Source organism: Bolinopsis microptera, chromosome 13 (assembly GCF_026151205.1).
Source record: "Bolinopsis microptera isolate Bmic1 chromosome 13, MBARI_Bmic_1.0, whole genome shotgun sequence".
In the NCBI taxonomy this organism is placed as follows: domain Eukaryota; kingdom Metazoa; phylum Ctenophora; class Tentaculata; order Lobata; family Bolinopsidae; genus Bolinopsis; species Bolinopsis microptera.
The window spans coordinates 10443966-10504913 of record NC_087084.1 but is presented as its reverse complement, the minus strand read 5'-3'; the positions used below and the strand labels follow the sequence as shown (position 1 = coordinate 10504913).

The window sequence follows — 60948 nt, the reverse complement described above, 5'->3', positions numbered from 1 at the left end:
CAATGATTTTTGACAAGAATGAGAGATTGCTAATAGGCCTATAGACAGTTTTTGGGTTTTTCCAAATAGTTTCTGATTATTCTGATTTGCGACAAATGATATTGCACTGTTAGGATAAACGACGTTTCAAAGTAACAACTTCTTATTCATGCTGACAAAATTGGTAAATGTGTGAGAAAACTGTCTCATAAAATTTATTAATCAAAAATGGCTAAACGACAACAAATTGTTCAAATACTCGACTAAAATTAGAATCAAAATCTATATATATACAACACTACTCGATCTGCTATTCAATAAACTTAAAACATCCACTAAACAGCAAGTACGTGATTGTGATCGTGTGATGGAATGACATGTACAGTGATAACAGATGATTTAAGATGTAAGTGATAACAGATGATAAGGTAAAAGATACAATACATGTGAGATGGTGTATACACAATGTGCTTGCGGTACAATCTGCTGGTTAATTTACCGTTTGGCTCGATCCGGACCTCAGTGTTCAGGAAGGGGATAAAATCGTCCTGTTGTTCTGGAAAGTCGACCTCCCACTTCAACTTTTTGTCCGGATCTTGGTCTGCAATCTGTTGAACCAGAGCAAGGGCTTCTTCTTTCGTCTCTGCAGTACTGGCAGCATCATCTATGTAGCGTTTGTAGAAGTTCGATAAGTATACCGATAGGTAGTGTCGATCGGTGTAGATAGAGTTCTTCTCGAACTTGTACACTCTAATGATGGCACAGAAGGGCCCTGGCCTCAAACCCATGAACAGACCATCCTGCTGTAGCCAGAGAGTCCTGTTATACACAAAGAAAGAGTTGGTAAGGATGTGTAGTAGGATCTCATGAATGTCTGTCAGGCTGAGTCCCATCAGGTCCAAACTGTCTCGGTGCTCTGTAGCTAGCTCAATGACATCGTCTATACAGCCCTGTACGTTTATGTTAGTGTATAAAGCTGAAATATCCGCGGCAAAGAACTTTCTCCTGGCAAGCTGTTCCTGAGAGATCTGGCGGAGCATCTCTATGTGCTGGATTAAATTACTCAGGTGACTAATAATAGGCCTATAGTTAGATAGTAATTCACCGTCAAGGCCACGTTTCTTCAAACTTGGACGAATGAGAGCCTCCTTAAGTTTTATAGGAAACTCACCTTTAACTAATGATTCATTGACTATAAATGAGATCAGAGGAAGGAGTTCTGGGAGACACTTGATGAGAATCTTTGTAGGTATGGGGTCAAGATCACAGAATTTGTTAGAGATATTCTTAATGATGCTTACTAGTTCCTCATCAGACACATGACGGAATTGTACTATCTTTGGGCTATTAGAAAGAGGAACAGATTCATCTGAGTTAGGAGAATCTTCAAGGGATTGTTGTTCTAAATAAATGTTGTTGTATATGTTGTCGACCTTTGATTTAAAGAACTGTGCAAAGTTGTTAGCACTCTCAAGATTTGAAGAGCAAGAAGGTGTAGTAGTACTAACTTTTTCTTTATTGAGCAACTTATTAACGATGGAATAAGTCTTTTTAGCATCACCTGCACTATCTTGTAACCTTGTTTTGTAGAAGTGATCTCTTGTGGATACAATGACTGAGGATGCTCTCTCTGATGCTTTCCTGTACAGTCGTTTATAATCTGGGCAATCATGATTCTTTTGATACAGTCTCTCAATCTTTCTTCTCATTGCTTTTGCTACGTGGAGAGATTCTTACAGCATATAAACACAGTCATATTAAAAATCACGATGACTTCAAAAGGATATACGGCAGATTTGCAGGAGCGCTCGATTTTCAAAGTACGGTATGATACGGGACGTTAATATTATAACCCAATATTCATTTATTTTTCTCCCTTAAATTTAAACCCCCGGCCCCTACTTAGACATTTAGCCATGATTTAGTATTGAACACCCAAAATACTTACCGTCCTTAATAATCGTAAAGACCATTTGTTACAAAATAGCTGCTAGAATAATGCATGCCAAATATTTCCTCTTACACCCACAAATTATAATGCCTTCCTATCAACGCCTCTAATTTGGTCACTAATCAACCAGACTAGCGTTATGGTGTGTACAAAAGCTACCAGCCAGTACATTCCTTGCCCCGCTAGTTGATTGTCAAAAAATCATACAGCTCAGAACAAATGGCCATTTACCACTAAGAGCATTATATGTTTTCATTTGTTTAAATTTTATGCTGTAAAATGTGCTAAAACTTTGATTATTTGTTTAATTGATTATTTGTTTAATTGAACAAAATGCGCGGCGCGTTGAGATATTTTTATTTATAAAATAATATTGAATACGTTTAAGTTAAATCTTAACATCATATTTAATTATTGATTTACAATAATTAAATCAATGTGTATTTAATAAAATATGAATTCTGCGAAAAATTAAAATAGTAATTTTTGTTAATTTTTGAAAGTTTTATGTTTTTGCCAAAGAAAATACTACAATATAATCAAGGTACGATGTTGGATACCTGAGTTCTATATCTTTCGATAGCAACTCCATCTATGTATCTGCTTAGCTTCCATCACTGATCCTGGTACTTGAGATTCCAGGTGTGGCTTTAAACAATGTTTTAAGGGCCCAACACTCAGCTCACTCAGTTGATGGTAGAATAGTGGGTCTTTGTGCGATGTTGTAGCAGGGACTCCACTTCTTGTTTTCTCTTGCTAACCAGATTGCATAGGAACATCTGAGAGCAACCAAAGCCGCCTCTTGGAACACTGCTTTCTTTACTCTCTTTGTAACACCAAAGTAGTTTAGTAGGGCTGGTAAGGTATGATGCCAGAAGCCTCTACACCCAACCTCTACCGTAAAGAGCTGAGCTTTCCACCCACTGCCATGCAGCCCAGGAATAAGCTCTCTGTTGTAACGTGCTTGTTTACGTTCTACTTGGTCACTAAAGTTACTCTCGTCACCAACTGTCAACTCTACTAATATGACCACCTTTCCTTTATCAGACCAGACTACAATATCGGGACGTTCTGCAGTTCCGTAGATGTGCTGGGGGAACTGTGCTGGGAGGTCATCTTCGTCCCAGATAATCTGCCAATCTTGGTCTTTCTCAAAAGGGCTCTCTCTTTTCATCTTCGTCTTCGGTTTTTGGTAACAGCTGCTAGATGACTTGAAGCCTGTCCAGTCCTGAACTTCAAGTTTAAAATCTTTGTTGTTGAACTTCTCGATTTGATCCAGTAGGGATTTCGCAATGACCCGCAGCACGTTGTCATGCCTCCAATTGTATCGTTTGTTGTTTAGCGAGAAGTTGCAAGCTACCAAAATGTGTTTAATGTTGCAGTGTCTCCATCCGCAAAGTGGACAGTGTCCTGTGTCAGCATAGTTCCACAGGCTCATGTTTGCTGGAGTATTTGCAACGTCATGGGTTGCATTGAGGTGGAACTTAAGAAGAGCAGGGCTCATCTTGTAGTTGTAAATAAGGTTGTTCCAACCTAGGTCTAGCTGCATGGTGTTTTCCCATGTTAAGAATTGTCCTTGAACTCCCTTGTCTACCAGTGTCAACAGGATATCCTGCTCTGAGATGTGGGATACCAGTTCTTTCAGTTTTTCCTTTTCACTGGCTACACTCCTCTTGGATCCCAAGCCCATCCTGCCTTGCACTGTTACCCCTACTAACTCTCTGAAGTAGAGATCTCTTTCTCTAGCACTCAGCTCATTAGTGTAACCCCACCGACTGCTCCCTTCTTGTTTCTTGGCCCTGTGCTCGTAGACCTCCTTAACTTTAGGATCCTTGCTGTTCTTTAGAGAGTAACCTTTGGACACCTGAAGGAACTTGTATAAGTCCAATAGTCTTTTAAGATTCAATCCAAAGCAATCCTTATTTCTGTAAAGCACACTGACAGTAATTGTCTTTGTTACACCTAGCCATTTCTTCAGATACTTCGTACATATTGCTTCAAGATCTTTGACAAAACTAACCGGGAGATTGTAGATCATCAGGTCCCAGGAGAGCTTGCTGGTTAGGAGGTTGTTGTAAATCCAGCATTTCATCACTCCATTAAGGCCTGATCCGTCCACTGCCTGAAACAGTGTAATCAGTTTGTCTTCTATCAGCTTCTTGGTATCTTTGAGGCCCAGATCCACATATATCCAATGGCCAAGAAACTTCATCGGTGTATTTCCAATAAACTGGATTTGAGCTCCATCTATGAAAATTTCAGGGTCATAGGACACATACCTTCCATCTATAACCTTCATCCCCAGGGATACGCATTTACTCGGCTTGGCTTTCATTTTCCTTGACCAAGTAAGAAATCTTTCCATCACATCTATTAGCTTCTTCATCTTTTCCAGCCTGGGAGACATCAGAGTTAGGTCGTCAGCAAAAGCACGACTTGACGTGCTGCTAGAACTAAATTGTTTGTTAACAGTCTATTTTAAATTTCTAAAAGCAATATTTTAAAAATTATCAATATTGTTTTAGCATTTCTATTAAATGATTAGTCAAAGATTGGTCCAAAAATATATAAATTAGTTGTCTTTTGTGTTTTTTTTGTGTATCGAGCAAAATATCCTGAATGGGGTTTTAATTTACAAAAGTCTGCTGGACATCAGTATCATTCTAACAATATAAACATTTAGTTGAATCAAGTGATGCAATTACATTGGCAGAACACAATTTTACTACTATTCCTTAACTAATTAGAGCTTATTGCGGAGTTAGGAATTTTATTCTCGCTAAAATAACGAGTTTAAAATGAACATAAAACTGACATTCGGCTATTTTATATTTCATGTAGTCTGTTTTCTTTTTCTGGGATGTTTCAATTGTTTAGCTACTTGTTAAGTTTGATCTTCACAATCATTTATATTGCAATATAATGATTCACTCCCGAAACATTTTTAGTCTTTCTAGGATCCCTTTGAGTATACCTTTGGATGTTACTGGAAATCACTATTTGTGTTTTTATGAACAATATTCAATGTCCTATTATAGTTCGTTTCTACATCTCTCACAATAACTTAACCATTCAGTAGTATGACTGCCACACTGGTCACATGTATAACGACAGTGAGTGCTATTTCACTGTCAGAAGACTATAGTTTGAGTGATGTGGTGGAGAACTTAAAGGAGGTTGGAAGCTGGATCAATAGCTGGCTCCCTAAAAACCGTTTTGTACGTACCTTGTTCTATGGTGCCAGTAAGTTGATGTGAGTCATCTGATTAATTAATGTATCTCATTCCTTGAAACGATGACGACTTGATAATCTGACTCGATAATCTCTAGACCATATATGGATAATAATGGAGCTGTGTTTTTTACTTACAATAATTTTGATTGGTAAAAATAAAGGAAAAAAAACTGAACTTTGAAGAACCGAATTTACATAACAGTCAATTTCAGCTACGGTTGTTGGTCTGAGGCTTATACCTTTCCTCCTCCGTAGGACTTCCTTCTTCAAAAATGTAGAGATACAAAGCAGGTTGGAAACCTTAATTTTCTAAATTATGCATTTTCTCTAGCTCTCTTGGTCAGTATTACTCTCCTCGCATTTACTTTTCACTAATGATGTGATATTTTACAGGTATTTTCATAGATCCACCACAATTCCCGACTTGTTGAAGATAAAGGGGGGCTTATTGAAGGAGCTGAAAGAAGGGTCACATGATCTACCATTGAACGAGCAGGGTAAACTGGTACTTCTGGAACTCAACGCCGGGGGAGGTTTGTTTATTACAATACTACACACTGTTGGATCTCTTGTTGAGATATATTTTTGCATCCTCCCTTGATCTGCTTGTACAAAGTTTTACCCTCCAAGTCATGGCTGTGACTTTTGTTCAATTCTGTCATCTCCTCTGATGCATGCCACTATATCATCTATCACAATTTGGAATTAATCTAGCTTCTTGTTTAAGCTTATTTAACTTTATTCTATGAGGTTATTAAATCACTTTCTTTTCAGGTACAAATATATCGTACTATCCTGACGGCTGTATTTACATAGCTATAGATTACTGGCGGGGAGCTAAGGAGCACCTGGAACAGAACTTCAATAATGAAGAACCTCGGATAACACTTGATAGGTGAGCTACATGATGTTGTGTCATCAATTATTAATTCATAAATCAGGATGCCAAACATGTCACCACAACACCACAACATCATGTGACATCACCTACCCCCAGATTCCTAAAAACAATACCAGAGCGACTGATGACTGTTCCAGATAACACTGTCTCAGCTGTGGTGTGTATTCACAGTCTCTGCTCCTCTCCCAACCCTAATCTAGCTTTATTGGAATTTCTTCGTGTACTCAAACCTAATGGCAAAGTAGGTTCAATGTTGTTTTACTATTTAACAATGTCTTGTCACCATGTGATGTGTCATGATGCTTTGAAGGCAGTGTCATTCGTGAATCACCTGATAAAAAATTTGTGACCACATTAATTGAACTTTCCTTCTTCAGATGTACTTTATTGAACATGTGATTACTGAGAGGCGGTACAGTGCATTTTGGTTTTCTCAGATGAACTTTATTTTACAGGTACTTTATACTAACTTATTTCTCATAAGTAGGCAACAGTATAGTAACCTTTCTCAACTTGTCACTGCTTCAGTAGTGGATGTGTTTCAGCTTTGATAAAAGTTTGGAGACTCCATATTATTCGTTATCATATAAACATTTTAACCAGCTTCCATTTTAACTGAATCATTATTGATATTTAATCAAAACAATTACAATACAATTTTCCAGATGTCCTATTGGAACTGTCACATCGGAGACCTTAGAACGCAGATAGAAACAGCCGGATTTAGTAAAGTGAACTTATCTTATCTGGAGTTGAATTTTAATGGAGTGAGAATGCCTGGTCCTATGAGAAGCTTAGCACCCCATGTTTACGGGTATGCTGTCAAGTGAGAAGTAGTTCAGTTGTTAGATATATTTAATTTATAATGAAATATATGTTTCCTCAAATTGACAATTTTAGGTTCAAATTGTATTATTTACTTTAAATTATTTTTATGATTTCTGCTAACGAAGTTGATAGATTTATTTAATTTTATGATTCAACCCTGTTTCTTATTGTTTTTTAGTTTATTATTTTAATAATGTTATCTATTAGATGACTTAGTGATAGATTTATAAGCAGACCTATAGCTATAGGAATGGCTTTTGTTTGAATCAATCTTATAACTTTTTGTAAGAATCTACATTTTATATCGACCTATTTTAAGAAGTTAAAAGGTTACTTGCTCGAGGCATTATAGGTCAACTGATCGGTATTTAAATATCAAACAAATTTAAAGTTAACAATATAAATTATTTTAAAGTATGTAATTAGTGCGTGATCGAAAATTTATTTGATATTTTCTGAAAACACTGAATATTTTGCTATTTTAAACTGTTAACTGAGTGATGTAATCTGACTCCATGGTTCTGCTCATTTACCTGACTAATGAATTAATAACATTAAAACCCCACTAACTATAAAACTCTGATTCAGAGGTTGGGGAAAGGAAATGGCCGTGCTAAATCGGGTCTGCGGTAAATCAGGGTTTGTGGTGAATACTAAATCGGGGTGCGGTAAATGGGATTTTTACTGTAATTTACTAATAACTCCTACAGTAGCTGCCATGTCATCCTCACCCTAAGACACTGTTACTCTCCCTCAACTATCTCTCAACATGTTTAAAGGCCTAAAAGCGCGGCTCAACGAGTCCATTGCCAGCAATGATGTAAGTGGGGAAAAGTGTAATTTTCTTATTCTTTCTGTGACCACGTTCTGCTCTTTCCTTGTTGCTCAGGCTTATCCAGCAGTATTTTCAGCGCATTTACCTTACGAAACTAATGTCTAACTGATTGTTGTATGAGAAAAATCTAAAATCACCTAATTCATATAATTAAATACTAATAGACTGTAGATTAATACTGATAGTACTAATATTAATACTAATAAACTATTCACCACTTTTCACAGGCCTCGTTTAGCATAGAAGATAGCTCCACTCCCAATACCTCTATGGTTAACAACAGTAATAACTCTGACGGTGGAGGAGGACTATTCGGCAAGTTCAGACAAAAGATAACTGATGTTGTCACTAATTCCTCAATGGTAATTAGTTAATTAGCTAATTAATTGGAATTATGTTACTTGTTTCAGTGGTGTGTAATTAGTGAATTAATATAAAAATGGGACATCAGCTAGTCTCATTACACTTTGCATCATTATTCACTCTTGTTAGCGATGTATAGTTTTCCTCCTTGATATACATATAAAGGTATATAATGTATAATGTCACTTATGTGGTTGTTCTTCCTTTTTAGTTTACTATCAAGTTAATATCGTTATAAAAGCTGCTCAGTATTGTTAAAGTGTGTTAATAACTGATCTATAACTGATCTTTTTGGTTAAAATAGCTGTAATTTTATTAGAGATAAGGTCTTATCTTCCAACTGACAATTAAGAATATTTGTTAACCGATTTTCAAAACACCGTTCTGTACCTGCATTCCGTAGCTCGCCCAGGACATTGACACTCCAGACTCAGTGATGCAAGTAACAGAGGATGAGATGATGGAGATTGACAAACTTGTCATCCTGACTCCTGGCAACCAACTACCTGACTTGTTTAGAAAACAGGTAAGACTTCCTGATGACGTCACGTGGTATTGTGATGATGTCACGTGGTGTTGTGATGACGTCACGTGGTGTTGTGATGATTTCACATAGTGTTGTGATGACGTCACGTGGTGTTGTGATGACGTCACGTGGTGTTGTGATGACGTCACGTGGTGTTGTGATGATTTCACGTAGTGTTGTGATGACGTCACGTGGTGTTGTGATGATTTCACGTAGTGTTGTGATGACGTCACGTGGTGTTGTGATGATTTCACGTAGTGTTGTGATGACGTCACGTGGTGTTGTGATGATTTCACGTGGTGGTGTGATGACGTCATATCTGTGTTATTACTTATAATTTGTAACACTTAATTAGAACGTTATCATATGAACGGTTTGTGTGATCCGTGTCACTGGATTAGGCTACTCAAATAACCGTGTCCATATTCCATATTCCATTTAAATATATCTTAATGATTCAATGGCCGGGTTTGTAACATGGTCAATGTGGACTTGCTGTGTGTACATGTTAAGTGGTGTCTGCTACAGTAATCTAAGTAAAATCTTACCATTAAAGGTGCTATTTTACCCCGGTATTAGGTGCCCTCTGACGCAGGTTGCACCACTCTGAGAGGGGTGGGTGGACGAGCCCATATTCACAATCTCGTACTCTCATTTCAATGAGACCCACAAACTCAGAGTGACTCATATCAAAAATAATACTATACTACTATACTATACTTTAAAACCTCAAAGTTGCTTATTTTTGTACCCTAATTTGTCAACCTTACAGGCAGTAAGCAGACTAAAGCTACGTAAGAAGTTAAAGTATGTAATTGGGCAGTATAACGGCGTGGTAGCAGCCCAGAACAATCTTCAGGTTATCTTCTTACTAATTTTACTGATTGTTTTAGACTTGAAATATCTCTATTTTAGCATGATATCTATTTTAAGTATAATGGTGTTAATTGTCAAGAAATTATTTAAATGTCTGCCTGAATTTACTGCTGCTGTTAATTAAATGCAAGTCTAATAATTCTTTGTTTCGAACGCATGGAATTTTCGTGGTATTATTCGATGATAAAGTATGTACCTATAGCCCGTAAAAGGATCATGTGCCAATTATCCCTTAAATAAAATATGTTATTTAACTTGTATCTAAGCTATTTCCTAAAATCAGGAAGATACTAAGACCATGAGGGAGGATCTACGTAAATATAAAACAGAAGCTTCCCTCACCACCGAGTACAGGAAGCAGCTGAACGAGCGGTCAGAGCTCATTTTCCAGCTGCAGTCCCAGGTTGAGATCCTGAAGGAGACTGCTCTTGTAACGGAACCTGGTACCGCGGGGAGCGGAGCTGGTGAGTGGGGTCACGTGATGTTGTGGTGACGTCACGTGGTGTTATGATGACGTCACGTGGTGTTGTGGTGACCTCATGTTGTGTTTTAATGCCGTCGTATTTGTGTTATTTTCGTAGACAAATTCACTGACCTACTCTTAATTTTCAGCGCAATATTTGCGTTATTTTCTGTACTTAATTCTCTACAACATCCTGTATAAGATCCTACTCCATGTTTATCCTACTCCATGTTTATCCTACCCCATGTTTATCCTACTCCATGTTTATCCTACCCCATGTTTATCCTACTCCATGTTTTCAGCTCTGATAGACATCTCTGAACTGTCTGAATCAATAGTATCCGACACAAGCGAGCTAGGACACAGTATGACGTACGAACAACTGTATGATAGATACCAGAGATACAAGCTGAGATACGGGAAGAACAGGGAAAGACTTGACAAGGTTAGTTGTGATGACGTCACGTGGTTTTGTGGTGACGTCACGTGGTCTTGTGGTGACGTCACGTGGTGTGATAACGCAAAATTGTGTTTTACAGAAAATAATCCCCACGTAAAAACCTACACTTTCCTTCACTAACCAATGTCAAGAGGTGCCAGAATTTACATTTTACAATTAACGGCATCATTGAAACCGTGTATCACAGTTCCCGTTGGCACTAAATTCAAGTACACCTCTCTGTGCTCGTCTGTGTAAACTGTAACCCCTCACCTAATGAAATACTGGGAATATTAGCTGAAATGCCGACACTGTGGTATTTTGATGACGTCATGTTCACCTTAACCCCGTGATGACGTCACGAACCCCGTGATGACGTCACACATTCTGTACAGTACACCACATGTAAAGTGTAAACAATCTGCAGAATGTGCACCGCTTCCCGCCACCCTAAATACCAACTTTTCTAATGCTCGCCAATTATTCCATATCGAGAGCGTTAGTGATATTTCTCAAGTTGCCGCAACAGTAGTCGATATGTTGGCTGTAGTTTATATTGTTCCAGGCTCCTTGGGGTATTGTTTGTTTTTTATGTTGTATTAAAACAAGTGTTATCTTTGTAATCTGTGCAGTCTTTGTGTTTAGTTTTACAGGTTGTATAATGTATATTGTATAACTTGTTACCTTTGTTTGTATAGTTACAGTTCAGTTTCTTCAATTGTTTGCAGGTTAGCTTACTTTGCGTGTTTAGTTTGAACTTTATCTTGTGTTTTGTGAAGTACTTGCTCGTTGGTATAAAGCGGGCCATAATAGTTTTATTAACCAATTAGCCCTAGTTAACTAAACAGTCTCAAGGTTCATATTGTAACTCAAATGTTCAGACTAGTAGTCCCTTCCCTAATTACACGTCACACTCTTACTCTCCGTGTATCATATTACGTGATCATCAGTTGAAGTGGTTTACACCACCATCATCATCATTATATACCGTCAGTTGTGAACTTTAGTTTTTAGTGGTCACTCTCTCCTTCCTGCAGCTCTCTCTGTTGTAGTGGCCTTTGTTTTCTTGCTCACTGCTTAGTTAGTTCATGTCATTATACGGGCTGTAATTAATGATATAGGATAACATGTTGCTCATTGAAATCTTTGATAAAGTCTTAACAAAAGTGGTAGTTACTTTATTAAATAAACAATAGTAGTAATCCTGAAAGGAATGAATTTTAACATGATATGAATCATATTATACCAATATTTTATAAAGTTGCGCAAACTGTTGATCAATCCATTCGTACACTACATAATATGTTGCCTCATAACCAGCAAGTAAACTGTACTGCTGGCAGCAGGTGGGTGGTGCACCTCTCTGATATATAGTGATGTAGTTCTGTTAGTTCATGTAGATTTAGTTCGCATTCAATAATTTGTATTTTAGTTCAGTGAAGGTTGTCTCTGCTATGTTTTGAAGGGTCAAACATTTCATTTTTGCTTGTGAAGAGTTAAAAAGTTGAAATCAAATGTTGCATTTTGTTAAAATATAAATATAGTGTATAATATGGAGTAACATGTACTGGTGTAAAATAACATTTGTTTTGATCGTTGAAGCAGCAGATGTATATATTGAGACAGGTACATTGTACATTGAGACAAGTTCATTGTACAAGCTAGATTATTAGGTCGCAGTGTGGTTATTGTAATGATTGCAGTACTCTATGACTCTATTATATACCAAGGCATCGTGTTAATTGTTCAACAATAGCTGATATTATCAACATTCAACATACTCTATGTGGGCTAATAAACAATGGCTCAATCATTCAACTTGGCTCCACGTTCAGTACACCACATGTATACACTAGATACATTTTGCCAAACCTGCTTGTTAATGCAAATTTATTACACCGTTTCGACTGAACGTTCTGTTCTGTAATTTGCTAGCCTCAATTGGATTACTTTTTAGTCTGCATATTATTCTAACAATGATATTCTAGTTCCTATTTCTCAGTTTTACTGTCGAGTGTAGACTGTTTACTAGTGGCTTACCACTCCAGAGATGACGTGTTATAGCTTATTGTGCAGTTACTTGCGTAATATTATTTTGTGCACATTAGAAATTACTTACTGAATCTCTTTGCATTAACGTGCTGGATCTTTGTCAAATTGCTTATTTTTCATTTTGTTTCGTTACCAATTCGAGTTTGCTATCTAATAGTAATATACTGTGAATCACTCTTATTGTCTTTTATTGTACGATCCCATTTCTGTATTAAGCTTTTGAATTTTGAAATCTTTTCCAATTAGTAATTTCTTTAATAAGTATGTTGACTAAATAGTATTAGATTTAAATCGTTATTACTGAACAGATAGAGCCCATCTCCCATGGAAGATACCCTATCCTTTCCTTCAATTCTAGTCCTGATATAAATACAACCTGGCTGGTGCTGCAGGCTGCTCCTCTTTTACTCCTCTGTAACTCATCCCATACTCCTCTGGTGTCCATCTTCAGACGGGCAGTATCCTCTTTTACCCTTGAAATATACTCGACAAACCATGATGGCTAATAGCCAACCCATCCTACCATCAAGTAAATCAGATAGATTGGAAGCTGGTGAATCAAAACCGGAACCTTCACCTAATAAAGACAATATAGCCTCTTCCACCCACCTGCACCCCTCTCCCGCCACTTCCACAAACCCCTCTACCGCCTCTTCCACAAACCCCTCCTCCTCTTCCACCAAATCAGTACAGAGGTTCTCATCTCCAACAGCAGTTAAAACCTTCTCCAACACAACTACCAAACGTAATCCCGCTACCCATGAGTCTGGGGTTCTTCAAGGGACTAGGAAAAAGTTTGATCCCTTGTCTACAAGTACTCCTTCCAAACCTTCATCAAATGGATCGGGAGTTCCTCAAGGAAGCAAGAAAAAGTTTGCACCTTTAGCTTATAGTACCCCTTCTAAACCTAAAGTTGTAACGTCACGTGACAAGGTGATGACGTCACGTGGGGCTGGATCAAGTCAAAGTGGTGTTCCCCAACTAAAAATACCTCACGGTCCTAAACCTATCACACCCAGAAACCTCAAACTCCAGAATCCCATAGAGAATGTTATTAAACCCAGAAAATTCACCCCAGAATCAGGCACAATGAAACCAGTTTTTAGTAACGGAACTGCGGTGGGGAAAGAAAACACCGCAGATGTTTACGATGATATTGCTTCTGTAACCTCAGACATTTCCAGTATTATCAGTTTGGAGTCTCCGGATCCAACCCTATACTCTCCAGAACCCATTCCAATGATAACAGAACCGCACCACGTAACATCATCTCCAGAACCAACACCAGCTTCTAAAACATCGTCTCCAGAACCAACATCAGTCTCTAAATCTCAGAGTTGCTCAAATGTCAGTGTTTTACCAAGTCAGAGAATAGAGACTTTCATCAAGGAAAGCAAGTATTTGTACGCCAGAACTCCTCCTAGCAGGAAACAAAATACCACAAATTCCAGCAATATTGCACGTGTAAAGAAGTCACCATCAGAGCACATTTTATCAGCACGTGCGACCAGATCAGATAAGCGCGACAGTGGTCCCCCTCCTGTGACGTCACGGTACTCCTTACGCAAATCACAATCCTCTCAAAACACCGACTCTTTAAACACCTCTAAAACTAGCACCCCTAAAAACCTGTCACCGCATCTGAAGTATGGAATCTTGAACGGAGTTGTACCTGAGTATGGGCTAAGGAAATCCAGTAGTACATTGAAAGTGAAACCGAATCTAGAAGGTGAAAGAGAAAGTATTAGTGGTGTTAGGAGGTCTAGAAGTAATGTGTCGTATCGTGGTTTAAGGAGGTGTTCTAGTTCGCTTTCTGTTAACTCTTTAGGCTCTGACAACGGCTCTGAGGTGAGTCCCATTATTCTACACAGTTTTTATCACATTTGTGGATTATCTTAGTATCTCTAAATTCTAGTCAAACGGCTTGTGCTTTGTGCTAGTCAATTATCTGGATTCTGGACGCTCTCTATACCAACACGTCATTCCTGCAAATATCCCTAAATAGTAAATACGTATAATACATAATATAATACATAACTAGTACATTACGTACCTAAATACATGTTTCTCAGTCACATCTGACGGTACAACTGAGATAAATTTCTGATAATTTCAAATGTAACTGTTTACTATTCACATGTGTAGAGATAAATTAGCAGTTGAAGCTAGTTTCAATTTGGGTAAATGGCAGCTAAGTATAACTGCAGATAACTCCGTAACACTCAGAGCACCATTTTGTTGGTTGCGAAGTCGCATTATTCGCTCTACTCTAATGGTGCCTCTCCGGCGACATTCATTTATTTGCTATAGTCACATACATAATAAGTGTCAGATTGTCTTAAACTGAAACTGAAACTGGAACCGAAAGTGTCTGTTCAGATTTTGTTCACTCTGACCGTTATCTTATTTCAGTTGTCAGTGACTTGCCAGAAGCTACAGAAACAGAACGAAAATCTACAGGTATGTATTTATAATACATATCTTATTTGGTCATATTTAGCTCAGTGTGGACTATGAAGCTTACAAAACGATTATTCTTGACTTATAAATACATAAATAAACGGACGGTGATTGATGATGCAGAGGGTTTAGTTTTGGAGAAACATTGTGTAAGCTAGTCGTACAAGTTCCCTGACTCTATTACATGTACTTTGTAAACTGTACACACTGTACAATATAGACCTGTATAGTATAGTGTGTACATGACATTAACATGTACAATGTGTATAAATAATGGGGCTGGGAGGAAATTGTTATTTTAATTATTGAAAATTGAGGAGCAACCTTACAAACGTAAACTGCACATATTATGACCTTACAGAGGGATTCATTTCCATGAGCCAGTTTAACGGTTAAATATAAGGGTTCTGAGGGGAGTTCTCGTCTACAGAGTGGTTTATATCAGGAGTTTTAATTATTTCCTCACTTGAAGGCGGCCGGCTCAAATTATAATAACTTCTTTAATTGCAGCACCCGCAGCAGATTAGATTATTGAGAAAGGGAATAAAATTTCCTATCTTTTTCAGAAATGTCTGACGGTCAGTCAGGACAGGGCTATTAAGAAAATAACACAACTCAAAGACACCACGGTAATTTGATTTTAGTTGGTTAATGGATTATTTAATTACCTAATCGTGGAATAATCGTACTAAACATTACCTGTTTATACTTCTAACCTGAAACAATAACACCTCCTCCTCTCCTCTTATCTCTTATTTCTTATCTCTTATCTCTTATCTCTTCTCTACTCCCCCAGACCTCTATAGTGGACGAGAGAAGGGAGCTAGTGACGTCACTTCAAGAGAAAGATGACAGAATAGTGACACTTAGAGAGCAACTCCAGAACATATCTGCTATGGGAGGCTTTTCTGATACTGTGAGTACAACCTTATTTGTGATAGCATCTGGAGTACAACCTTATTTGGGCATTTGTGAACTCGGCTAGTATATATGAAGCATTTGTCATGGAGTTGTAGAGGGAGTTATGTGCCTCGCCGGGCTAAAGTAGTGGATGACCTTGCTGTACGGCAAGTTAAACAAGGATCTGAAACTACTAGGTTCCGTACAGACTCAACTCTGCACCCGTGTCAATATGTTCATTATATGCAAGCCTCTTGATTTATAATCACCGAGTCTAGTAATTGTTTAAGAGAGTTCTCTGGCAGTTACGAAACTCGAGAGACTGTGGGATACTGAAGGGAAAGGAAGCAGTTCTAACGAGCTCTTCTCAAACACAAAGATATAACTTGTGAACTCGGCTAGTATATATGAAGCATTTGTCATGGAGTTGTAGAGGGAGTTATGTGCCTCGCCGGGCTAAAGTAGTGGATGACCTTGCTGTACGGCAAGTTAAACAAGGATCTGAAACTACTAGGTTCCGTACAGACTCAACTCTGCACCCGTGTCAATATGTTCATTATATGCAAGCCTCTTGATTTATAACGCGTTAGATAGCATCTGGAGCTGTATTACCTTCATATCATGTCCCATTTGTATTTGGGACTAATTGGTGAATTTTTAAATGCTTCCAGTGCCTTAATCTTGTCTTGTTCCTTCCACATTACACAGTGAACTCACTAAGTAAAAAACATTTCGCCACAACAGTGAAATTTTGGTACAGGAAACTTGATATTTGAGTACTTCTAATAATATTTGACTAATATTTCTCTTTAGTATCTCTGCTTTTCCCAAGGGGATTACTAAATATGTTATTAATTTTAATGAAGTCAATATAAATCAGCTGTAAACCTTTTTAGCCACAGATCTCATGAGTTGTCATGTACCAAATGATTAACAATCTAAATCTTGGTGAACTGAGCATATTATAGTAAAATTTTCAAAATCAGTTAATACGTGAATTTAAAATTTGATATAATGTAGTGTCACGTGACTTAACATTTAACAACCCTACTCCTCTAGGAGTCTATAATGAGTGAAGCTAGCGAGTACAATGACGTAGTGACAGAGACACTCAGAAGAAGAAACTCCAAACTTAAAGATAAGATCAGGAGACTGGAAGAGGTGCTGTCAAAGTGTAAGAGTACGATACAGAACGGTATTGATGCTACCAACTCTCTTAGCAAGGAGAAGGTTAGTTGAGATCAAGTTAAAATAACTTACTTAATGATAGGAAATTGGTTATTAAGGATCTAGGAAACTGGGAAATTTCATTAATATCCTTTCCTGATCCTTTCCTGAACTTGAACCGGAGAATGTGTCATTTTCTCAATGTCGGCAGAAAAAATGTAATAGACAGGTCGTAGAAATTTATAGAAAGTTAATTGATTGATGAGTTAATGAATCAATGAATTAGTTATTGAATGATAACATCATTACAGGAGGAGCTGAAAGAGCGGTTAGAAAAGTTAGAGTTTGAAAGAGATGAGCAGAGAGCATGTGGTGAGGTGACGTCTAGTAACGAGATATTAGTGGATATTAGTGATAATACTGGAGGTCATACCCCTACTAATATTAATAGTGAGGAGTTGGGGCACAGAATCAGTGAGTCCTTCACTTTCACTTTCACTTTTATTTTCACTTTCACTTTCACTTGTCAATATTAGTAAGTCTAATAACCATTGATTTACTTAATTCGTAAGTCAATTAATTAATTGTCAAATAAGTTAATTGTTTTATCAATTATTGTTAATTGAAAAACTAACAAATTGTTTACCACAGCTGAGTTAACGGTTCAGTTAGACCAGTCCAAGAGAGACCAGGAGCTAAGATCTCAGGAGATATTCCAGCTTGTAACTGAGGTGGAGAGATACAAACAGGATATAATCCAACTACAGGCCAAGGTTTGTTAACGTATTGTCACGTGACCTTATACATACACACATTCCTCTGTTTATAGGTGATATTTTCTTGTTGTATTAGGTATGTATAGGTGACAACATTCCATTGTTATCTGGATACTAGCCTTACACTGCAGTTCCTTGCTCCATCGCGCTTCTAAAATAAAACATCTGAAAAACGCCATTGCCCATTTATATGGACAAAGAAATATTGTATTGAACCATTATACTTATATGGACATAACGTGACGTTACTTGCAGGTAGATTCCAAGTCTGACAACGTCTCGAGTGTAACAAACGAGGTGTCTGCTGCTAAAAAGAGAGTTCTTGAGTGTGAGAATACTATAGCACAACTCAACAGTGATATCAGTGTAAGTATAATAGTTGTGGGGAGGTGTTACAAGTTTGTTTAGACACGTGACAACGAACAACAACAAATAGGAAGCAATCAAATCCCAACGCTGTTACGCTTCAAAACAAACTAAAATATGATCTCTTTACTTGTCCAAATGATAATTGCGGAGATTTGCCATCGGCAGACTAATATATAATATACTTTCTCGGCGCTTCTTTACAATAAACATATTCCCTTACTGACCTTTAGTTAATCACCTAATTAATGACCTTATTAATTACCAATTAACCCTCTAACAGGTAAAAGAGAACGGTTACCTCTCCCAGTTAGAAGAGTACAAGAAAGAGACCTCATCACTACAAGACAAGATCAGTAAACTTAGTGCTGATAATGACGGACTGAAGAGGGAGCTGCATGATAGAGATGTTAACAAGGTTACTTTAATTAGTGTTTAATTGAGCTAATTGATTGATATTGAACTTTACTTGTTTCAAAAATCAAAACTGGAAAGAGAAGCAATAAAAGTTGTTTTTCGTTACTATGATCAGCGCCTACTTATAATACGCCCATTGATTTAAACCCTGCTTGAATTATTAGCCCAACTGGTATGCCCTAACTGTTTGTTAGGACATATCAACTGCAACATATCCAAAAATCAAAAGATGTATCGTAACACAAAACATATATGTTTTTTGTTATATATAACAAAAACTACTGGTAATGTGTCCTCAGAAAAAGGCTTTAGATTATATGCACTTGGCCTTTGTGAAACCTGCTTCGCGATTTCTATTCAGCGATGTGTGCTCCACAAGTCATCACAAACCTGAGTCACAATCACGGTTGCAGTTTCAAAACTCACAATACAGTTTCTCATTATCAGCAAAAATCAAAAAATATATACGCATTAGTCTCAATTAGACACTCAAATCATAGAAAAATAGACAACGAACGCACATGATACATCTTATCTACATTTAAAATCCTGCCCTAATATAGTGATACTTTGTTGGTTGAAAAGTTATCATTTCTTTTATTTTGACAACAAGTTTCTGATGAGCTGATCTTTCCTCCTTCTTTCTGTCAGGTGTGATCATGTACCAGATTTCTTCAGATTTCTTGCTCGGGCAAGAACTATTTGCACTGTTTCCGCACAAGCCAATGTCAATTTTACCGGTCTCGGTTTACCACTACCTGCAGGTTTTTTAGTCCCGATCGAACTTGCAGCCACAGCTTGAGGATTATCGTGTGAATCCCAAATATCATTGATCACTTCTTCTGCCACGTCGTGTGCAACATCTTAGTAAGTGCACCGTAGATAATGAAGTTCTTACTGCGGATGTTATCTTGAAGTACGTTTTTCACAACCCCCTTTTTACTGTTAATAGACGGAGCACTTGTACTTTGTAGTCGCCTCGCAGTTCTTCTTCACCATGTCGCTCCTTGTTTTTTTTTTCATCTCGATTTATACAGTTTTCTGGACAGAGTCGAGTTGTTTCTGTTGCTGTTCGATCTGATAATTGAGCTGTTCTGATTTAAGTCTGTCTATCGTGCTGGCCGCACAATGCACATTTGCATAGTTTAATATTACCAGTCATCAGCTTAGAAAGATTCCCAACAGCAGTAGCCAAGGGGTTTTTATTTACACCCATCAATCTCGAATGATTCAGTTCGGTGACACTTTCAGTTTTTTAAATATTCAGAATGTCATTCATCGCCAACGATAACTCCTTTTCAAGTCTGTTAAGATTTTCCACAGAAAAATCCATTGTACAAAAGGTAAGCTGTGTAGCACGGCGTACGGGTGTAAAGTCAGATAAAACTACTGATAAGAGAACAATCAAACTGTTGCGAAAGCTAGAATAATTAATTATAACTACCATGATCAGCGTCTACTTATAAAACGCCCCTGCTTAAACTATCAGCCCTACTGATTTAAGCCCTAATTAAATCTAATCACTTAATTAACCTTAATTACTCCCCAGGCTATGGAGCTACAAGACAGTAAGAAGGAGTACGCTGGTCAAGTAACCTTACTAAACAACAAAGTAGCAGCTTTAAAACAGGAACTGGACAGTTCTAACAGGAAACTAAATGTTCTCAAGGTACTTTTGTTGTGAACTTTAAGATTTTAATGATTATAGCTTTGCACACCACGTGACATGACGTAACCACACGTGACATGACGTCACACTAATGTTCCAGGACCGAGATAGTTCACTAGAGGACCTGCTAGAGGAGATGTCCGGTATTAGAGGGGAACTGGAGAGAGTCAGTACCGAGAACTCTGAACTCAGACAACAGATTAGCAGTAAGGAGGAGGATTTGAAGCAGCAGAGTGAGCGAGGAGAGAAGGAGATTGAACAACTTCAGAACAAACAGAGGTAAATTATATTACATAAGTTATATTATATTTATGTATAACTTTTATTATATGTACTTGAATTACTCTTTCTTAGAAAACTTAGTGTAGTAGTGATTACACAATATTAAAGTATCCTCAATCTAAATTTAATTACTTTAGATCGATAAAACCAACCTTTTTAAAAATAGTTTTCCAGTCATAACTTAACTTTACCTCAGTTAAGGTAACTTTACCTCAGTTAATCATACAGAAAATGAGTAAGTTATGGAAACATATTATGTATTGTACATCTACTGCCGCCTATCCACTCACCATGTTACATTAGAAACCAGTGCACTGCGTTATATTCTATGAGACCACTGTTATATATGCATTATATTAGACATAGAACCGTGGACAGTGTAATAATGTACGCCATTTCAGTTTACACTGTTCATAAAGTATGTACTATAATATTATAATATTGAAGTTTAATAACACCACTATTAAGATAAAACTTATACTCAGCAGTGTTTAATCTAGTCATTCCAGAAATGAACTTGAAAAATAGGTACAATGTACATACATAAAGACTGCCAACGTATGGTATTTATAAATAATGTATTATGCACATAATATAATAATTTCGACGATGAATGTAATTCATATGAGGTGGTTTCTAGGTCAACTCATATGTTACTAATTATCATAGACTTCTAGAGGTCATGTAATAATACCCTACAGCCAAGATCTCACAATAATCTTACATCTTATCCCATTGTAATGATATAAGTACGTAGTTAAATAAAGTGCAGTACAACACTGTGTAATATGTGTCGTCTAATATCTTAGATGAGGTTTACATAATATATATATATATATATATTTTGTATACTAAATAAGAAATTTAAAGTCGATAGTAGGTTAGCGTATCTAGTACATATATTTAACTAATTGATTAACTACCAGAGAGGAGAAAACGGTACAGAACACGGAATTAGAAACACAGCTACGATCACTTCAAGAGAAGTATGATTCAGAGAGGAGCGAGAAGGAGGAGTTGAAGGAGAAGGAGGAACAGTTGCAGTCTGATATCACCAGGTAAAGAGTTATCTGTTATTATCTGTTTTTATCTGTTTTTATCTTTCTTTATCTGTTATTATCTGTTCTCCTTGTGCGGTTTTGTTTTTTGTCTCGTGGTTTTAGCGGAGCGTAAATCTGTCAGTTTCTGTATTCGCCTGATGCATTAGCTGTATTTTAATAGTCATGATCAAGTTGAAAAATGAAGTTAAATATGAATGTCACCTTTTAAAAACTATTTCATTTATATTCAAAATTCTTCACGATGAAGCAGCTATATTCATTGCCTCACTATTCCAGGCTGACTGAGCACTGTAAGAGGCTTGCTAGCGAGTTAAATGTTTTGAACGAGGAACGAGCAAAAGAGAAGACAAACTGGGAGAATAAGGTAATATAATCTCTTATCTGACGTCACGTGAGCGAGAGTGTGACGTCACGTTTTGATATCGAAAATGCTTGAACTACTATATAGGGGGGGGGGGGGGTGTCACGTCCGTCTATGTCCGCTTGTCTCATAGAATCCAAAAAGGACAGGACATAGGCGGACATAGGCGGACATAGACGGACATAGGCGGACATAGGCGGACATAGGCGGACATATACGGACATAGGCGGACATAGGCGGACATTAATGTACACCTAAATTGCTAAATAAAATGTTCAATTTTTGCTGTTATAGGGGGATCATGTTTTTTGTCCGTTCGGTACCCTATATTTTCAAAACGGACAAAAAATAGAGCGAACTAAAACCTTAAAACGGACAAAAATGGACAAAAACGGACAAAAATGGAAATAACATTTAGATGCTTCCTCCTCCTACTCTTCCTCCTCCTCCCCCTGGGTCTTCCTGATCTTCCTCAGTCCTCTTCCTCCTCCCCTCCTCAGTCCTCCTCCTACTCCTCCTCCTCGTCCTCAGTCCTCCTCATCAGTCCTCAACAGTCCTCCTCCTCCCCAGTCCTCCTCCTCCTCCTGAGTCCTCCTCCTGGGTCCTCCTCCTGACATGAGTCATCCTCCTCCTCTTCATCCTGGGTCTTCCTGATCCTTCTCCTCCCTCTCAGTCATCCTCCTCATCCTTCTCCTCAGTCCTCCATCCTCCTCCTCAGTCCTCCCCCAGTCCCCCTCCTCCTCCTCTTATTCAGTCCTCCTCCTCCTCCTCCTTCTCAGTCCTCCTCAGTCCTCCTCCTCCTGAGTCCTCCTCCTCTTCCCTCTCAGTCATCCTCCTCAGCCATCCTCCTCAGTCCTCCTCAGTCCTCCTCAGTCCTCCTCAGTCCTCCTCCTCCTGGGTCCTCCTCCTCCTCTTCATCCTCCTCCTCTTCCTCCTCGGTCCTCAGTCCTCCTCCTCCTGGGTCCTCCTCCTCATCCTTCTCATCAGTCCTACTCCTCCCCAGTCCTCTCCCAGTCCCCCTCCTTCTCCTCCTCCTATTCAGTCCTCCTCCTCCTCAGTTCTCCTCAGTCCTCCTTCTCATTTCTCCTCAGTCCTCCTCCTGAGTCCTCCTCCTCTTCCTTCTGAGTCCTCCTCCTCCTCCCTCTCAGTCATCCTCCTCAGTCATCCTCCTCAGCCATCCTCCTCAACCATCCTCCTCAGTACTCCTCAGTCCTCCTCCTCATCAGTCCTCAACAGTCCTCCTCCTCCCCAGTCCTCCTCCTCCTCCTGAGTCCTCCTCCTGGGTCCTCCTCCTGACATGAGTCATCCTCCTCCTCTTCATCCTGGGTCTTCCTGATCCTTCTCCTCCCTCTCAGTCATCCTCCTCATCCTTCTCCTCAGTCCTCCATCCTCCTCCTCAGTCCTCCCCCAGTCCCCCTCCTCCTCCTCTTATTCAGTCCTCCTCCTCCTCCTCCTTCTCAGTCCTCCTCAGTCCTCCTCCTCCTGAGTCCTCCTCCTCTTCCCTCTCAGTCATCCTCCTCAGCCATCCTCCTCAGTCCTCCTCAGTCCTCCTCAGTCCTCCTCAGTCCTCCTCCTCCTGGGTCCTCCTCCTCCTCTTCATCCTCCTCCTCTTCCTCCTCGGTCCTCAGTCCTCCTCCTCCTGGGTCCTCCTCCTCATCCTTCTCATCAGTCCTACTCCTCCCCAGTCCTCTCCCAGTCCCCCTCCTTCTCCTCCTCCTATTCAGTCCTCCTCCTCCTCAGTTCTCCTCAGTCCTCCTTCTCATTTCTCCCCCTATCAAGATTCTAAAAAAAGTGCGATGAGATTGGATTTTGACACTAGAAGTGCGATTTTCACGAAATGTACTCCCCAGTCCCCACCCCCCCCCCCCCCCCCCCCCCCCCTCCAGCCTGCAAGATTTCTTGCCCCACAAATTATTTTCTATTTAAAAAGATTTCGCGAGTCCCTTTGTAAGCGAAAAGTATGTCACTGTTAATGGATCCATAAATAACGAAAAATTTACGTGCGTATTTTCATGAATTATATTATGTTACATATTGTAATTATGGTAAGCTTCACGTAGCACGATGGTTGAGGGTGCGCTCGTCAAGCAGTTGACTCGGGTTCGAGTCTCGTCAGCGGTCATTCTTTTGGCAATTATTAATTATTTTACTAAAATTATCATCAGAGCACCTTGTAATATACGTTATCCGATAGATTATACTGTTCGTACTTCATCTAGAGAACTAAGAGACTGAGAAGACCGGCATTTAAGGATTTGTCCGGGGAAGGCCTCGTTCACACTGGAACATGTCAAATTATTGTAAACGGAGTTATCTGGTAATGTTTGTTTTGTTTATGGCTAGAATTTAGAATGGAATCAATGTGATGAGGATCCAGAGTTAATTACCTGCTAGGATTAATAAGTCAGTTCTCCAGTTGAAGAGACCCTTTCTCAAACTTTTAATGAAGAAATATTCACTATGCCTATGGCAGTATCAAGTATATTCTGAGAAAGAATATAGCCAGGAATAGTACCTCCTTTAATGGTAACCATGGTAACTATAGTAACCACTGTGAATCTTGATCTTATAACAACTAGTATCCTTTAAGACTTAGACAGTACAGTGAATAAACACGCTGAAAAGCGATGAAAATGCAAGCGCGCGACCGAATATGTAGTGCTGAAAGAGGGTGCCGAAATCTCGCGGAGAATCTCACGATATTGTGAGCCTAGCTATGAGATTTAAACGAAACTCGCAAAAATCTCGCGCGCGTTACGTCGAAGTTTTCACGCTATAAACAAGTGATAAAATACACGTTAAGAGTATAAAATACATGTTAAGTTCCTAATTCCCTCAACTTTTAAGTTAAACTTTTTCTGTTTCCTCATTTATTTACAAATTTTGTGCGATGAGTCCGGCTCGCAATCTCGCATAAATCTTGAGCTGGGCATTTCTCCTCAGTCCTCCTCCTGAGTCCTCCTCCTCTTCCTTCTGAGTCCTCCTCCTCCTCCCTCTCAGTCATCCTCCTCAGTCATCCTCCTCAGCCATCCTCCTCAACCATCCTCCTCAGTACTCCTCAGTCCTCCTCCTTCTCAGTCATCGTCAGTCCTCCTCCTCAGTCCTCCTCAGTCCTCCTCCTCCTCCTGGGTCCTCCTCCTCCTCCTGGGTCCTCCTGGGTCTTCCTGATCCTCCCCAGTCCTCTTCCTCCTCCCCTCCTCAGTCCTCCTCCTACTCCTCCTCCTCGTCCTCAGTCCTCCTCATCAGTCATCCTCCTCAGCCATCCTCCCCAGCCATCCTCCTCAGCCATCCTCCTCAGTACTCCTCAGTCCTCCTCCTTCTCAGTCATCGTCAGTCCTCCTCCTGGGTCCTCCTCCTCCTCCTGGGTCCTCCTCCTCCTCCTCCTCCTCCTGGGTCCTCCTGGGTCTTCCTGATCCTCCCCAGTCCTCTTCCTCCTCCCCTCCTCAGTCCTCCTCCTACTCCTCCTCCTCGTCCTCAGTCCTCCTCATCAGTCCTCAACAGTTCTCCTCCTTCCCAGTTTTCCTCCTCCTCCTGGGGCCTTTTCCTGGGTCCTCCTCCTGGGTCCTCCTCCTCCTGGGTCCTCCTCCTCCTGGGTCCTCCTTCTCCTCCTCAGTCCTTCTCCTCCTCCTCCTCAGTACTCTTCCTACACTTCCTCCTCCTCCTCCCTCTCAGTCATCCTCCTCAGCCATCCTCCTCAGCCATCCTCCTCAGTCCTCCTCCTTCTCAGTCCTCCTCAGTCCTCCTCCTGAGTTCTCCTCCTCCTCAGTCATCCTCCTCCTCCTCCTAGGTCCTCCTTCTGGGTCCTCCTCCTCCTCCTCCTCCTCCTGGGTCTTCCTGATCCTTCTCCTCCCTCTCAGTCATCCTCCTCAGTCATTCTCCTCAGTCATCCTCCTCAGCCATCCTCCTCAGCCATCCTTCTCAGCCATCCTCCTCAGTACTCTTCAGTACTCTTCAGTACTCTTCAGTCCTCAAAATGTTTGTCCGCTAATGTACACCAATGTCCGCTAATGTCCATCCAAGTCCGCCTATGTCCGTCCGGGTCCGCCAATGTCCGTCCGAGTCCGCCAATGTCCGTCCGAGTCCGCCAATGTCCGTCCGAGTCCGCCAATGTCCGTCCGTGTCCGCCAATGTCCCAAAAAACACGTCCGTTGTCTCATAGAATCCAAAAAGGACAGGACATAGGCGGACATAGACGGACATGACACCCCCCCCCCTATATATAGTGTGGATATATCCACACATTTTAGCAATCTTTCCATAATTAAGCTAAATTAATAACTTCTTCAGTTAGTAAAGCTAGAAGACAGTAAAATTAGCGAAAGGGAGGCGCTCGAGGAAACTCACCGATCTCAACTGACTCCCTTCAAAACTAAGATCAAGGAAATGCAAGCACAAATTACCAAACTTCGTGGTAAGAATCGCAAACTGATATTGTAAGGAAACTTCATTCATGAATAAATAACTTATGCTGTGGTAAGTTGAAACAGATTGAACTATAAATTATAGCTGTAATAGTTTTTGCGATACACTCTAGAATCTCTTGCACGACAAGCCCCCAAATTTCACCTTATTTCACTACGTCCTCCCAAGACATCACTTTATTTCACCTCCAGAATACCATTGACATTTACTTCCAGAATTTTACTCATTTCCAACTCCCAGATGATAAAGAAGAACAAGATACGGAGATATCAGACCTAACAAGACACGTGTTTGAGTCCAACAGTGACTGTGCTCAATTAAACGACGAGGTTTCTAATCTCCAAAACAAACTGCAGAGTTGTGAGAAGAGTACTTCTCTTCTACATGATCAGCTGAAGACTAAGACTACTGAGTGTGTGGATCTAGCTGATAGTCTCTCTTCTGCTACTGATAACCTTAAAGCTTCTCAGCTTACTGTTACTGAACTGCAGAACCAGCTTGATAAGGTTAATTTCTGCTTGTTTACTATTTTGATACATTTCTGAGCAGTGAGCTATATCGTGAAGATTGTAATTTAAAAAGTAAAATGGTCGGTGCGTAATTACTAATTGTGTGGGGATTTCGTATAATTCACATTGAAATGTGACAGAAAATATATTTACTGTGTAATGATCAAATTACTTTTAGATAACGAAAGATAAGACGGTTACTGATAAGAAGTTAGAAGAACTGGAAGTGCTTAGTAAGGATCTGGACAAGTTAGTTGTGGAGCTGAGGAGAAAACTGAAGAACTCAGATGAAGAACATAAAATGAAGTAAGTCCGAAACTTTTTGATATCGTCGAGCATTTTCTAATGCTTTAATTGTTTTTTTTGTTTTCTAATTTTTTAAATTTGGATGGTCAACAGCTATAAATAAGTAGGAGACGACTTATTTGTAAAGAGCGATCAAAAATGATTTTTGTATTGTTTGGTAGTATGCACATAATACCTAAATAGCCGTACTACCGATGTTTTCAAAAAAGGTAAATTGTACAATAACTTACAATACAATTCATAAATATAATACATCAAAACAATATTAATATTACCTATGTTAGCTTCATTACAATCTAGTTGGAAATCCTCGCTGATGAAGCTGTCTTTCAATTTAGTTCGTGCCCCTCTCAGATATATTAGTATTAGTATTATAGTATACTAGGGGGCCCTGGCCCCTAGGTCACTGCACAGGGAGAAAGCTTGTCAGTGGTCAAAGCTAAAGATCAGCGTTTATGAGTGATGAGTAATCGTATTCAGTATTGCGGAAGTGGTTTTCAGTTGAGTGTACTGAATATCGAGTCTAAGAATTTATCACCCTGAAACTTTGCACACGATCCAACAACTTTTGCTTCTGAAAATACATATATTACACATCTGAATCATTTCGTACAGGTCCCTCACCGTCTCATTTCATAGATTTGTTTTTTGTTCAAATTGAAGTTTTTACTTATGAATGAATTGTGATAAATAAAAAGGAAATTTGTGCTGAATGGAATAGGAAAAATGACATAATCTATCAAATGACTCAACACTTGGGACGTTGAGCGTAGATTTAACCTGAGTTAAAAATGTGAATAAATGGATGTAGGTTGGCAATAAACCTCTCGCCTTGCATGAATCACAAAACGTGGCATATTCTTGTCCATTATATTTCTTAAGGTCTTCATATGATTTGGCCCCTCTAACGTGAAGTAATAAAATCCGTAAGTAGAAACATTCTCTTTGTTTAGGTGATACATAGTACATTCTAGTCACTATATTCTGCGCCTCTGGATCTAATCTGTGCGTTTTACGTGGTGACCACTTTTTAGAACCGTTGTTCCATGTGTAATGTAATGGAATTTCGGTGTACTACAAAAATCTTCGTGCATCAGGAAAATCCCGATTTAAACTGAAATATTCCAATTGGCGACGTTGCTGTATAAGTCTTGCCTTTTTCAGCAATCCTGGTAAATAGGTTTCTTAGAAAGGTCTTGCATTCTGGTGCAGCGATTCCGAATACTGAAAATACCAACGACGTGAAAGTTCCCTGTTCCACTGTCATAACTCTATGATTGTACGATCGTTACTTTTCTTTTTCATGACGATCATAGAGTGAAGACAGCGAAGTATTGATAGCTGTTGATGACAGCGGATTTGTTATTCCTCTCAATTAGCCTGATCTCCTAATGATTCGTGGCGAGGTACTTCCACCTCTTAGTCGATTTCCTCCAGGTCCAACTCATCTTCAAACTCGTCGGTATCTAGTGAAATGTTTGAAAAAACTTTAGTTTGGGAAGCTGTCTGTATATTTGCGAAAGAAGGACCAGAAATATGATTAATTTCATCCGGATTATACTTCCTCTTTCTTGGCTTGAAGTTTCCTGTAGACACGATCAGGGTTCCTCCTGTGGCGGAAAATTGATTCGTTATCTTCTACTAAAATCAAATCGTTAGCAAATCGAGAGATTCTAGTAGATAGCACGTGTAAACAGTGTGAAAAGTACAAGGAAAAGGTCGTGTTTACCTCGTGCTGGATATTTAAAGGCTGGTGGTTGCCAGTGTAATTAGCAGAAGGTGCGCCTTTGGAATTTGAACTATGTGCTCCTTCATCAACACAGGTTCTTTTCAGTCGTTACACATCCCCAAAATGACGGTGCGCGGCGTAGGTTTATATATATAGTTGGTGTATCTTCAAATAGTAAGGTATTTTAGTATTTCATCATCATTGTTTGGTATCGGAAATGGTCACAGTTGGATATTTCGTTTATGGAAGGCGCGATGACATCTAAATGATGAAAGAAAATTCTGTAGTTTGAACGGCACGAGGATTCATTATATAGTGCGCGATTTCGATTTAAAGATAATTCACCGCGCGCGCCGATTCAAGCAGTGACCAGCTATTGATGTAGATTCCCATGTGTATTGTGTATACTCATTAACAAAATCCATCTCAGGAGTTCGCAGCTACAGGAAGCAATAAACAGTGTGATGACGGATAGAGACAACATAGTCAGGCAACACGCTGTTTTGCAGGAACAGCACTCTGCGTTGGAGAAAAGTCTTGATTCTAAGGCTAATGGTGAGTTCCAGTTTCAATTTGGTAAAAAATTAACAAAAGTATGGAATTTACTGAAATTAAACCGTACTCTCAACTTTCAATATATGGATATTTTGTAGAGCCGATTTATTTCCGAGAAATTGATTGCCATATTTTGGGCTTTGGCCTCATATTATAGCCCACGCTGTGGCTTCTGGTGAATTATGGACAGTGTATCTGTGATGGTATACAGTGAAATTGATTCAGTAATGCTTGCGGACGTGCCTATGGTATTAAGACGAGGTTGTTATCAGCATTACGGTTGTTGTTGCGCTCTGATTTCCGTAGTCCTGCCATATTATATAATATGAACATAAAATTGAGCCATTCGTCTGCAATGCCCTCATTTTGCTGATCAAATTAAAGATCTGTATAACAACTCTGCAAAATCATCACAATAATGGATTGCTTGGCTCGCTGTTAGCCCTGGTTGCCATTGTATCGCTGCTCAGTTGTATTGTGTAGTAATGCTTGTTCCGGAAATAGCTGGTCATCTTACTTCTGTTAATGTCGTATGGACAGGTCTGGGTTTTAAATATTTCATAGTTAGAGAGTTCCTTAATCCTGAATCCGACGATCTGTGCTATCTCAACGTCTGATTAACTGTTGCTGTGTATATTTGTCTAAATTCATTCGGGTTAACATAAGAAAAGTTTATGAGTGGGGACACGTGAACAAGTTATTTGCAAGTTTAGTGTTCTGAAGCTAAACAATGTTTAACGTGCTTGCAATTTTCAGGTACGGAGATACTGTCCGAACAAAACAGACTTCTACAAGAGAGATTAAACGAGCTACAGAACGATGTGAACTCACTGCAACAGAAGTTAGCATCTGCTGAATCTCAGAACAAGCGTCTGTCTCAGGTTAGTCACTAACTAACTTACTAACTAACTAACTAAATAACTAAATAACTAAATAACTAAATAACTAAATAACTAAATAACTGACTCTCAATAATTTAATGCTGACTAGATGATAGAACAGTTATTAATTTATTGATTAATTTTTGACGTAATCACTTAACAGGAGGAGGTTAAACTGCGAGAAACACTAAAGGAAGTAGAACAACAGCATAACATAGTAACTGAGAAGCTGAACTCAGAGCTATCAGAGTTAAAACAGGGACTAGACGTGTTGCAGAACGAGAAATTAGAAAAAGATAAAAAGGTCAGTGTTATATGGGTTTTATTTTCCTATCTTATCCATATATGAGACAAGAGAAACGCCATCTTAGGAGAAGAGGAGGATTAGGACTCCTCGAACTTCCTTCTGTAATTTCCTTAATAAATGTAGTAGATTTGTAGTTTTGTAATACGTTTAAAATATGTTGGCACTGTGATTAAAGAACATAGATTTAGAACATGTCATTCAGAGAATTTAATAATTTAACCAATTGTTCAGTTGTCGGAACTAGCATCAGAACGTGATGTCATTAGAAAAGAATGCGAGCAAAACAAGAAGACATTCGAAAGCGAAAAGAATTCTTTGAGTGAGCTGCTTGAAAAGGTAGGGTTCTTTGTTATCTTGATTTAACGAACACTGTAGTATGAGAGCACAAAGAAATTGTTTAAAAAGTCAATGAATACTCCTGACAACAGTAAAACTCAGGTGAGAGGTGATCTGAAGAAGAGTGAAGAAGATCTGAAACACAGTAGAGGTGAGGGTGAGGTGAAGGGGGAGCAAGTCAGGAAGCTGGAGGTCAGATTAAAGGAGCTGGAGGGAGATAAAAAGGAGTCTAGTGATCTACTTACCAGAACTAGGGTTAGAGTTTATTTAGTCGAACTGTGACTTGGGTTTAAATAAATAACAAACGTTAAATCTTCATGTTTGATTCTTTCATACTTATTTTTTTAATTATTCGTTGAAATTTTCGTCTTACATCATGCTTTACATAGATTATTTTATCAGGAATTGAAGACCGATATAGAAATCAAGAACAAATCGATCTCGAAACTCGAAGCTGATATGATAAACAAGGCAGCTGAATTCAACTCAAGTAAGACAAATATCTATATCTCGGGTATCCGAAAAAATATCGCGTTAAAAATAAACACTCTTATCAATATATCTCCCACTAAGATATGTGGACATACTACATATGTTCCACTAAGATAATATGTGGACATACTAATATTTCTTCTTTCAGAGATATCTTCCCTACAGAATGATCTGGAATCTTCCCACACCACTTGCGAACTTCTCCGGAAACAGTGCTCCAAATCTGAAGCTGAGGTATTTTACCGGCCTTGTTTCGGGTTTTATAAATTGGCGAATAAATCTCAGCCGACTCTTCATTTATTTCTGGATAAATCTTTGAAATGTAAGATTACTTTAAAATTCTGACTTAAATAATCAAAATGCATAGAACTGTTATGGACGTCATAAAATAAGTGTAAATATCCAGATGGAAGAAGTAAGGAAGAAAAAAGAAGAAGAAGTGAAGAATCTGGAGTTGAGAAGAGAAGAGGACTTGAAGATGTTCGCTGCTCAACACCAGGTACATAGATCCCCGCCGCCCCCCCCCCCCCCCCCCCCCCCACCAGGTACATATTCTCCAACACTCATCAAATTTAACTACAGAGCTTAATTTACTTGCTATGTCTTAATGTCTACTTGTTCTTTAATCACGTGATCAGCACTGTGACAGAGTATTACAGGACGAAGTAAAGAAGCAGGAAGAACTGGAGGCTGTGTCACTAAAGCTGAAAGAAGAAATATCAGAATTGGACAGGAAACTGCAGTCCGAGACAGCTAATCATCAAAAGGCTAAGGAAGGTGAATATTTGGGAATTTTAGGATAAGGTCCCAACTTAAACAGACCTCACATCGTATTATTTTGGTAACATCATTTTAAAGTAAGATTATCTTAAATCCATTGTTATAAAACTAAAATGACTATTCCCAGGTTTGGGTAGAGCAAGCCAGGCTATTGGGAAACTGAGAGGCTATGTCAAGGAGCAGGACAATAAGATAGGGAATCTCACAAAACTGAAAGATGAACTTGAAACTAAGGTATGATGAGAATTTCATTAATTTCCCTTATTATCTGTCAAGCGTACATAAACTTGTGCATTAAACAATTTACACCATATATTGGATTTGTCTCATCACGAAGCAACATACAAACTTCCTGCCTGAAAAATGCAAGTCCGCTCGGAAAGTGACATCACACCACGTGAAATGACGTCACACCACGTGAAATGACGTCACACTACGTGAAATGACGTCACACCACGTGAAACGACGTCACACCACGTAAAATGACGTCACACCACGTAAAATGACGTCACACCACGTGAAATGACGTCACACCACATGAAATGACGTCACACCACGTGACACAGCTAACACTTCAGCACAAAGGCACAGTAGATTCACACAACAGCTCCCTCTCTGAAGTACAAGAGTCTTACATGTTAAAACTGGAACAGAGCGCAGAAACTGAAAACCGTCTGAAACTGGAGCTGAAGTCAGTGGGAGTGGAGCGGGCTGAGTTAAAACAGGAGAAGGAAGAGTTAGATAACCGGGCGGAGAAGTTGAGGCAGGAGCTGGGACAGTTGAAGGAGATCTTGAAGGAGAAGATTGAGGAGAACAGCAGACTTTCAGAGGAGGTGGGTTCAACAGACCTGAGGACTGACACGACTGTGACGTCACACCACGTGTGTCCTGAGGACTGACAAGACTGACCGTAGAGAAATAGTTTAAGAGTTAGGACGACTGCTCTAAAAAAAAGAGAGGACACACCGATTTATCGACTTACCCAATGTGATCGTACGATAACCAATCAAAGAGACTGACCCTGAGAATCGGGACAAGAACCAAAAATACAGTACATCGACGGATAAAGACATCTTTACAAACATCACAATGCTTTTTACTGATTGTTAAACTTCAAGGGATCGATTAAACCATACTATGTGTAACGGATAAAATTCTCAGGTGGAATCGAATAAGAAGGAGAGTGAAGGTAACAGGAGCACGAGCGAAGAGAAAGAGTCAAGGTTAGGTCAGCTGAGTAACGAGGTGAAACAGCTTCAGAACCAAGTTGAGCACTTCAGGGGCACGGAGAATGATATTAAGGTAGGTTTTTGGTTTTTAAAGATGTCAGTAATAATTATATTCTTGATTCTACGGAATTTGACTCTTTTTTTAATAGCTTTTTGAATTCGGTTGTGAGGAAACCCTCTAATTATGGCTGTTATGAACATTGTTTTGCTCAATATTCTAAACAGTCTGTATTTCAGAGTGTATTGGAACAGCACAGGAGTGTAAAAGGAGAAGTAGTGGATAACGACAATAAGATAGTTGAGGTTAACCTCGCCCACCAAATAAAGGACATTTTATTGGATCTCAACAAACAGTTATCTCAAGAACAAGACGAACATAAGAATACTGCCGAACAACGGAACCAGTTCAAGGTTACTAGATTGAACATTATTTCAAATTTTGTAAATTCATTGTCAGAGGCAGTGTCTATAGTTGTACAGGGTGGGCCAAAAGTCAGTACCCATACGTTGGGTCAGTGACTGAGCTATTAAGGCCAATGTATGGGTACTGACTTTTGGCCCACCCTGTAGTTTTTACAGATTTAATATACGTTTAATAGTTTCCAAAAGATAACACTAAAAGATAACACTAAAAAATAACCTTAAAAGATAACACTAAGAATTCTGTTCAGATGAAACTGGTGGAATTAAAAAAGAAAGCGGAAGCAAAAATCATTGAAATCACAGAAGCAAAAAAGCAACTTGAGCAGCAGGTAACTCAACTGAAGGAGGAAATTTCTGGCAAGGAATGTAATTCGTCCGAGTTAGCCTCGAAAATATCAGACTCAGATAAGGAACGTTCAGACCTACTTCACAAATTAGAACTCGGTGAAAAATCGAGTAACGAACTGAGAGAGAAATTGGCAGAACTTGAGAAGAGTCACTCTGAAAACTCTGCAAAGTTATCGGACTTTGAATCTTTGTTGAACGAGAAAGAGTTAGAGAAAAAGGCGCTTTCACAAAATTTAGAGCAGTGTCTTCAGAGTATTCAACAGAAAGAAGTTGAGATTACAAATCTTACTTCTCAACTAGAAGAGATGGAAGTTAAATTTTCTCATGAGATGGAACAGAAGACAGTACTTCAGGAACAAATGAACAGCCAATTACACAATCTCTCTGCTACCAGCTCTGCCGAAAGAGAAAACCTTCAAAAAGAAACTGAAACTCTTCAAAGTGAAAGAGAAAACTTCGTGTCTGCCAATTCTGAGCTTAAAACAAAATTAGACGCGTTACAAAAAGAAAAGTGTAACCAACAAGATGAATTAGTAAAACTACAAACTGAATGTTCAAATTTGCGGGAGGCTGTCACGCACTTCAAGACTCAATCAGGCTCTTGGCAAAAAGAAAAAGAAACTATATCAAGAGAAAGTGAAACTCTTCATAAGAAAAATGTTGATCTAGAACAAGAAATCAATTCATTGAAAGAGGAGTTGAACACAGCGAGATCGTATCTAGAGAAACAAGAGGGTTTACAATCGTCTTCTTTGGAAAATGAAGAGAAATTAAGATCTGATCTGGAGTCAGCTTATAGGGATCTGAAGGAGAAAAACAACTCTATTTCTCATCTTGAAAAACAGGTTAGCCCAAAGATATATTTGTACTATTGCTCTTATTTAGTTCACAATAAATGTTTGAACTCCCAACTCCCAAGTAACTTCTTCTGTTTCGTATCCAATACAAACTTCTGATATACACTTTACAGTCTATCTCTAACCCAGTCTGTACGATAAGTAAACCCACACTCCCCCCACTCAGGTCTCCTCCCTAAAATCCGACCTCTCTGACCACACGTCAAATCAAGAACATCTAACTAAACTATGTAATGAGCTGAAGAATAGGACCAAGCAGCTGGAGACGGTGTTGTCGTCCCGGGAGGACGAGTTTGGTGCTCTACAGCAGGAAAACTCTAGGTTATCGTCCCATTCTAACAACCTGGACGTTTGTTTCTCGTCCTTGAAGGAGGAGAAGAACAAGATTGTAGAGTCTTTGTCTCAAATGGTACTGATTTTAAGATGTTAACAGGAAATTTGTAAAATATATGCTTACATTTTAATGGAAGCTTTTTAAGTCTTAAAAATCGCCAAGTAAAACTTACCGAATTGATATTGTTTTTTAACCTGAAAATTCAAAATGAAGTTTGAAAGGACCCTAATCATCTACTAATTTCTTGCCAGATGTCAGAGAGAGACTCACTGGAAAGGGCACACAAAGTTCAACTCCTTGAGATGAAAACCAAGCTAGAGAAGGAGCACTCACAAAATGTGGAACAAATCAACATTGCTCTTCAGGAAAAAATGCAGGTACGATATTTACACTGATATAAAGAGTTTAATTTCACAGAATACTCACTTTTCTTGTTTGAAATATAAGTTAGAAAGCAGCTCTTAATAATATGCATTAAAACCCCGATTCACCGCGGGTAATTCCTTTCCCTGAACTTTTCTTCAAAAGTAACTTGAACATTTTTTCGAAAAATATAATTTCTTCCGACAATTTTGATCCTTTTTTCGACAATTTTACACTCTTAAACTACTCCCCTTCCCCACATTCGATTCAAACTCTGCGCATTGCAGACTAATAAAAAATTTTGGTGTCAAAAACGCGAATTAAATAGGTAATAATTATTTTAGTCTCTCGAGTCTTGACACCACTTTAGGGTTCTGGGTTAGACGGGTTCCTGCTAGTATTTATAACGTACGAAATGTGGCGGTTTTCCGAAAATTTCGCCATATTTTCGGACCGCCAAAATTTCGGTCGTCGTAATAGAATCCGTCGCATTATCTTTTAGCTTATTTCAATGACTGTGCCTTCACTGCTTTGTTTTGTTTCTAAAAAGTAAAATAAATAAATAAATTCTGGCATCTTGGGACAAATTATCACTACACCAATGACGAATTGAATGTCAAGCAATACAGTTTAAATTTGCATTAAAATACATGTATGTGCTAACATGAAAGTCTTACAGTCTTAATACAGACTAAGTTTGAACATGATTTTACCGAATTTCAGAAATTTCCTTACTGCTTACTGTCACAAAAAATGATGAAAAATACCCTTATTTTCTGTGACGTCAATGCTAACTCTTGGGATACAAATTATCAAGATATTCTAGAAAAAAACATTGTTAATAACAAAATGAATTTCGTTCTGCTAACTCGGTAATCGTCCATTATCTTAAAAGTATGAACTACTGTATTATATCAATCAGTATATTACATAATGCACACCTACATCACTCATGATATGGCAGTCCAATTTTAGCTCAAAGTTAATCACAAATTACATGATCATGATACTCTGAGTTTATCGTGTACATTCAAACAGATGCTTCGTTTATCTGTGTGTTGCTCCTATCTGCTCCTCTTCTATCTTGCTCGCCTTCATCTAAAAATATATTGCTCTGTTTATTATTTGTGATAATTCATGTTAAGTTATACTTGAGGCATACATTGCATGTAGTGTACTAATACGTGATTTATCTGTATTTATTTGTATGAGATGGCTGTTTGATATAAGTTGTACCTGAAGTTGTAATGGTTCGCAGACAAGCTGATAGGATAGAGAAATCCTTGAAGAAAGGAAATCTCTGAAACTCTTAATCGTCAGAGTGTAGATGTAAAAATTAGACATTATGTTTATTATACCCATGAAATTTGCTATTCTTTTAAATCGGACTTGGAAGAGGGTTGGAGGATCTTCTTTGCTAATGTAGAAAACAAACATAGGTAAAGTCGAGATGCAGTAGATAGTAGCAGTTAGCGCTACAGTTAAAGTTCCTTGCAGGGGGGAACTTGCCCGGGCACGTCGTGCGGTCTTCCAGGCGGTTGCTAGGTACTTCAGGGTTGGGATTGTTGTAGCAAGAATCACAATATTTGGAAGAAACATGGTGATCACAGCAAGAATTAGCGCTATTTTCATCCACACATCTGATTGGTTCATGTATTCGCAGTTATAGGTTGTATAATCAAATTCAATGTCATTTTTATCCACAATAAGAACGGCTGCCGGAATTGCGAGAGGAATTATATAAACGAGGCTGCATATTCTGTGTCCCAGTCTCTTGGTCCAATGTGCACACCGAACTGGATATTTAAGAAGCAGGAGTTTGGTGGTTGTCACAACAGCAACAAAAGCCATCCCTACTGTGTAGATGTAGTTGCTAATATAGACCTTACCATAACACAGAGCATCTCCTAGTACCCATGAATTAGCGATCAACGAGGTAGCTGCAGGAAACACTGCCGTGACTGCAAACACAAGGTCACATACTGCGATGTGCTGGATGACTGTGACTATGAACTTATTAAATTTGAATACGTTCTGGGAAGATGCATAGAGGATGAGGGTGTCTCCAATGAGGGATGACAGAAGTACAAACAGCCAGTACGCTGCCCAGCTGTATCTCTCTGCATGGCTGTGTATCCCAAAGATACTGATGTTGTTTGAAGTGATCATAAGGCAGTCAACTTGTACCGTTTCAAGTGATTCAGTCTGTGATAAAACGCTACAGGCTCTTGATTAAAGACGTTGAATGATTAGTGTTTGTTAAATGTGATTGATAAGCCAAAACGATACAAAGCAAGCGAGTAAATTGTAGAAAATGGTGATTGATAATTCATGTGTGTTGGTTGTGTAGGAAAGTTGTGAAATACCCAGATGCGCAACATCAGGTTACCAAAAGCTACTGCTCAAACCAAGATTTTACGGTTCGCTTGTGAAGAAAATATTATGTTCTCTGTAAATATTGTAGATCCGCTTAAATTATGGCAAATTAATTTGGTAATAATAGGTTTTCACATATAATACGTTTTCACAATGTCGTTTCCTCAGAAAGTAACACAAGAAGAGGGCCAGATAGTAAAACTACAAACTCAGGTTAAGAAATTGGAATCCTTGCTAGCTGGCGCGAAAGAGGAGGCCGATAAGGCTCAGGGAAAGTGTAGCGTCCAGGTCAGCCGCGAGTTAAAACAAGAATTGGTCTCAACTCTCTCAATCTTCTCCGACTATTTTGAATTTCATGATTTTGCTGTTATCTTTGTGTCTCTGTCTTTGTTATCTCTGTGTCTTTTCCTATTTTACAATAACTGATTAATGCTGTGTAGTTATTAACTTCTAACTGTGCAACTGTACAACCTTAAATATTAGCATTTTTACTGCGATGTTTACCTTCCTGTTGCTAGACAATCTTTCTTCTGATATTCCTCCTTATCTCAGGTTTCGGAGTACAGCAGTAAGTTACTATTATCCGAGAAGAAGTCTCACTCCTTACGAGAACAGCTGTGTGACCTTCAGGAATCTCTTGAATCACGTGATCAGGTTACCAGAACACAACCAAATATTGTATACCGCAATTCTTTTCAAACACAGTGTATCGTATTTAACTCAAACTACGAGTTTGTATACCGCGCTTGAAAAATTTAATTTAAACAATAAACATGAACCCCCGGTTCACAGGAGATCTCCAAGCTGAAGAAAGATAATTTATCTGAGCTGAATAATATCCGGAGAGATACCATTCCCAGAACTGAGCATGACGAGATTGTCTTCAACCTAGACATGGCCTACAACATGAACTTGCAGGTTCGCTGTTCATACTTAAATCTTAAACTGAAATCCTTCCACATTTGGAATTCTTTGATACATTTTGGAATTTAGCATTAATAAAGTAACCAACATCACTTCTTTAAAGAGATGAAGAGTTATTTATTAATCACGCTTTACAAATGTTCTTATATTGCTATAAACTTAATTAGCATATGAAATCTCAGGAAACTACAGATAAGTTGGAGAACAGAATACAGGAACTAGAAACCCACCTTGGGGGAGATCACGTTCCCGGAAACAGGTCTAACCCTGAGGAGACAGCCGATCTGAAGAAACATCTAGAAAACTTGATTCGGAGACATAAGATAGAGATTGAGACGATCAAGAACGAGGCTATATTTAACGCTAACCAGGAATATGAGATGAGGCTAAAACAGTGGCAGGTGCGTTGTGACGTCATGTCACGTGCGTTGTGACGTCATGTCACGTGCGTTGTGACGTCATGTCACTTGATACACATACACTATCATTTTCCAGGATTATTTAGAGAGTATTATTAAGTGAGATGGGTAACGATTAACGACTACTGAATAAAGCCTAGTGATAGTGTAACATTTTAAAAATCACAAAAATATAGTTATTATAACTTTTGCAGGAGTCAAACGAACAGAGACATCTTGAAGATGTAAACAGAGTAATGGAAGAGAGCTCCCGAGAAAGACAGCGACTTCTCAAAGAAGTTGAGATTCTGAAAGACAGAAAAACAGACAGACCTACAGACCGACCACTCCCCGGTTACAATATCTCAGCAGGGAGAATATCCATATCAAGTGACTATAGCGAGGGGTATATGTTGGAGAGTGAGTATGATTACTTGAAGGATGTCATGTATAAATATCTGAAGGGTGAGCACACTGACCAACTTCTGAAAGTTATTCTGGCCGTTTTAAAGTTCTCTGAGAAGGAAAAGTCTGAGATTCTCCGCGGAGGAAGCACGTGAGGATTAGGTTCTGAAGTTAAATATTCTGCGGAGTTCAGCGGAGTGAATTAGTATTTGTGACATAAATTCTGGTTAAAGAAGTAGCTTTATTAAATACCATTGTTGGTTGACTTCAAATTATCGTTACTCAATGATAGCAAAGTCAGTAGATCTGGTTTCAAGTCCGTGGTTTCCTGAAGAAGAATCAGAAACTTGACTCTTGGGTTTCTGGCTGTTCTAATTAATGTTGATAAATTATAAATTATTGTTGCAGGCAACAATAACGCAAGTTAATGTTAAAGCATGTACATTTGTCGTTGATGAACGTCAGTCATTTTTTAATTTATTTAAAGTTTTAACCATCGTACAGTTGTGGGAAATTTATTTATAAATAGCCTACAGTTACACAAATAAAATTTAATCGATTGGTCATGATTTGGACATTGAATTACAGTAGTTTACCTTACTGCAGCATTTTACGGCATGCATTTTTCTCTCAAAAGTGGTAACATTTTGTGTTATCATATTGGCACCAAATTTTATCACTTTTAAAAGGAAATTTCAAGCCGCAAAGTGCATAGTAAGGCAATAACCTGCAGGACTAAGCTTTAATCACTTCATTGTTAATAATTATTTGAGGTTACGGATTGTTAGATTGCATGCTACATGCGTAGTTATTACGTTTGAGTTTGATTTTATTTCAAAGTTGTGCTTAAATATCCGTGTAAATATGATTAATGCTATAGTGTGTTCATATATTGATAAATAGTTTAAGATTATGATTTTGCCTGATTTATGTGAAAATATAACGCATTAGTTTTTCTGGAATAATTTGCAATTTTGTTTTGAAAGAAGATAATCTTGAGTTTTGTTTTAGTTATTAGAGTGTGATCGCATGATTGATCATACTGGATATCGGGCTACATTAGCAATAAGCTTTAATCCCTCCATCGCGCGTGACTTCAGACTCCTCAAAACAGCTTGAGCTAAGCGACTGACGTGCGAAATGTGATAGAAAGAAACATACAATCAACAATGTCTGCTTTTAGGAACAGGTTAGTCAAACTAACAATGCAAATTCTCATTAGGCGTGGCGCTCTTTTCGAGCTTCTTGCATATGTCATATGTGACATGAAGAGAACCGATACTAGCGAGAGATTAGCAAGCTAGGTTGGAGGACTCGCGCAAACTATCATTCTTACTTCGCATCGTTGCTCTGTTAATTCGCAGAGCAACGATCTGGAAGGGTTGACATCGTCAATTAAATCAACAAGCTAGGTAACAATTATTGATGTTCATGTACTGAACTTGTACATTGTAGGTTTACAACCTACCAGGACGCGCGCCGAGTTGGACTCGTCGATGGTCCAATATATGGAACCGATATTTTACGAGTATCACCCGTTAATACTGAACCGGCGCGCGTGCTACTTCGAGTTCGAAGCAAGCTTCGCCTCGCCGGCTCGGTCATATTTCAAAAAAGAAAGCACTTGCATCTGGCTAAAATTTCGAAAAGAATTAAGCGGCGAGCGCTACTTCGAAGACATTTAGACAAGTATAACATTCTGATCCGTCAAGCTTTCACCTAGCCATGAGTCTACGCGTACGGCGGTCGCTTGACCATTGTTAATGATCTGGCCCGGCGCGCGGTACTTCGTAGCACTTGCCATCGGGCCATTTCGAGAAGAAAGCGGCGCGCGCTACTTCGAAGAAATTTAGACGAGTAACATCCGTCAAGGCTGTCGCGCGCTATATTGTATATACTGCAAGCGAGAGGGCTCTAAATAGAGCATCGTCGCGTCAAGCCTAGATACTTCGAAGGAATTTAGACGAGTATCTTGTATGTATTACGTCCTGACCCCCATTGTCGTTTCACTTTAGAGTTTTTACGATACAGGGGAGCCGCGCACTCAGGCGCGGCGGGTCATACAACGTACGACAACGAGTATTTAATTTAATCTTCCATTACATTTTATTTTGAACACCAGTCACTGCAGTAAACGGGTTTTAGCGTAATTGCGCTATTTTAAGATTCCTGCACATGGGGTGCACTTACCCAGAAAACCTTACCGCCTGCTGGGCTTGCTAGAGGTTATAGATTTTAAACAGCACGTTGGGCGTCGCGCGTCACATCGAGTTTACCTTTCACACGCTGCATTTAGTTTAGTAGTCATGACAACGACATGACTTTGCAAAGTTTAAAAGCTGCAATCTTTAATTTAGCCAAAAATCAAACTTTTTGGTTTAATTCAGAATCTAAATTGTCCCCAATTGTCCTCCTGGGGAGGCTCCTTTAAATTTACGAGACGGACATTTTGTTGAAAACCGGAAGGTTCTATCTATTTTACTTTTGGAGATATACCCCAGCCGGTAGGGTTTCCTGGGCCGAACCTACGCGCGTATAAAAGAATTTGCGCTCTCATTTTAAAACGTTCACTTTGACAAACCATAACTCTCCACCAATCAAGTCAAATTTCAATTTTAAAATATCAAAAGAAAGTAGAGAATTTCGCCAACAAGAAAGGGGACTCCTGGATAGGTAGGTAAAAACGCGATCTTCGTCCTCAAAATCGACTTTTAAAACTTCATACATTTTCCGCCGAAATTATAAGTCTTATATCGCAAAACATCCCCCTACCTCCCTGCAACTCCCCCCCCCCCCCCTTTCCACTTCCCCCCCCCCTTCCTTCTGCTTTCTTTTGCAGCTGAACTATGAACTCTTAGCTCTCTCGCCTACCCAGAAAACCTTACCGCCTGCTGGGCTTGCTAGAGGTTATAGATTTTCAACAGCACGTTGGGCGTCGCGCGTCACATCGAGTTTACCTTTCACACGCTGCATTTAGTTTAGTAGTCATGACAACGACATGACTTTGCAAAGTTTAAAAGCTGCAATCTTTAATTTAGCCAAAAATCAAACTTTTTGGTTTAATTCAGAATCTAAATTGTCCCCAATTGTCCTCCTGGGGAGGCTCCTTTAAATTTACGAGACGGACATTTTGTTGAAAACCGGAAGGTTCTATCTATTTTACTTTTGGAGATATACCCCAGCCGGTAGGGTTTCCTGGGCCGAACCTACGCGCGTATAAAAGAATTTGCGCTCTCATTTTAAAACGTTCACTTTGACAAACCATAACTCTCCACCAATCAAGTCAAATTTCAATTTTAAAATATCAAAAGAAAGTAGAGAATTTCGCCAACAAGAAAGGGGACTCCTGGATAGGTAGGTAAAAACGCGATCTTCGTCCTCAAAATCGACTTTTAAAACTTCATACATTTTCCGCCGAAATTATAAGTCTTATATCGCAAAACATCCCCCTACCTCCCTGCAACTCCCCCCCCCCCCCCTTTCCACTTCCCCCCCCCCTTCCTTCTGCTTTCTTTTGCAGCTGAACTATGAACTCTTAGCTCTCTCGCCTACCCAGAAAACCTTACCGCCTGCTGGGCTTGCTAGAGGTTATAGATTTTCAACAGCACGTTGGGCGTCGCGCGTCACATCGAGTTTACCTTTCACACGCTGCATTTAGTTTAGTAGTCATGACAACGACATGACTTTGCAAAGTTTAAAAGCTGCAATCTTTAATTTAGCCAAAAATCAAACTTTTTGGTTTAATTCAGAATCTAAATTGTCCCCAATTGTCCTCCTGGGGAGGCTCCTTTAAATTTACGAGACGGACATTTTGTTGAAAACCGGAAGGTTCTATCTATTTTACTTTTGGAGATATACCCCAGCCGGTAGGGTTTCCTGGGCCGAACCTACGCGCGTATAAAAGAATTTGCGCTCTCATTTTAAAACGTTCACTTTGACAAACCATAACTCTCCACCAATCAAGTCAAATTTCAATTTTAAAATATCAAAAGAAAGTAGAGAATTTCGCCAACAAGAAAGGGGACTCCTGGATAGGTAGGTAAAAACGCGATCTTCGTCCTCAAAATCGACTTTTAAAACTTCATACATTTTCCGCCGAAATTATAAGTCTTATATCGCAAAACATCCCCCTACCTCCCTGCAACTCCCCCCCCCCCCCCTTTCCACTTCCCCCCCCCCCTTCCTTCTGCTTTCTTTTGCAGCTGAACTATGAACTCTTAGCTCTCTCGCCTACCCAGAAAACCTTACCGCCTGCTGGGCTTGCTAGAGGTTATAGATTTTCAACAGCACGTTGGGCGTCGCGCGTCACATCGAGTTTACCTTTCACACGCTGCATTTAGTTTAGTAGTCATGACAACGACATGACTTTGCAAAGTTTAAAAGCTGCAATCTTTAATTTAGCCAAAAATCAAACTTTTTGGTTTAATTCAGAATCTAAATTGTCCCCAATTGTCCTCCTGGGGAGGCTCCTTTAAATTTACGAGACGGACATTTTGTTGAAAACCGGAAGGTTCTATCTATTTTACTTTTGGAGATATACCCCAGCCGGTAGGGTTTCCTGGGCCGAACCTACGCGCGTATAAAAGAATTTGCGCTCTCATTTTAAAACGTTCACTTTGACAAACCATAACTCTCCACCAATCAAGTCAAATTTCAATTTTAAAATATCAAAAGAAAGTAGAGAATTTCGCCAACAAGAAAGGGGACTCCTGGATAGGTAGGTAAAAACGCGATCTTCGTCCTCAAAATCGACTTTTAAAACTTCATACATTTTCCGCCGAAATTATAAGTCTTATATCGCAAAACATCCCCCTACCTCCCTGCAACTCCCCCCCCCCCCCTCTTTCCACTTCCCCCCCCCCTTCCTTCTGCTTTCTTTTGCAGCTGAACTATGAACTCTTAGCTCTCTCGCCTACCCAGAAAACCTTACCGCCTGCTGGGCTTGCTAGAGGTTATAGATTTTCAACAGCACGTTGGGCGTCGCGCGTCACATCGAGTTTACCTTTCACACGCTGCATTTAGTTTAGTAGTCATGACAACGACATGACTTTGCAAAGTTTAAAAGCTGCAATCTTTAATTTAGCCAAAAATCAAACTTTTTGGTTTAATTCAGAATCTAAATTGTCCCCAATTGTCCTCCTGGGGAGGCTCCTTTAAATTTACGAGACGGACATTTTGTTGAAAACCGGAAGGTTCTATCTATTTTACTTTTGGAGATATACCCCAGCCGGTAGGGTTTCCTGGGCCGAACCTACGCGCGTATAAAAGAATTTGCGCTCTCATTTTAAAACGTTCACTTTGACAAACCATAACTCTCCACCAATCAAGTCAAATTTCAATTTTAAAATATCAAAAGAAAGTAGAGAATTTCGCCAACAAGAAAGGGGACTCCTGGATAGGTAGGTAAAAACGCGATCTTCGTCCTCAAAATCGACTTTTAAAACTTCATACATTTTCCGCCGAAATTATAAGTCTTATATCGCAAAACATCCCCCTACCTCCCTGCAACTCCCCCCCCCCCCCCCTTTCCACTTCCCCCCCCCCCTTCCTTCTGCTTTCTTTTGCAGCTGAACTATGAACTCTTAGCTCTCTCGCCTACCCAGAAAACCTTACCGCCTGCTGGGCTTGCTAGAGGTTATAGATTTTCAACAGCACGTTGGGCGTCGCGCGTCACATCGAGTTTACCTTTCACACGCTGCATTTAGTTTAGTAGTCATGACAACGACATGACTTTGCAAAGTTTAAAAGCTGCAATCTTTAATTTAGCCAAAAATCAAACTTTTTGGTTTAATTCAGAATCTAAATTGTCCCCAATTGTCCTCCTGGGGAGGCTCCTTTAAATTTACGAGACGGACATTTTGTTGAAAACCGGAAGGTTCTATCTATTTTACTTTTGGAGATATACCCCAGCCGGTAGGGTTTCCTGGGCCGAACCTACGCGCGTATAAAAGAATTTGCGCTCTCATTTTAAAACGTTCACTTTGACAAACCATAACTCTCCACCAATCAAGTCAAATTTCAATTTTAAAATATCAAAAGAAAGTAGAGAATTTCGCCAACAAGAAAGGGGACTCCTGGATAGGTAGGTAAAAACGCGATCTTCGTCCTCAAAATCGACTTTTAAAACTTCATACATTTTCCGCCGAAATTATAAGTCTTATATCGCAAAACATCCCCCTACCTCCCTGCAACTCCCCCCCCCCCCCCTTTCCACTTCCCCCCCCCCTTCCTTCTGCTTTCTTTTGCAGCTGAACTATGAACTCTTAGCTCTCTCGCCTACCCAGAAAACCTTACCGCCTGCTGGGCTTGCTAGAGGTTATAGATTTTCAACAGCACGTTGGGCGTCGCGCGTCACATCGAGTTTACCTTTCACACGCTGCATTTAGTTTAGTAGTCATGACAACGACATGACTTTGCAAAGTTTAAAAGCTGCAATCTTTAATTTAGCCAAAAATCAAACTTTTTGGTTTAATTCAGAATCTAAATTGTCCCCAATTGTCCTCCTGGGGAGGCTCCTTTAAATTTACGAGACGGACATTTTGTTGAAAACCGGAAGGTTCTATCTATTTTACTTTTGGAGATATACCCCAGCCGGTAGGGTTTCCTGGGCCGAACCTACGCGCGTATAAAAGAATTTGCGCTCTCATTTTAAAACGTTCACTTTGACAAACCATAACTCTCCACCAATCAAGTCAAATTTCAATTTTAAAATATCAAAAGAAAGTAGAGAATTTCGCCAACAAGAAAGGGGACTCCTGGATAGGTAGGTAAAAACGCGATCTTCGTCCTCAAAATCGACTTTTAAAACTTCATACATTTTCCGCCGAAATTATAAGTCTTATATCGCAAAACATCCCCCTACCTCCCTGCAACTCCCCCCCCCCCCCCTTTCCACTTCCCCCCCCCCTTCCTTCTGCTTTCTTTTGCAGCTGAACTATGAACTCTTAGCTCTCTCGCCTACCCAGAAAACCTTACCGCCTGCTGGGCTTGCTAGAGGTTATAGATTTTCAACAGCACGTTGGGCGTCGCGCGTCACATCGAGTTTACCTTTCACACGCTGCATTTAGTTTAGTAGTCATGACAACGACATGACTTTGCAAAGTTTAAAAGCTGCAATCTTTAATTTAGCCAAAAATCAAACTTTTTGGTTTAATTCAGAATCTAAATTGTCCCCAATTGTCCTCCTGGGGAGGCTCCTTTAAATTTACGAGACGGACATTTTGTTGAAAACCGGAAGGTTCTATCTATTTTACTTTTGGAGATATACCCCAGCCGGTAGGGTTTCCTGGGTAAAAGAAAAATGAAAAAGTACTTAAAATCTTCAATCGGGATTTTTTTGTAGGTTTATAACCTACTAATACCAGGATGCGCGCCGAGTTGGACGCGTCGACGGTCTTATGGAAAAAATACTTTACGAGTATCACCCGTTAAGATTTTTTTTAAATTTGTTTGATGAAACTTTTGCAAAAAAGCAAATATTTTTCAATTATAAAGTTGATCGAAACATTTTTGCTTAACATTTTTCACGTCGCATTCTAAGCTATTTGTGGGAAAAGCAAGCAATAAACTAGCATGTAGCAAGCTAGGTAAAAGACTTACTTGGTCAAAAATCCAAAAAAAGTGCTTGAAATGCGAGCGTGCTTAATCACTCTACAGTCGATTTTCGAGATTGTTCTAAAAGGGCCCCCGACGGTTGTAACCAACTTCAATCGATGTATTTTCGGACGCTGATTCCGAATCACCCCCCATGACATAGGGTTAAAATGCTCTCCTGACGAGATATTGGCGAAAAACTGTCTCGATCACGTGATATGACCGTATAAGGAAGTTAGTCTAATTTCTCGTTATGGTTAGGGTTTCAGCATATGTTTTTGTTAAGGATTGAGTTAGGGTTAGGGTTGGGATCAGATTAGAGGGTTAGGGTTAATTTAACATTTAATGTTTTTAGCATTGAGCATATTTGTCACCAATATATAATAAAAAGCTTTATTCGAAAATATATTTGATGACCAAAAAACAGTAAATTAAAAAAATTTGGTGCGCCGCGCATATTTTCGCCAATGTATATTTATACTTGGTACTATGACAATCGAGCGCTGTACGAAAATATGCCATATATTTACATGAATGCCTTAATTATTACCCCCATTACTGTACGTTTTTGGTGCTACCGTCCCACATGTTGCGACACCTTTTACGTGTATACAACAGAGGCGGCTATTGAGGGCGTCCAGGCGTCCGTGGACGCCTTAAAATTATTATCTGGTGGCTGGTGCTTAAAATATAAATAATAATTAGTAATAGTGTTAGGAAATAACAAATCGCAATATAAAGGTCTTCATTTACTATCATACGTTTTAATGTAAGCGCACGCGTGATCTTCGTGAAATTTTGTGTTGTAGGGAGTCCAATCCTACCTCTGGACTACTCAGCCGCGCAGTTTTAACACATAGTTAATTGTAAACGTTACAAAGCACATCGTGCGCATCCCACTTTAGGTAATCTATTATGATTTGCCTCGATTTGGGGGTCCAGGACCCTTTGCAATTTGACTGCTATATGATACTGCGCGGCTGAGATCGTACACGTGTGGACTGGTGTCCTGTTTCACCCATGTTATAAGTGTTTGTTTTTGTTTGCTGTCGCCTGTAAAGTGTTACACATTACATTTACAAGGCCCTGTGTGTAATGTAATCGGTAGTTTGGAGGGATCAGCTTGAGCCGGCTCCCAAGCTTCCCTCCCCCCCAGTCCATCGATTGGACCCCCAACAAAACTGCCAGCCAGCTCCCACGAGCCGTCTCTGGTATACAAGTGCCGCTTCCTTGTTTAATTCTAGCGACTTGGACTTTTTCTGTGATGCTAGATCACCCCGTGCCATTGCATGACGATGTGACTTCTTTCGTTTCAATGCCTTAGCTTTATCTAATTTTTTTATTAACGGTTTTTAACATTTTAAACTTTTTTTTAAAAACTTATTAATTTAATTTCTACTATATGTAAATAAATTATGACAATTATGTTAGTTATAGAATTTGTTTGTTTTTTTTAATGACGAAGGCTGTGAAATGTTCACAGTTCTGATAATGAGGAAATCAGAAAGAATTTTTAAAACTAGTGATGATGTTTATGTCATTATTCTTAATCTAATCTAATCTAATCTAGCTTTGTCAAAATCCCACATTACTTGAATATTACCAACAGAATTTGACTGATTTGTTTACGGACGATACTGAAATTATAGTGATTTCAAATAATTTACGCAGCAATAGACTATTTCCGTTGTGCAATGTGTCCTACTAGCTGCACCCCATAATTTGATAGAATGTATCATTTTGTACTAACTGTAAATTACATTGCTAGCTCGTTGCACTGGCAATTTAAACTGTGCATAGCATCTGAGAAGTGGGATTTTATTTTCAATGGGCTACATATACAACTAAGGGTTTTCTTATAAATTCAACCCTGATCAGTAGCGTAACGTTGCCTGTTGGCGCCCCCCTGCCGAAAAGGCGCCCCCTGTTGGCGCCCCTCCCCTTTTGGTGCCCCTCCCTAAAATTGAACAAATTAGGTGATTTTAGAGGATATGCCGGTAAAATCTCTAAAAAAGTGTGTATCTAGAGCAGAATGCGCAGTTTTGCTAGTACTTTAGTTAAGTTTTCAAAATTGTCCCACATTCAAACGACGATTTGGCGCCCCCTTAAGACGGCGCCCCCCTGCACAGCGGGGTCAGCGGGGCCCTTCGTTACGCCACTGACCCTGATATGTCTATGATTGTATTGTGTAATCTATTAAATTGGTTTGTACATTTTTGAGGGTGTCTAATCTTATATATGGACAACTGCTGGAATTATCTGTGTATATTGGTTGAATTATTTTCTATCGGTTATAAGTTATGGTACACTCCAATGTTTGTTTACTGAAGTGTACCCTTGCAAGATTTAAAACCTTGGGGAAAGGTAACCCTTCATTTAACACTCAATCACGGTTTCTTGATCATTTGGCGCTGCCTAGACCTAATAAACACTATCCAGAAAATGGTGTAGCCTTTAAGAACCTGTGACCTTTCGGTAACAACCTATTACTTATCAATACTACCACTGAACCAGTTGACGTCAGCAGTTTTTTCTATTAGGAATAATGGGTTGTTAATAATGGGTTTGTTATAAACCGGGAATGTCTGAAAAACATCTAATTGCTGTCAAACTTAAGCTCAAGAAAACAACTCAGAAGTCTCATTAACCACATGCAGGGGAAAATCAATTAGAATGTTTGATTTTATTCTTAAGAATTTCAATAATACAGTACACTCTGGATGTATTAGGGATTCATTGCATGATATTATTTTAACATGAATCTATAGTACAACAAAATCCAGTTAATCAACTATCAAGAGTTAACTGTATTTGTATCCAGCTTGTCTATAACCCTTATACTTTCAGTAGGGGAAACCATGTGCATGACATCAGATGAGATCAACTACCTTGTATACCGTTACCTTCAGGAGTCTGGTTTTGAGCACACAGCATTTGTGTTCAATCTGGAATCACACACAAACAGCTGTAACATTGATGGAACTTTAGTACCACCTGGTGCTCTCATTTCAATATTACAGAAAGGCTTGCAGTTTGTACAGGCTGAGATATCCCTATCAGATGATGGACTGTTAGCAACAGACAGTGATTCGTTAAGTTTAATAGAAGCTGTTATACCTGATATTTATGGTATAAGCTCAAGGACAATGACTAATGCAGTTCCTAAGTCTTATGACATCGATAACAATGAAAACGATATCCCTCATGTCAAATTTGAGGATCCAGATGTCACAATGATGCTTGACACGGTAGAGGAACAACCTGCTTTTGAAAATGGGACTTCCTTGCCATCAGAAAACTTTCAGACTGAAGAACAGGACGAGGAGTCCAAAGAAACTGTTTTTATCAATAAGGATAATATAAGACATTTCCCGCATGACAAAGAAGTCTTCAGTTGTGTTTGGAATCCAGTAACCGACAAACTAGCTACTGGATCAGGTGATAGCACTATCAGAATATGGGACATGGTGGATACCTCGAAAGAGCCAATAGTATTAAAACATGCTACGTGTAGTGGGAATGATAAGAAATTAGATATAACAGCTTTAGATTGGAGTCCCAATGGAGAGTTCTTAGCAAGTGGGTGTTTGAATGGCAGCACTAAAATCTTTAAGAGTACTGGCGAACTCTTACACACCTTCAAAATACATGGTGCTCCAATATTTGCATTAAAATTCAATTGCAAAGGACAATATCTAGTGACTGGAGGGATGTCCCCCTCTGTGGTTGTTATTGATCTTCAGACTGCACAGCAATTTCAAGACTACAAATTCAATCCGGGTAATCTAATGGAAGCAACAATGGACATACACTGGCAGAATGAGAAAACTTTTGCAGCATGTAGTAATAACACTGTTATTTATGTTTGTAGATTGGGTTTAGAAAAGCCTATCAAATACTTCAAAGGCCATGAGCGCGAAGTGAATGTTCTGCGGTGGGATCAGTCGGGAACTTATTTGGCATCAGGTTCTGAGGATAGAACAGCTAGGATATGGTCCTTGAAATCTGAGGAATGTTTGCACACTCTACAAGGACATTTAGGTAGTGTTGAGGTTGTCAGATGGATGCCACCGAAACACAAAGAGCAGAAATTCACTCTGGCAACCGCTAGTCAGGACAGCACTGTTCGTCTGTGGAATGCGAAAACTGGGGATTGTTTACAGAACTACAACCGACACACGTGCGCTGTGCTTTCCATTTGTTTTAGTCCATGTGGTAGGTTCTTAGCCAGTGGGTCAGTAGATAGAACATTCAAGATATGGGGTGTGAAGGATGGGATGTTAGTTAACAATTATCAGGGTGGCGGTGTGATATCAGACGTTTGTTGGAACAGTACTGGTAACAAGATCGCTGCTAGCAGTGAAGACACTAATGTTATCATGATAGAGCTAACTTCAGAGTCAGGATCCTGAAGAATATTTTACCCCACTACACTAAAATCAGTGTTCATTACATTGCAATATGCTCATTATTGAGAGAAAGAGATAAGATAACCAGAATGTATCGGTGTTTAATATTGTCCTTGTCAAATCAAGACCTGATGTGTTACTATATCGACCAGAGAAGAATGAGTTATTCAGTATTATTTGATCATTTTAAGATCATGAATATTTTTGTAGTTTTACAAAATTCAAATTTTACATCTAGGATTCCTGATATAAACCACCTAGATGTTCAGTGGAATTAGGATTATGGTTAGAGAACTTGGTTAGGGTTAGTACCTATATGATTAGTATAGGGTAGAATTTCATCGTAATATGCTTGGGAATTCCACGGTGCTGTGTCGGGCTCTTGTCTAGTTTCCCCATGAATAACCTGCTTGTAATAATTATATCTTCCTGAATGCTTAAAGTAAATCCAATTTACTCCAGAGGTTTAGTTATATAGTTATATCAGTACACCTGAGTTAAATCTTTATAACACTGGCTAATCCTGCTTTGAAATTGTAGACATCCCACTGCTCTAGATTCTTGACGTTTAATGTTTTATATTATGATGTTAGCGGTTATTTGATTTTATTACAACTTTACAAGACTGAAGTATAGATGAAAGTATTTAATTTATCTCCTGAAACAATTATATGTTAACCAAAATGTTTCCAACTTAAAGCTGCCCCAGTTTGGAAGTATGCATGCTTTAAAAGGTCAGGTATTCGATGGTTTTCTCATTAAATATACTCCGAATAAGTTCCCAAGCTCTTAAAATTAACAACTCGATAACAACTGAAAATTTCACCCCTAGGTATGCACTATGGATGAAAACGGCACAGATAACAGTGTAAATGAGGAGGAATACAAGCGGCAGCTAATCCAAGAAGTAGTGGAACTACAGAACACACTGGATGATTTAGCGCAACGTGTTGATTCTGTGAAGGAACAGAACAGTAAGCTGAAATCAGAGAACCAGGTCCTGACCCAGTATATTGAGAATCTGATGAGTTCCTCTACTATCTTTCAGCAGAACAACTTAGGGAGTTTCTCGAAGTAGGTGTGACGTCATAGCACGTGGTGTGACGTCATTTCACGTGCTGTAGACTCGACAGTTTGGGCAGAGCGTTCTTTCTGCTCAGAGATAATTCAGAAGTGAGTGTGGTAAAAATGAGGGGTGTCAGTTTGAAGTCCTGATATTTATATTGTATGTTGCTGATGTTGAGTTGGAAACAAGACGCTGTCCTGATGAGACTATAAAATCAGATTTATTGAATCCAGTGCAAAATCCTGCTGGAATATACTTATTATTTTTAATTATCCAAAATCGATGGATTGACTTCGACTGATTAATTGTTCTGTATGTCATTATAATGTAGCCCTTCCTTTAGAAATAGATTAGATATTTAAATATAGCAATCTAGATTAGATATTAAAACTTAGTTATTTTAGAATTTAAAGCTCATGATTGTTAAAATTGTACAAACTTGTTCAAATTTATTTCAGTTTCAAGGGCAGATTTATTACCAAGTGTTTGGCTCTGAGTTAAATTTAACTTTCTCTCGGGAGCTCGAGGTTATCCGTATTTTCGTATTTTTTTTCAAATTCAATGATAAAATTAAAATGTTTTTTATCGAATTCTATTCGGTGTTTGTTTCTTATCTAAGCGGGAGACAAATCGCATTTTACTTGAAATTCAGGAGGGAAAGGGGACTTCAGTGAATTTACCTGCTGCCGAATTGCTCAACAAGTAATGAAACTATTTCTGTATTAACTTACTAACCTACTGTTATTAGTGTGTAAATACAGATGTTTGTACTATTCCTGTAATAACTAATCTTCATCTTTCATCATGTCTAAAGGAGGTTAGTTGGTTATGAAGGCCCCCTCCCAGCACCTCCCTCCCCCGGCCCTACCCCTCCCCGGCCCTACCCTCTCCCTCCCCCTCCTCCCTCCCCGGCCCTACCCTTTCCCTCCCTCTCCCTTCCCCTCCTCCCTCCCCGGCCCTACCCCCTCCCTCCCCCTCCTCCCTCTCCTCTCTCCCCAGTCCCCTCCCTCCCCTCCTCCCTCCCCTCTTCCCTCCCCCTCCCTTCCGCTCCATCCCCTAATGTGCTCACTGCTCCCCAACTTTTATTTTAATCTGTCAAAGTCTATCATCAGTCGTGTTGACATTACTTCATCAATTTGTTGATCAAATAAGTTACTTAATTTAATGAACATAGAATATAATCATCAATATGTTAGTTATTCGAGCAACCACTTGATTAATTGATTAATTAATTAATTAATTGTGTATTCTCAGGAATGCCAGACTCCTCGGCGCTGTATGACCGGCTACAGAGAATGAGGATAAGAGGCGGAGATACGCCCTCTTCTCCTGTTATACAGTACGTACAACAGCGTGCTTACACGTCACATGATGTTACGTGGTGTGACGTCACATCACGTGGTGTGACGTCACGTGGAGTATTTGATGGCATGTCATGTGTTGTCACGTAGTGTATACTCGTAAAGTTACACTAAATAGGCAGGCCCAGGCCCCAGGGTGCAAGACATTAGAATTGAGTGTGGAAATAAGACGAGATTTGACAGATTAGCAGGGAATTGTCGTAGTTAGGTACCCACAGCTCAGTCTACACATCACGGAATGTCAAAATATACTTTTATATATATTTATTGTATAATATAATATACTCACAATATTGTTTACAATATTTATTGTAGCCGGATATCCTCACGCCTAGTTTGATAGATTTAGAATACAGACTACCTGGTTATAATACAGACTCCACTGTGTGACACTATGTTACACTGTGTTACACTGTGTTACACTGTGTTACACTGTGTTACACTGTGTTACACTGTGTTACACTGTTATACTGTGTCTAAGCTTTACCAGCAGAACTTGACACCACCCTTACAGACGAGTATCCTCCGCGCCCGCCGAGCAGCGGCGCATGCGGCAGCGCCCGCAATCCCTCATCCAATCGCCGACAAGTGGCGAAGGGACGGCGGTCGAGCGGCGGCCCCGTCCCCAGAGTTTAATTATGACATCCCGCAGATCTGAAGGCAGCGGTGGGCGCACGCGACCGGGTAAGTGCAAGCTGTGCGACGTGGTGAGTGTTATCATGTGCTGAGCGCTGCGTGGTTTCAGAGCGCAGCGCCACCAGACCCCCTGTTATGTGCTGTGGAAATTTGGGCTGTGCTTGATGTGCTGCTTTCTTGCAATGTGTGATCTGAAAAATTATGTTGTGAATTGTGTTATGGTTGATTACACGAGAGAATGCTGCTTATTTCAATGATCAATAAATTTTAGTCATGTACAATTTTTAATTGTAATTCATATATAAACATCAATGTAGGTAAGCCTAAGTTTTGAAGCATAATTTACTAAATCCTAGTCCGGTATGGTATGTGATCGGACTGTTAAAATGAACCTTAGAATATTTCCATGCAACTTAATGGTCGTAGATAAAGAGCAATATTTTCAATCTTTGAAAATTGACTCTGATTTACCTAGATCAGCACAAAAACAGGTTTTATCGATAGCATAAAACATAGTTCTTCATAAATCATAGCATTAAGAACACATCTTCTGCAACTTCTGAACTGCTAGTTCTACTAAATAGCCTATCTTTAGTACATTCTTTTCATCTTTTGGTGTGATAAAAATCTTTGCATTTTTCTTCAAGTCGCATAAAGTGGTCGTTCATTTTAAATGGGTCAGCATTTCAACTTATAAGAGTTAACAGAACTGTAACACAATTTTCTCGTAAATCGAGGATTAATCTCAACCTCATCTGATCCTTATAATAATCTAGCTGTTAAATTAAATCTGTTATCTGCGAATACCACATGAACGACCACATCTTATCTCTCAAAATATAATCAAGATAAGAAATGTGTACACATTGTCAGGTATGGGACTAAACCTGGGAAGCAGGGGTGGCCAGTTGCTGGATGTTAGACGACCTCCTCCTAACCTACCGCTCCTTCATCAAAACAACAACTCCGCTTTGTCCACTAACGGGAATTCAACTAATAGGGTGAGCACTTTTTGAGAATATTCCATTTCAAAACGTCCAATAGATGTTATAAAATCTATTGTTCTTTTATTTTGCATTTCTTGAAGATAATGTATTACCAGTATTCAGTGTTTCTTGTGATTTGTACATAATTTATAGTATCTAATTTTCAGAACTCGAGTAACTTGTTTGATTTTGAGACCTTTAACCCCGAGTTACGAATAGACGGACAAACCTATACCGTGTCTGGAGTGGACTTCGAGAACTTGTCCCATTTGGGAGAGGGAGCATGTGGCAACGTTCAGGTTAGTGACGTGGTGTTGTGATGACGTCACATGGTATTGTGATGACGTCACGTGCTGTTATACACTTCTAAATATAGTGGCCAACATTTTTCCTTTCCTCTTAAACAGGTCTAATAATTCCGTGAATAACTACAAAATATGTACATTTGCTGATACAAAATTCTTTGTCAGTTGATGAAACACACTCCAACTGGTGTACGAATGGCTGTAAAGCGAATGAGAAGAACTCAGGTTTATTTTAATTTCATGGGACGGATTTTGGTGTAATTCCATTAACGATTGATACCTCTTTTTATGTAAAACATTTATTGAAACTGATACTGAAGGTCCTTCATTTTGGTGATCATATTTCTTGGGCTAGACAATGCGACCAAATGATTGGAGATCTTCTTTAGATCGACAATATGCATAAGACTGATTATGTTATTTCTAAATGTTACATTCTTGTTCATCTAGAAACATAGAATTTATTGAGCTTATTTAACCTTGGGATAACACCATGTTGCAAGGCTTATCTTTAGCTTTGTCATATTAGGAGCCAATCTCACTATATCGCAAGTATCATTACTGATACAATCTAAGTTTTGAACTTCTCGAATTTACTTCTTCAACAGCTCCAACACTCCATGAATACTTCTTAAAATAAGAACAATCATCTAATCACTTGTTTAATTAACTTAAATCCCAGGACATGCGAGAACAAATGCGGATATTTACTGACCTCAACATCGTGATAAAACAACACCAGTGTCCCCACATTATCAACTCTTACGGCGCCTACATCACCGAACAAGACGTTTGTATATGTATGGAACCAATGGACACGTGCCTTGACAAACTACAGAAGAAAATGAAGCAAATGAACCATATCGGAGGTGTCCCAGAGAAAGTTCTGGGTAAAATAACTGTGGGCGTGGTCCAAGGACTCGATTACTTGAAACGACAGTATTCCGTCATACACCGAGATGTGAAACCCAGCAATATCCTAATAGATAGAAACGGCCAGGTTAAGATCTGCGATTTTGGGATAGCAGGGAAACCTGGTGGACAGCAGAGTGTGGACACGTGATCAGGGTTGCCCCGCTTACATGTCCCCTGAGAGAATAGACCCACCTGACCAGGATAGTCCTAGTTACGATATTAGGGCTGATGTGTGGTCTTTAGGGATCTCCCTGATCGAGCTGGCCAATTGTAAGTACCCGTACAACAATACTGCTGTTCAGTTTTCTCTCATGACTGAGATTATCAACTCGCCACCCCCGACCTTGGACCCTAGTCTGGGATTTTCAGATGAGTTTGTAGACTTTATCGGTATTTGCCTCATCAAGGATGTCTATCTTAGACCGAAATATGAGCGTCTTTTGCAACATCCGTTAATCAAGACGTACGAAAAGGTGGATAAAAAGGTGGTGGCTGATTGGTATTCATCAAACTTTTTAGACAACGAGGACTGAACGAAAAGTTGTTTTATTAACGGTTTGTGAACAGCGTAGATGCGACTATTTTGTTTATAGGCAGTGTAGATGCATTCTTTTTGTTTATATTTCACTACCATTATGTATATAAAACACCAAATGTAGGTAAATTCCCGGATTTATCCAAATACTTCGTCTTATCTTCCTTAAACGGATCTTTTCTTTGAAAATAGGAATTGAATTGTACCTGTTGTGCATATAAATGCATTGATTTGCTTTAAATTTAGGTTAAATTTCGTTGTTAAGGTCAATTTTAAGTCTGCTTTGGGTCGGACTAATGAATGTAAATCGTTTCATAAAAAGAATATGTTTACAAATTTGAGTAATGAATCATGATTCACTTTCAATCAACTGTTTTCAGTGTCTCTTTTCGTTAATTGATCTGCTGCCAATGGTTCACCAACTAGGATGGTTCTAGCTGGCGCTGTGCGAGAATGGTGGTACACGCGCGACCTATTGCTAGTTTATGTCATGAATTTGTGTAACAAAGTCAGCGTGGCGGCAAATTTAGTCACGCCGCGCATATATAGATTTGTTATATTGTCATTCTTATCATCGCTGTATATACTGGGAGACAAGCCCGCCGAAATATTCTAACAACACTGTGCTATCGTTTTGATTCGATGATACCCTATGTCATCAATTTGATATTAAAGCAGGCTTCTCTATGGAACATACAAGTCTTGAATAGTGAATACCGAGTGAACCAATTTCAAATTTGGCCACTCGATGAACACACTGTGATCAGTAAATTCATTGTATCACATCGTGACCCCCACGGTCGTTTCACTATAGAGTTTCACTGTAGAGTTTGAACGATACAGGGGGAGCCGCGCTCTCGTGCGCGGCGGGTCATACAACGTATGACAATAAATTCACGGGAATAACTTACTTGGCGGCACTCAGCTTCACATAGTATAATGTGTATACGCTTGATTCACGATGTCAATCCTTCGCAGCTCGGTGAGGCACAGTGGTGCATCTCGCCGATCTACCGAAGAGAAGAATTATTTGATGCGCGGCGCGACCCAGTAGTGCATCGCGCTACAAGTATACGCTTACTGCGTGACGCGCTTGTTTCACAATGCACAAGTAAAATATATTACCTCTTTGCCGCAGCTTCGGCGGTCGCGCGCTACTGCAAGCGAGAGGGCTCTGGTTAGAGCAAGTTTCATATATACAATATAGTTGCTACACTGTACACGTTGTATACCTCTCGCGCGCGATCAAAAGGGGTTGCAGCGTGTGTCAACAATATAGCTATTGTGTCAAATTTACACTAGCGTAATCATTTCAAAAACCCACCTCGGCCGATTGCGTAATATGTGAACGACCCTAATATAATTTAATTTCGAACATTTGTAAGCAGTGGACACTTGCTTCCCGGTTCGAAGTTTATTTGCATTTAATTAAGGGTTTGGACAATGGAAACGAGCGTGATAATAAAGGGTAAACAAAGTTAAACTATGAAACAATACAATGAATAATTCGACCACCTCTACTTCAAATCCTAATTAACCAGACTCGTATCGCCCATAAACGCTCAGCGATCTAGTGCTGCAACATAAAACACGGATAGCACGGTCAACTCGCCTTGACCGTGCCTAATCTAGGTGCCCTGAAATAACCACTGTCGATTCTAAACCTCTAACGACACGTTCCATCCGTGCTCACCAGGCCCCAACCATAACTGGTCCTGGTCCCTTACACTAGTCTGGTATCAACCATGACCCTCTATCGAATAGGGTGAGAATGCAAACAAGGGGTATAATAAAGGTGCCCAAGGTACTTAACTGAACAATGAATAATCGAATATTTGCTCAACCAACGCTTAGTCACTTAGACTCATATTGCCTCAAATGCTGTGCACCAAATTCCTAATTGCTCCGATTCATACTGCCTCAAATAGTACGCAACCTACTTCCTGCCGTTAATCCTACTCTTAATCTAGCTTTACCTATCTGAGTCAACCATTGCTGACTCTCGCTCTGCCAGAGCCCAGTGTTGTCAAGACATCCCCTGGTGTCGGCCACAACCAAGCCTGATAATAGTAACTACGTAATGCTCCACTATTCTACGGCCGCCAATCTTATACTTACCACTATAACCATCTACCTAACCAAACGACCTAACCTTAACCGGTTCTAGCTCCTACTCTTAGTCTAGCTTTACCTATCTAAGTCAACCATTGCTGACTCCCGCTCTGCCAGAGCCCAGTGTTGTCAAGACATCCCCTGGTGTCGGCCACAACCAAGCCTGATAACAGTAATTACGTAATGCTCCACTATTCTACGGCCGCCAATCTTATACTTACCACTATAACCATCTACCTAACTAAACGACCTAACCTTAACAGGTTCTAGCTACAGAACCTGCCCGGTATCAAAATGACCCCCCTCTCGATCGGGTAAACTGGCACTCTCTACCTCAAAAGGCTAATCGTATTTTCCTCTCGCCCCTGATAGTCTAAACAATCCTTCATTTCCCTGGAATCTCAAACTATCCTGTCGATAGCCGCAACATTGTAACACTAGTATTCTGTAAACATTCCATAATTCAACCTCGTACTGACCCAAACATATGTTAAACTGACCTCTCTGCACTTAAACTGCAATAACTGTCGTATACTAATATATGCCCAAAATACTACCGTCACATACTGGACCCCACGACCGCCTTATTATAATCATTACACTATCTACATATTACACAATATTACCCTAAATTCATCTCAATTAATCACTGCTTACACAACTTTACAAAATATGTTCTTTCTTAGAACCTTACTATACTGGTACAATAATTTAATGGAAAATCTCTTACTATAGACCATATCTCTTGCCCGGTCACGGCTTACACAACTTTACAAAATATGTTCTTTCTTAGAACCTTACTATACTGGTACAATAATTTAATGGAAAATCTCTTACTATAGACCATATCTCTTGCCCGATCACAGCTTACACAACTTTACAAAATATGTTCTTTCTTAGAACCTTACTATACTGGTACAATAATTTAATAAAGTTTCACAATATCCAAACTTGACGGCTTACTTTACCTGTCCATTTTCTCTTTCGTCTCTTTTTATCCCCGTCTCATTCTTCGTTGCGAACATCCTCATCCGGATCCGGTCCCGAGTCTCCGTTCGTTGTTCAACATATCTTCTTCTGGCTCTCACTCCAGGTCTCCGCTCCTCGTTCTGAATATTTTCCAGATATCTTCTTCTGGATCTCGTTTCA

At 39.3% G+C, this 60948-nt stretch overlaps 5 protein-coding genes across 9 annotated transcripts; 4 read left to right on the top strand and 1 right to left on the bottom strand.

Annotated features, from left to right (window-relative positions):
• Window positions 1-2612: 2612 nt before the first annotated feature.
• Window positions 2613-4316, bottom strand: LOC134824776 (uncharacterized). The gene is made up of 2 exons (XM_063836751.1): window positions 3951-4316; window positions 2613-3794 (listed from the first exon to the last, which is right to left on the bottom strand). Exons 1-2 carry the CDS (start codon window positions 4314-4316, stop codon window positions 2613-2615), a joined length of 1548 nt encoding a protein of 515 aa, XP_063692821.1.
• A 690-nt stretch (window positions 4317-5006) lies between these two features.
• Window positions 5007-7409, top strand: LOC134825177 (thiol S-methyltransferase TMT1A-like). Its single transcript, XM_063837327.1, has 7 exons — window positions 5007-5173; window positions 5378-5456; window positions 5559-5698; window positions 5940-6060; window positions 6163-6307; window positions 6444-6521; window positions 6732-7409. The coding sequence occupies exons 1-7, from the start codon at window positions 5011-5013 to the stop codon at window positions 6894-6896; spliced, it is 891 nt and encodes a 296-aa protein (XP_063693397.1). The 5' UTR covers window positions 5007-5010; the 3' UTR covers window positions 6897-7409.
• Window positions 7410-7602: 193 nt separating this feature from the next.
• LOC134825500 (golgin subfamily A member 4-like) lies at window positions 7603-40874 on the top strand. Of its 3 annotated transcripts, none has more exons than XM_063837719.1 (42): window positions 7603-7714; window positions 7957-8091; window positions 8505-8618; window positions 9391-9477; window positions 9778-9958; window positions 10260-10402; window positions 14861-14908; window positions 15475-15537; window positions 15705-15824; window positions 16868-17038; window positions 17287-17449; window positions 17627-17748; window positions 18007-18117; window positions 18401-18535; window positions 20084-20203; window positions 20304-20482; window positions 21412-21543; window positions 21823-21910; window positions 26195-26318; window positions 26570-26835; window positions 27017-27144; window positions 29304-29428; window positions 30185-30309; window positions 30473-30613; window positions 30848-30952; window positions 31055-31207; window positions 31355-31442; window positions 31593-31678; window positions 31851-31943; window positions 32104-32221; window positions 32352-32458; window positions 32803-33057; window positions 33386-33526; window positions 33691-33864; window positions 34125-35069; window positions 35248-35490; window positions 35667-35792; window positions 38323-38442; window positions 38707-38808; window positions 38947-39072; window positions 39261-39479; window positions 39692-40874. In XM_063837719.1, exons 1-42 carry the CDS (start codon window positions 7664-7666, stop codon window positions 40034-40036), a joined length of 6618 nt encoding a protein of 2205 aa, XP_063693789.1. In that variant the 5' UTR covers window positions 7603-7663; the 3' UTR covers window positions 40037-40874. The 3 variants fall into 3 exon arrangements, with proteins under 3 accessions (XP_063693789.1, XP_063693788.1, XP_063693786.1); XM_063837718.1 differs by having other exon boundaries at window positions 8496-8618; XM_063837716.1 differs by lacking the exons at window positions 7603-7714; window positions 7957-8091; window positions 8505-8618; ... (1 more) ...; window positions 9778-9958; window positions 10260-10402 and adding an exon at window positions 12755-14296.
• A 9432-nt stretch (window positions 40875-50306) lies between these two features.
• LOC134825080 (F-box-like/WD repeat-containing protein ebi) lies at window positions 50307-52513 on the top strand. Its single transcript, XM_063837208.1, has one exon. It carries the CDS (start codon window positions 50333-50335, stop codon window positions 51884-51886), a length of 1554 nt encoding a protein of 517 aa, XP_063693278.1. The 5' UTR covers window positions 50307-50332; the 3' UTR covers window positions 51887-52513.
• Window positions 52514-53689: 1176 nt separating this feature from the next.
• LOC134825499 (dual specificity mitogen-activated protein kinase kinase 7-like) lies at window positions 53690-58061 on the top strand. 3 transcript variants are annotated; one of them, XM_063837715.1, is made up of 7 exons: window positions 53690-53766; window positions 54204-54288; window positions 54963-54994; window positions 55820-55947; window positions 56100-56231; window positions 56403-56462; window positions 56920-58061. In XM_063837715.1, the coding sequence occupies exons 1-7, from the start codon at window positions 53754-53756 to the stop codon at window positions 57298-57300; spliced, it is 831 nt and encodes a 276-aa protein (XP_063693785.1). In that variant the 5' UTR covers window positions 53690-53753; the 3' UTR covers window positions 57301-58061. The 3 variants fall into 3 exon arrangements, with proteins under 3 accessions (XP_063693785.1, XP_063693783.1, XP_063693784.1); XM_063837713.1 differs by having other exon boundaries at window positions 53691-53766; window positions 54825-54994; XM_063837714.1 differs by lacking the exons at window positions 53690-53766; window positions 54204-54288 and having other exon boundaries at window positions 54780-54994.
• Window positions 58062-60948: the final 2887 nt, after the last annotated feature.

Excerpts from the sequence above, each read along its gene's own strand:
- LOC134825499 (XM_063837713.1), top strand. Across the intron at positions 54,995-55,819 it reads CGGTGGGCGCACGCGACCGG|GTATGGGACTAAACCTGGGA; the intron begins GTAAGTGCAAGC and ends ACACATTGTCAG. Across the intron at positions 55,948-56,099 it reads ACGGGAATTCAACTAATAGG|AACTCGAGTAACTTGTTTGA; the intron begins GTGAGCACTTTT and ends TCTAATTTTCAG.
- LOC134825080 (XM_063837208.1), top strand. The coding sequence starts at position 50,333 with ATGTGCATGACATCAGATGAGATCAACTACCTTGTATACCGTTACCTT.
- LOC134825177 (XM_063837327.1), top strand. The coding sequence starts at position 5,011 with ATGACTGCCACACTGGTCACATGTATAACGACAGTGAGTGCTATTTCA. Across the intron at positions 5,699-5,939 it reads GGAACTCAACGCCGGGGGAG|GTACAAATATATCGTACTAT; the intron begins GTTTGTTTATTA and ends CTTTCTTTTCAG. Across the intron at positions 6,061-6,162 it reads CCTCGGATAACACTTGATAG|ATTCCTAAAAACAATACCAG; the intron begins GTGAGCTACATG and ends ACCTACCCCCAG.
- LOC134825500 (XM_063837716.1), top strand. The coding sequence starts at position 12,944 with ATGATGGCTAATAGCCAACCCATCCTACCATCAAGTAAATCAGATAGA. Across the intron at positions 17,749-18,006 it reads TAATCCAACTACAGGCCAAG|GTAGATTCCAAGTCTGACAA; the intron begins GTTTGTTAACGT and ends CGTTACTTGCAG. Across the intron at positions 27,145-29,303 it reads GATGAAGAACATAAAATGAA|GAGTTCGCAGCTACAGGAAG; the intron begins GTAAGTCCGAAA and ends AATCCATCTCAG.
- LOC134824776 (XM_063836751.1), bottom strand. The coding sequence starts at position 4,316 with ATGAAGAAGCTAATAGATGTGATGGAAAGATTTCTTACTTGGTCAAGG. Across the intron at positions 3,795-3,950 it reads TGATGATCTACAATCTCCCG|GTGTCCAAAGGTTACTCTCT; the intron begins GTTAGTTTTGTC and ends AAGTTCCTTCAG.